This window comes from Notamacropus eugenii, chromosome 2 (assembly GCF_028372415.1).
Source record: "Notamacropus eugenii isolate mMacEug1 chromosome 2, mMacEug1.pri_v2, whole genome shotgun sequence".
Taxonomy (NCBI): Eukaryota; Metazoa; Chordata; class Mammalia; order Diprotodontia; family Macropodidae; genus Notamacropus; species Notamacropus eugenii.
In genome coordinates this window covers 452729570-452796467 of record NC_092873.1, presented here as the reverse complement: position 1 = coordinate 452796467, position 66898 = coordinate 452729570, and the positions used below count along the sequence as shown (strand labels likewise).

The window sequence follows — 66898 nt, the reverse complement described above, 5'->3', positions numbered from 1 at the left end:
GAGGTATTGTGAGGTTCAAATAGCATAATGTATATAACATACTTTGTAAAATTTAAACCATATAAATGTCATTTATTGTTACTGTTACTATTTTGATAATTATTACTTTCTCATTTTCATCTTTTTCAAATGTGTTTAGAAGCAACATTTAGGTATATGGTGATGATCTGGTTTTGGTACAGTTTACTGGTTGAGTTTTCTGGGAAATCGCAAGGTCTGTATTAGTAGTATGGAAATTGGTTGTCAGTTATTCCTTGAAAGATATAGAAATCCTGATACATAATTCTAGGACCAGGTCATGTTTTGCATGGTAACTGGTAGATATCAAATTTTTTAGTCTGCTATAATATGCTGTACCATTTCTAAAGTTTACTGTACAATATACAGTCACCACTGTCAGAGTTACATATTAGTTTGATCCATTAGACTTATGTGATCTCCGGACAAAATCTTGAAACTTTCTATTTCTGTCTTTCCTTGGTGAACATTAAGAGTATTACACCTTTCAAATATGAATGTATTTTCTTATCTTTGAAGAAATATGTACATCAAAGAAGATATTTTAACTTGACTTCTTTAATTTAGAAACAACATTTAGTTTTATTTTAGAAAGATAAAAATGAAGTTAAGGCTACGCAGAGCCATAGTGAGCTTAATCTATCTGCCAAAAAAATGTCAAATTTTATATGACCTGTTCTTGACATAGTATTAAGACATGTTCAAAATAGAAAATATTCCATGTTAACATCAAATATGGTAGCATTCTCACTATGATTTGGTCTATTTTATGCATTTCTAAACATAAACAATCTATAAGTTCATATATCAAAGACTGCAATTGTTAACAGAGGCAGAATGTTATAGTGTTTAGGCTTAGCTTGTTCAACAAATAATCAATCAATAGCTTTCTCTATTCATAACAGGTATTTTGGGAACACCATTTTTGTGCTTCAGCTACTAGATTGTTTTCTTATAATTTTTATAGATTTTTAGTGACATGAACTGTGAATATTTTGTATAACATGTATGAACATGTAATGGTTCTTTAAATGTCATGTTTCAGTACTTAGTAAGTTATGTCTTCTGATTTAAAAGATCAGATTAATATTATGTCTGAGAAGAAGCTTGTAAAATGTCCTGCTAGTAATCTTTTTGCCTCCATGAAACATTTGAGTCACTAATTTATGCCCCTAGTATCTTCCAGTTTCACAGAAGAGTTGTTTCACTCACTTTGGTCTATGTAACTATACAGACATTCTTTTTGTTAGTAGTGTACAGACTTTTCTGTTTCTTGTTAGAGATTCAATTTTGTTTTCTTTGCGTTGGACATCTTACTACCACGCAGATGATCAGATATTTTTACATTGTCCTTCCTCAAGGGATCTTCCTTGCTTTGTTTTCATGATGGCTATAGCAGTAAACTGATTTTAAACAGGAATCTCTTTTGGAATAATTATTCTCCCAGTTGATGCATGCTGTCAAACTCAAAAACTTAATCTCAAAGAGGGGTATTTTTAGTTTTATCTCTAGGGTAGCACCTCTTTATTTTAATTATGGCAGTGGGGTCTGGGCTGGTAGTAGCACTGCTAAAGCACACGCAAATTTCCCAGGCTCTTACACTCTGGGTCTTAGGCTGTTTCCATCAGGGTAAAAGGTGAGGTTTGAGTTCACACGTTTAGTTTGATCTGATGATCACATATGTTTTTAATATGATTTATTATTCTAATTGTTTCCCCAGTTTTGGGATGTTCTTTCATCTTTGGTGTAAGTTTAATTTTATTAAAAGAATACTTTTGGATATATTTTAGTTTTTCTGTTAGTCTTTTATTTACAATTTTAGAATCAGGATTAATTTATGATATTTTTTCAGAGTTATTTGTTTCGTATCTCTATTTTCAGTATGAAGACTATATATCTCATAGAATGATTTTGAGAGTTCTTTTTCTATCAATTATTGAGAACAATATTCATAACATAGTTAATCATTGTTCTTTAAGCTTTTTATAGAATTCATTTCAAAATCTATAGAAAGCAGGACAATTTTTCTTTGGTAGCTTATGCATTCACTTTCATTTCTAAGTAAAATTGCTAAGGCTTCATGAATTTCATTAATTGTTTTCAAAAACAAGCTATTTCTACTGTATTTTGTTTCCATTTTATTGCTCTTGTTTGTATAGTTTCTTCATTTTTACACATCTGGTTTTTACCAATTAACTAATTTTCTGAGCTTTTTTTCTGCATATTCTTTTAAAAGTTTGTTTTATTGCTATCTATCTATTTATCTATGCATACATACAGACATATTTCCTCATAAGACTGCTTTAAGTGTATCACAGATATTTTGGTATTTTGTCCATTTTTTCTAAATGTCTTATGAGATAATGATAAATTAATAGAAAAAAATTTCAAGTGAGGTGACACTAGTTAAACTGAACACTCTTTCCCCATGGCCCTATTGGTTTTAATAAACCATCTGCCAACAAAACTATTTCCCTGAGATAAAAAAATGTTTTTATCTAATCATGGACCATGTTTTGTTTCATGTTTCAGAACTATTAAAATGGAGATGTTCAAGAATAATAATGTCAAAAAAATTAGCACTTAGAATTTGTATTACAAATATTTTCTACTATTAGCATTTATATTTTCAGTCTAGCTCATTAAATGTAGTTTCATATTCACAGCAGGCTTCATTATGAACTTTACTGAAATAGCACATTAATCAAATTGCACACTGTCATGCAATGCTGTATATTATGGAAATTGATTGGTACATAAAACCATTGTGTGAAATTATAAAACAATATAACATCAGAACTCTAGAACTACATTTGAGTTGTGGCTGCTACCACTAAAAGCCATATAGAACAAGAAAAATATGTTTTACTATTTGTTATAGACTATGGAAATCTCCCACAATAAGAATGCTGAAAGATTCTAGAATACTTTTCCAGTTCCACAGTGCAAAGAAGAAGAAAAAAGGAGAACCAATTTTGTTTAGAGTGGATCAGCTAGACAGATGACTTAATCACAAAGCTGAATGATCAGAATGAGTAAATATAGATCAGCCATAATTCCCAAAAGTTATTTGATCCATATGGTGAGTATTTGAAAATGAGAAACATTTCTCTGTTTTCAGCTTTACAGCCTACTTTATAACAGAGTATGTTTGAGCTGCTAATTCATAACCAGAGACCAACATTCCAAATATTGTCCTGTGTCATAACAGGTATATTGATTTACCACAAATTGTTTTGAGTGAGAACCAATATTTATTCATCAAATTTAGGTGAATGTATGTGATTAGCAAAAATGTTTTAGGAACAGAGAAAATATCTTCATAATTTGGAAATTGTATTTTACAAAATATAATGATTAAGTTTCTTTAAGCAGTGATAGTTAGCTCTTCTCAGCGATACAACAATTCAGTCCAGTTCCAGAAGACTCACCCATGTGCAGAAAAAGCACTTTGGAGACTGATCCCAGATTGAAGTATACTCTTTTTCACTATTTTTTTCCTTCTCGTGCCTTTTCTCTTTGTTCTGATTCTTCCTTTACAATACAGCTAATGTGGAAATATCTTTAATATAACTGTAAATATATAACGTATATATTGTTATATATAGCAAGCAAGATTGCTTGCTGTCTTGGAGAGGGAGATGGCAAGGGAAAAAATTTGGAAATCAAAATCTTATAAAAGTGAATGTTGAAAATTATATGCACATATGATTGGGGAAAAATGAAATACTATTATTAAGTGGGAAAATTTTTTTGAAAGGAAAAGTAGCTGATTGGTCAGGAGTCCTGATATTCTCCAACATAAGGAAAAATGTAAAAAAATGTTTTGGTCTTGGGAACATTTTTAAGTTTTTTTAAAAGAATGTTAAAAATTGTTTTTATATGTAATTGGGAAAAAATAAAATACTAAATAACTAATCTAAAAAAATAAAGAATGTGCTGCTTAAAAAACTGTTTTATGCCAGTATTAGCAGGGCACACCAGTAATACCACCTACTTGGGAAGCTGAGGCTGGTGAATTGCTTGAGTTTGGGCTCATTAGTGGGCTATGACAATTGAGTGTCTATGCTTAGTCCAGATCCAATATTGTAAGGGTCTGGGAGGTCACTCAGATGAGAAGTGTTGTAGGTCATACCTTCAAAGTTATTCAGTACCAGAATCAGCTCCCAGCTCCAGCTTGGATAAGATAAGGAGATACAATGTTTAGAAAACATCAACAATGACACATACACACATAACAACAACAACAACATTTTTATTTGTATTTTTCTTGGGAAGAGAGGAGAATGAGTTCGGAAAATCACAACAATGTTCCCACAAAGGCTAGAGTTGAAGAAACAGCTTTAAAATTTCAAACCAAATAGATTTCAGTCATTAAGATTTTGTCTATCTCTGATGAACATTTTATAGTTTTGTAAAATGACAGAAAATGCTGCATTTAATGATTATTCACAAAATCAGTTGTACTATAAAAAGAACCTATTGCTAAAAGAAATTTCAAAGGGTATTGAATATTGTTGAAATTTAAAAACAAAATATTAAATAAATTTTCTTTTTTTTTTCTCAGACCATTCATTCTAATGTCCTTTAGCTTCTTCCTTTTTTTTTTTTTTTTTTTTATTTATTTTTTTTTTATTTATTTTTTTTTTATTTTTTTTTTATTTTTATTTTTTTTTTATTTTTTTTTATTTTTTTATTTTTTTTTTTTATTTTATTTTTTTTTTTTATTAATTTTTTTTATTTTTTTTAATGTTTAACAATCACTGCCATACAATTGCGATTTTATCCCTCCCCACCCACCCCCCACTACCTCCCTCCCTCCCCACAACTGCATACAATTCTGTATAGATTCTACATATACTTTCCTATTGAGTATATTTTCACTATCGTCATGCTATGTAGTCAGACTAGGATAAATGAAAGAATCCGTATAACAAATCAGAACATGATACACAAACAGATACACATACACAAACATGATCTGCTACATTATGTGAGTGACTTCCATATTTCTCTCTCTGAGTGTGGAAGGCTTTTTGCCTTGAGGTCCACCATTGGGATTTTTTTTTTTTTTCAGAAGTTCTTGTGTTATTACAAAAATCTAAGTCTACCAGAAAAAACTCTCACACACTGTGGTTGTTGCTGTGCATAAAGTTCTCCTGGTTCTGCTCCTTTCACTCAGCATCAGGTCATATAAGTCCTTCCAGGCCTCTCTGAAGTCTTCTTGTTCATCATTTCTTATGGCACAATAGTACTCCATTACATTCATATACCATAATTTATTCAGCCATTCCCCAATTGATGGACATCCCCTTGACTTCCAGTTTTTGGCAACTACATAGAGTGCTACTATAAATATTTTTGTACATGTGGGACCCTTTCCCATTTTTATGATCTCTTGGGGATATAGTCCTAGTAGCGATATTGCTGGGTCAAAGGGTATGCACATTTTTGTAGCCCTTTGGGCATAGTTCCAAATTGCTCTCCAGAATGGTTGGATGCGCTCACAGCTCCACCAACAATGAATTAGTGTTCCAACTCTCCCACATCCTCTCCAGCATTTATCATTTTCTTGTTCTGTCATGTTTGCCAATCTTATAGGTGTGATGTGGTACCTCAGAGTTGTTTTGATTTGCATCTCTCTAACCAATAGTGATTTAGAGCATTTTTTCATATGATTATAGATAGCTTTAATTTCTTCCTCTGAAAATTGCCTGTTCATATCCTTTGACCATTTATCAATTGGGGAATGACTTGTATGATTATACATTTGGGTCAGTTCTCTATATATTCTAGAAATGAGGCCTTTATCCCCGAGCTTAGCTGTAAAAATTTTTTCCCAATTTACTACATCCCTCCGGATTTTGGTTGCATTGGGTTTGGTTGTGCAAAAACTTCTCAGTTTAATGTACTCAAAGTTATCCATTTTGCATTTCATAATGCATTCTATCTCTTCTTTAGTAAAGAATTCTTCCCTTCTCCATAGATCTGATAAATACACTATTCCTTGCTTCTCCAGTTTATTCATGGTATCAGTCTTTATACCTAAATCATGTACCCATTTGGACTTTATTCTTGTGTACGGTGTCAGGTATGGGTCTATGCCTAATTTCCGCCACACTGTTATCCAGTTTTCCCAGCAATTTTTGTCAAACAATGAGTTCTTATCCCAGAAGCTGGGGTCCTTGGGTTTATCAAACAGAAGGTTGCTATATTCCTTGCCTACTGCATCTTGAGTGCCAAGTCTATTCCACTTGTCTACCTCTCTGTTTCTTAACCAATACCAAGTGGTTTTGATAATTGCTGCTTTATAGTACAGTTTAAGGTCTGGTAGCGCTAGGCCACCTTCCCAAGCATTTCTTTTCATTAGTCCCTTTGATATTCTGGACCTTTTGTTTTTCCAAATGAATTTTGATATTATTTTATCCAGCTCTAGAAAGTAATTGTCTGATAGTTTAATTGGTATGGCACTAAATAAGTATATTAATTTGGGTAGAATTGTCATTTTTATTATATTAGCACGGCCTACCCATGAGCAACTAATGTTTTTCCACTTACTTAAATCTGACTTTATTTGTGCAAAAAGTGTCTTGTAATTGTGTTCATATAGTCCCTGGGTTTGTTTTGGCAGGTAGACTCCTAAGTATTTTATACTGTCTACCCTAACTTTAAATGGGATTTCTCTTTCTATCTCTTGCTGTTGAACTTTGTTGCTAATATATAGGAATGCAGAGGATTTGTGTGGGTTTATTTTGTACCCTGCAACTTTGCCAAAGTTGTTTATTAATTCAAGTAATTTTTTACTTGAATCTCTGGGATTCTCTAGGTAAATCATCATATCATCTGCAAAGAGTGATAACTTAGTTTCTTCTTTGGCTATTCTAATTCCTTGAATATCTTTATCTTGTCTAATTGCTACAGCTAACATTTCTAGTACCATATTGAATAATAGTGGTGATAATGGACAACCTTGTTTCACCCCTGATCTTATTGGGAATGCATCTAGCTTATCCCCATTGCATATAATGCTTGCTGAAGGTTTTAGATAGATACTGCTTATTATTTTATGGAAAGTTCCCTTTATTCCTACGTTCTCCAATGTTTTTAGTAGGAATGGATGTTGTATTTTGTCAAAAGCTTTTTCTGCATCTATTGAGATAATCATGTGGTTTTTGTTAGCTTTGTTGTTGATGTGGTCGGTAATGCTAATAGTTTTCCTAATATTGAACCAGCCCTGTAGTCCTGGTATGAATCCTACCTGATCATAATGTATTAATCTCATGATAAGATGCTGTATTCGTTTTGCTAAAATCTTATTTAAAATTTTTGCATCTATATTCATTAGGGAAATTGGTCTATAATTTTCTTTCTCTGTTTTGTCTCTTCCTGGTTTGGGTATCAAAACCATATTTGTATCATAGAAAGAATTTGGAAGGACTCCTTCTTCCCCAATTTTCAAGAATAGTGTATGTAGTATTGGAATTAACTGTTCTTTAAATGTTTGATAGAATTCACTTGTGAATCCATCTGGCCCTGGAGATTTTTTCCTAGGGAGTTCATTGATGGCTTGTTCAATTTCTTTTTCTGAGATGGGGTTGTTTAAGTATTCAACTTCCTCTTCTGTTAATCTGGGCAATTTGTATTTTTTAAAATATTCATCCATCTCGTTTAGATTATCGAATTTGTGGGCATAAAGTTGGGCAAAGTAGTTTCTAATTATTGTTTTAATTTCCTCCTCATTGGAGGTGAGTTCACCCCTTTCATTTTTAATGTTAGTAATTTGGTTTTCTTCTTTCTTTTTTTTGATCAGATTAACCAAAGGTTTATCAATTTTATTAGTTTTTTCATAAAACCAACTATTGGTTTTATTTATTAATTCAATAGTTTTCTTTATTTCAATTTTATTAATCTCTCCTTTGGTTTTCATTATTTCTAATTTGGTATTTACTTGGGGATTTTCAATTTGTTCTTTTTCTAGCTTTTTCAACTGCAAGCCTAAGTCATTGATCTCCTCTTTCTCTATTTTATTTATGTAAGCATTCAGAGATATAAAACTTCCCCTAATAACTGCTTTTGCAGTATCCCATAAGTTTTGGTACGTTGTCTCACTATTGTCATTCTCTTGAATGAAGTTGTTGATTGTTTCTATGATTTCCTCTTTAACCCAATCCTTCTTTAGAATTAGATTATTTAGTTTCCAATTGATTTTTGGTTTCTCTTTCCATGGCCTTTTATTACATGTAATTTTTAATGCATTATGATCTGAAAAGGATGCATTGATTATCTCTACCTTTCTGCACTGGATTGTGAGATTTTTATGTCCTAGTACATGGTCAATTTTTGTAAATGTTCCATGTACCGCTGAGAAAAAGGTATATTCCTTTCTATTCCCATTTAATTTTCTCCAAAGATCTATCATATCTACCTTATCCAGAGTTTTATTTACCTCCTTAACCTCTTTCTTGTTTATTTTAAGGTTGGATTTATCTAGTTCAGAGAGGGGGAGGTTGAGGTCCCCCACTAGTATAGTTTTGCTATCAATTTCTTCCTTCAACTCCCCCAACCTCTCCTCTAAGAATATGGATGCTATACCACTTGGAGCATACATGTTTAGTAATGATATTGCTTCATTGTCTATGGTGCCTTTTAGTAGGATATAGTTTCCATCCTTATCCCTTTTGATTAGATCTATTTCTGCTTTTGCTTTGTCTGAGATTAGGATTGCTACTCCTGCCTTTCTTACATGAGCTGAAGCACAATATATTCTGCTCCATCCTTTGACCTTTATCCTATGTGTATCCCCCCGTTTCAAATGTGTTTCTTGTAAGCAGCATATTGTTGGATTATGGCTTTTAATCCATTCTGCTATCCGTCTCCGTTTTATGGGAGAGTTCATCCCATTCACATTCACAGTTATGATTACAATCTGTGTATTTCCCTCCACCCTCTTTCCCACCATTTGTGCTTTTAACTCTCCCGTCTCCCTTCCCCTCCTCAATAGTATTCACTTTTCTCCCCCTCCTCCTGCAGCCTTCCCCTCCTTCTTTTAGCCCCCCTCCCTTTTACTCCCCTTTACTCTTATTGCTTCTTTCCTCCCTTTTAGCCACCCTCCCCTTTCTTCCCCCTTCCCCTCCTACTACCTATAGAGCTAGTTAGGATTATCTGCTTAAGGTTATTGTTCCCTCCTTTGAACAAATCAGATGAGAGTACCTCTCAAACAATGCTCATCTCCCTCCCCTCCTTCCCTCTACTATGGTTTTGTACTTCTTCCTGTGATATAATTTGCCATTTTCTGCTTCCCCCTTTCCACACCTCCTATTACATTCCCTTCTCATACTTAAATCATATTTTTGCCATGACATCATTTACTTTATGCCCGTTCCCTCTACATATATCCCTTTTATCATAATAGCTGCACAGTTCTCCAGATTAACAGGTAGCATCTTCCCTTACAGGGAGGTAAACAGATTGCCCTAATTGAGTTGCAAGTTTTTGTTTTTGTTTTTTCCCCTCTGTTTACCTTTTTATGATTCTCTGGAGACCTGCATTTGAAGATCAAATTGTCTATTGAGTTCTGGTGTTTTGGTCAGGAAGCTCTGGAAATCCCTTATTTCGTTGAATGACTTTCTCCTTGCCTGAAATGTTATGCTGAACTTTGCTGGGTAGTTGATCCTCGGTTGGAGTCCCAACTCCTTTGCCTTACGGAATATTGGGTTCCAATTCTTTCGATCTTTTAATGTAGAAGCTGCAAGGTCCTGTGTGATCCTGACTGTGTGACCTTGATATTTAAATTGTTTCTTTCTGGCTGCTTGTAGTATTTTCTCCTTCACTTGATAGCTCTGGAATTTGGCAACTATATTTCTTGGGGTTTTGAGTTTGGGATCCCTTTCCGGTGGGGAACGGTGGATTCTTTCGATGACTATTTTGCCCTCTGAGTCTAGTACTTCTGGGCAGTTTTCCTTGATGATTTCCTGGAAGATATTGTCCAGACTCTTTTCTTCATCATGGGTTTCTGGCAGGCCAATAATTCTTAGATTTTCTCTCCTGGATCTATTTTCCAGGTCAGTTGTTTTTCCAATTAAATATTTTAGATTTTCTTCCATCTTTTCATTCTTTAGATTTTGTTTGACTGACTCTTGTTGCCTCATTGAGTCATTAGTTTCTACTTGCCCAATTCTAATCTTGATCGTATTGTTTTCTTCAGTTAGCTTTCGCATCTCCTTTTCCATCTGGCCAATTTTTCCCTTTAAGGAGCTATTTTCTCCATTTAATTTTTGTACTTCTTTTTCCATTCGACCAATTTTCCCAGTTAGGTTTTGGGTTTCCTTTTCCATCTGATCAATTTTCCCTATTAGGTTTTGAGTTTCCTTTTCCGTTTGATTAACTCTTCCTTTTAGGGAATTATTCTCTCCAGTTAATTTTTGAACTTCCTTTTCCATTTCTTCAATTTTCTTTTTCAGATTGATGTTCTCATCAGTGAATTCTTTTTTTATGGTTTTAAAATCATTGGCCAGTTTTTCTTTTATATCCTTCTTCAGACGTTCCAGGTAATCTAGTTGTGCTTGCGAGAAATTCATATTCCCATCTGAGGTTTCAGATGGAAGTACAGTCTCAGCTCTGACCTCTTTGGTGTTTGTGTTTTGGTCCTTATCCCCATAAAAAGATTCTATGGTTTTTTCACTTTTCGTCTGCTTTTTCCGATTCATGATGTTGGCTGAGTGTTGTAGCTTTTGGTTCTTTCAGTCAGAAGATACAGATCTTTTAAGTTGAGTTGATGTTTGTCTAGGCTAAAAGCAGGCTTTTTTTTTTGTTGTTGTTGTTGTTTCCCAGATCAACCCTGGGTTTAGCTTGATAGGTGTGTGGGAGGTGTGGTCTGTTCTCAGGATATCTCCTCAGCTGGCCTGAGGCAAAGGCAAGGTCCAGGGGAATGGTGATCCCAGCTTCCCTATTGTCTTCCCTTTTCCCCTGGAGGGCTGGGGCACGCCTAGAGGCTAATGCGTGTTCCCGCCCCTCCTGGGGCTCGTCTCCCGGGCTGAGGCTTGCTTGGGTCTCAGTGCGAATTTTTCTCTGCCCTGGGTCGTCTGTCCCTCCAGATAGCCTCCACCACGGCAGGAAGAATCCCCCCCTGCCACCTCTCCAGCCTCTGGTGCCATGAGACCACCCGCCCCCCTCCGCTGCTCCCACCGATCCAGGATCAATCTGGGGAAGAATTTCATGGTTCCCCCACGGTCACCGGGGGGGGGAGGGGAGAGCACCCACCGATCACTCCGGCATCCCAGCCTCTGGATGTTCAAGTAGTGACCCACCGAAGTCCCGTCTTTAGGCTGAAGACTTCAAAGGCTGTTGCCAGCTTCTTCCTTTATTATTCTATTGGAGCAGCTAGGTGGTACAGTGGACAGAGGACCAGTACAGGAGTCAGGAGGACCTGAGTTCAAATCTCACCTCAGACACTTGACACTCACTAGTTTATGTGACTTGGGCAAGTCACTTATCTCCAATCATCCTGATGAATATCTGGTCACTAGATTCAGATGGCTCTGGAGGAAAAGTGAGGCTGGTGACCTGCACAGCCCTTCCTCATTCAGAAAAAACAAAGTCGAGTGCAAGTCATGTCATTATTTCTCTGATGGAATGGTCTTCTTCGGCAGTGAAGAATGAACACACACACACACAATTATTCTATTGCTTAGGACAAAAGATTCTGCTTTTACCCTCTTCCTTTCCAGTGTGATATGTCCATAAAGGAACCAAGTTTGTAATAAGACAGTTTCATTCAGCTCTTCACAGAAGCCTAATTAAAAAAAATAAAATTAATGTTGTAGACTCATTAGAAAAGAAGTACTGGCGCTTTTGGCCAAGCTATGGGGATGTTTTAATAAGCTCAGCAAATGGGATTCCGGGGGTTGGGGGTGGGGTCGGGGCAGTGAGATAAGGCTCTGTTATTACCGTGGTTTCTGTGACCAGCCTACACAGGATCCAAAAAAAAAAAAAAAAGATGAAGAAGGAAAGAATAAAAGAAACCTATGTAACAATTCTTGGACGAATTTGCTGTTCAAGGAGCAAATAAAGACATGATTTCTCTTTATTATTATTGACAGCTTGGCACAGAAGACGATTGATTGAAGTGAGATTTTATTGATACATAATTAGTTTTATAGTTGTATATATATGTATACACATATATATACACACACATACATATATATGTATATATATATATATGGATGCTACAGAACCATTTCTAGTATGTTAATTTAATAAAGAATTAGAAACTTGTAAATAATATTGCATATAATAATTTATTTTAAAGAAACTTTTTTCAACTAACACATTTTTTCCCCCAGGACAACTGTGTTTAGTAGAAAGTAAAAAGAGATTAAATTAACTAATCAGTCAATAAGCAGTTATTAATCCCTTGCCATGTGCTGAGTAGAAAAGAAAAAAATCAAGAGTTCTTTCTCTGATGGATCTTATTCTATCAAGGGATACAGATAAATATATATGTAAAATATAAAGCAAATAAATGCAAGATAATTTCCAAAGAAGAAAGAAGAGAGACACCAGTAGCTGTAAGAGTCAGGAAAGTAAAGGAGATCGTTTGCTCTACTAGTCACTCTAACTCTTGTTAATGCAATGAAGTGCAAAAAGCAGAGAGAAGGGCATGAATTCTGGCCCTATACATGATGGAAGTATACATGCTTTATGACTAGCAAAAATGAATAAAAGTGAAAATTTGTGAAAGAAAAAATGTATAATCCTAACAAAAATATTAAAACATTTATTTTCATTAGTATAAAATGTATGTGATTATTGTTGGCTTACCTTGCATGCTAACATTTTAGTTTGGGGATAACTCAAAATAATTTTACCTTTTTCAAACATCTTAGATTTTCTAAATAAATCATCAAATCCCTTTTCTGTCAGTGGTCATTCATTTAATTTCTTTTTCTTGCTTATTGCTAGCATTTCTCAAATGATGATAGATAACATCATGAGAATGGATAATCTTACTGTAGTCCTATGTTCCATTAGACAATTTCTCATATTTATTCATTTATATTAATGCTTGCCTTATAATTAGATAAATAATTTTAGTTATTTTTATTAAAATATTTAATTTAAACTTGCAAAAGCCAATTATTAAATTTTCAGTGTGAGTATTTATAACTCAGATGCAGACACTAGGTATAATCTTGAAATGAATTACTGTTTTATTGATTGTCCAGACTTCAAGAAGTGTTAATAATGTATGTTAAAAGTGTGTTACATGTACATTTTTGTTTCTGGAGAATCCAGTTATAAAGTGTTTACTAGGACATTTCTGCATTGCTCTATAAACTTTTCTTGATCTCTTTCCAGGAAGGAAGGCATCACCAGACTGAAGACATGATGAGTATAAAATAATGAAAATGATAATGGTGATGATGAAGACAATGATGATAATGATAATACTAATAATAACCACTAATATAGGGCTTTAAAGCTTACAAAGTGTTGTACAAACATTGCCTCATTTGAACCTTACAGTACCTCCGAGTATTACTTCCATTAAAATAGATTATTCTCAAACTCAAGGACTGGTCTTCAAAAGCAATTGTGGAAGATGGCAGAATACAAGTAACAACTCAAGTGAACTCACCCAACATTCCCTTCCAAACAACTTTAAAATAACTTCTCAAATAAAATTTTGAAATGGTAGAGTCATATCTCTACCTAGGTCACACCACTGAAGAACTGGAAACTTATAGACTCTGAGAATTTGTGCAAAAAAGAACAGCATGAACAAGTCTGAAGAGTGGGACAGTGCCTCCCCATCCCCAGATGACCAAAAACCAATTTTAATATAAAGTTCAAAACCAAGAAATAGACTTAGAAAATGAGGAAACAAACAAACAAACAAACAAACATAAAGCCCTTAACTATAGAAAGCTACTGTGGTGGCAGAGAAGACCAAGTCATAAACTAGGAAGACAACAATGTGAAAAGCACTACAACTAAAGCCTCAAAGAGAAATTCTAATTGGACGCAAACCTAACAATAATTCCCAGACCAATTTTTTAAAAAGAGATAAAGTTAACAGAAGAAAAAATGGAAAAAATGAGAGGGTTGCAAGAAAATTATGTAAAGAGAAATAATGTCTTGGAAAAAGAGGCACAAAAAAATTATGAAAGAAGATAACACCTTAAAAACAGAATCAGCCAAATTGAAAAAGAGGTACAAAAGTTCATGGAAGAAAATAATTCCTTGGAAATTAGAATTGGCCACATGGAATCTAACGACTCCATGAGAAATCAAGAAACAATAAAACAAAATCAAGAGAATGAAAAAGTAGAAGAAAATGTGAAATGTCTTATTAGAAACACAACAGACCTGGAAAATTTAGTGAGGAGAAATAATTTAAAAATTATTGAACTACCCAAAACCCACAATTTTTAAAAAAAGAATCTAGACATATTTCAAGGAATCACAAACGAAAATTTATCTGATTTCTTAGATATAGAGAGTAAAATACAAATTGAAAGAACCCACTAATCACCTTCTGAAAGAGATCCTATAATTAACTCCCAGGAATATTATAGTGAAATTCCATAGCTCCCAGGTCAAGGAGAAAATTCTTTAAGTAGACAGAAAGAAACAATTCAAATATTGTAGACCCACAGTCAAGACTTTGCAAAATTTAGGTGCTTTCATGTTAATTGAGTGAAGGACCTAGAGTATATAATATTTTGGAAGGAAAAGGAGTTAGGATTACAATCAAGAATGACCTAACCACTCAAACTGAGTATGATCCTTCAGTGTTAAAAATGGATATTTAATGAAATAGAGGACTTTCAAGCTTTCTGGAAGATGAGAGCTAAGTAGAAAACTTTACATTCAAATAGAGGACTCAAGAGAAGCATAAAAAGGCAAACAGGAAATAGTTATCTTAAGGGACTCAATCAAGTGAAATTCTTTACATTCCTGTATGGGAAGATGATATTATAGAACACTGAAGAACTTTGTCATCTGTAGGTCAGTTAGAAATCTACATAGATAGAGGGCATACGTGTGAGTTCATCATGCTGGGATGATCTCAAAAAAACTAAGGGTTGTGAAAGAGGGATTAACTAAAAGGATAGGGAAGGAAAAATTTTCTTGCATAAAGAGGTGTACACATTCTTTTATAGTGGAGGAGAAAATGGAGGGAGCAATGCTTGAACCTCAGAATAGGTTAAAACAGGGGAGAATGTGTATATGCAATCAGTTGGGTATAGAAAACTTTCCTACCCAATAAGGAAATATGAACACCCATAAGAGATATCAGTGGGAAGAAATAAGAGCCTTTGACCATTTATCAATTGAAGAATGGCTATGGGTGTTCATGTTTTCTTATTGAGTAAGAAAGTTTTCTATACTCAACTGATTGTGTGTCATATGACTATAAATAATCTAAATCACTTTAATTAGAGAAAAGTAAATTTACTTACTTTTACAGGAAATGCTAAATGCTAGAGGGGATAAGGGAAAATGAGTACACTTATTTCTGTGGGTGTAGTTGTGAATTGATCCAATCATTCTATAGAACAATTTGGAACTATGCCCAAAGGGCTAACAAATTACGAATATACTTTCACCTACACTACTAGGTCTGTACTCCAAAGAAAAGTGAAAGGATCAAAGAAAAAGGAAAAGAATCTATATGTACAAAAATATTTATAGCAACTATTTTTGTGATGCCAAAGAATTGGAAATTAAAGGGATGCTCATCAAATGGGGAATGATTGAACAAGTTACAGTGTATGATTATGATGGAGTACTATTGTGCTTTCAGAAATGAAAAGGAGGATGGTTTCAGAAAAAAAGACAAGACCTATATGAATTATTTGCATTAGCAAAGTGAAGTGAGAAGAACTGGGGGATAATTTTGCACTATAACAGCACTGTTATAATCATGATCAAACTGTGAAAGACTTAACTACTCTGATAAACACAAAGTTCCAAGACAATTTCAAAGGACTCATGATTAAAAAATGATATCTACCTTCAGAGAAAGAATTGATGAACTCTGAGTGTAAATTGAAGCTTAATATTCTAGTTTTCTTTATTATTGTTCCTTTTTTTGTAATATGGCTAATATGGAAATATGTTTTACATAATATCACGTATGTCACTAATACAATTGTGCTTGCCTTCTCAGTTGGAAATTGGTAGTAGGGAGGGAAAGAATTTAGAACTCAAATTTTAAAAAGAAAAGAATATTTAAAAAACAATAAATTTTACCACAAAAGTCTTTATTATTATTATTATTTTTATTCTGGCTAATAATTCCATCAATCTGCTGCTTACTTGGTGATGAATCTCTCTGAACTTGGCCAACACGCATGCTGTCAATCACTGGGCTTTTTCCTCATAGTTAACTTTTCTACTGTTAACACTTGTGTTCTGCTGGAGAAGACGTTCAGAAGCTAAGGTCAAGTCAGTGCTATAATTATTCATGAGTACAAATTTAATCCTATTCTTTCATTGTCAGTGTTATCTAAAAATACATATGTGTATCAATGTTAATATCTGTCAATTCTTATTTTAGTTTGATTATTTGCATTTTTTTAAAAGGAAGAAAAAAGATTTACCATTTTGAACTTTTGTTCAAAAATTCTGCGATTGGAAGGGAGAGATAGCCACAAAGATGTAAAAGCCAAGAACCACAGAGAAACAGAGTGGCTAGCATTATCCATAATAAGTCTTTAAGTGGCACTACAAGAATTTCCTTTCCTTTTATAAAAATAAGACCTTGTTCCAGAAGGCAGTGTGCGATGATGGCAAAAAAAAAGTCCACAGCTGTCTCCTTTTAAGAAATTTTGGTTGACTTATTGGTTCACAGGTTTTTCATGACATTCAAAACTGAACCTCTAGAGGACAGAGTAGTCTTTTATAGCACATGCAGTTTTGAAAGCAACACTACCAAGGAAAGCGGAGAAGGTTTAGTGCCTTCATCTAATCATAAGCTCTCTCTTGAGGTCACATAATATATATTTGTTTTGAATTTCAGTCTTTCCAATATTCCTTCCATTTATGTTCAAGGATATAATTGTTAAATTTGTTTCTTTTTCTCCATCATACTCTTCTGTTACTTCTTATGAAGGATTATGATCTAAAATTTTACTAGCATCAAACCAATACAACTTTATTGTATGTTTTACACATACATACTCACAGATGGACCAGAGAACAAAACTTCTACAATTTTGGCGTAAATTTTACTTATGTATTCTCTTATTCCCAGAGATTAGTGCTTTACTTTAGTACCTAGCCCTCTTTCTCCTCTTTCTTTATTTTCAACTTGTAATAAATAAAAATAATAGAAACATTCCTTGCCTTTTTTATTTTAAAATTAATCATATATCAATCCTCCATTTCTCAATATTATTGGTGAGCTTTAGCTGTTAACCAAAATAATGGAACTGCTTCTTTGTTTTCCTTATATAAAGTTGACATTATTAAACAAGTTAAGTTTATTGTTACTTTGATGTCCTTCTATGGCAATGGTATTGAAGTAGTATTAAATCATACAATAATCACTTGAATATGCCTGTTTCTTATTGAGTTTCTTTCATCACATCCTCTAACCTTTTGTGGTTAGTTTGAAAAAAAGTTAAATGTCAAAATAACTTTGTTGTTATTTTCCTTGTATGGAATTTACATTGAATCAACATGTAGCTATTCTTAGCTTTGAAATTCATCTAACTTGTTAATGATTTTCATAGTAGATTTCCATATCAAAGTCTTTTTCTCCCCTCTTCAGCTTTTCTAGGAATACATGAGATGCCTGTTATATTAAATTATCATATTTTATCTTGCAAAAGTAAGCTAAGTGTATTTGGGTACATAACTTTTATATGAAGCCAAAATATCTTTAACATCTCTCCATTTTCCATCAGCAGAACTTCTTGGTTTCAGCTCCTGGAACATCATGCTTCCCTCAGGATAAGCTGATAACCTGAAGTGTCATCACCATGCAGATTGACTCAGCTTTTTAATACTCAATACCTTCTCTATCAGCTGCCTCTGCGTTCTCATTTGAGGACTGGAGGGCAGAGCAAGAAATTCCTGCCAAAGCTTTCATTTATAAAAGGTTCGGAATTTTTCAGATAATTCTCTTTTCCATTAACAACTGTGCTTGTTTCAACTCTATGAACTCCATACCTTATGAAGTTATTCTCCTTGTGTTCACCACCTCAACTTCTCAACTTCTTTTTGTGTATTGTCTTTGCTTGTTAGATTGCAAACTCCTTGAGGACAATGCCCATATTTATTCTTCTTACTTTTATCCCCAGTGCTTGATATGATGCCTGCCATATAGTAGCTACTTAATAAATGTTTATTAAATTGAATGAACTTATTATATACCATATTACAACTTTTGCTGTTAATCTGTTTGAGTGAAAATCCCTATATAATGCATATTGGCAATTAATAATTCTGGAAATTTTCCTTTTGAGATTTGGTGGTGAGATACATTTTACATTTTTTCAAGGAATGAAAAAATCATTATTATTTCTCCATGCTTAATCTCTTGTCTTATTTTTATTGCTTATAAGGTAATCGAGTTTTCTTCCAATTTATTTGTTTTTGATCTTGTTTTGCTGAATATTTTTCTTTATTTCAAATAAGACAATTCAATTTTTCAGTGAATCTATATTTGTTTACATTATACATGGATAATTCCAGACTTGTACATTCCATTATCATCTTGTCATTTTTCCCCTTGAATACTTATACTCCTTGTATACTTTCCTTACTGATATCAGTAAGGATACTCATTTTATTTAGAATTATTATTATTCATGATAATGAATCTTAATATAGTTTCATCTTTCCTTCTAGAAGTGGCTATGTTAATTTGCTGTTTATTTCTTCTGTCTTCTGTTTCTTTACTACAATGATTATATACATTATATCGAACCTTCTTTCTTTCTTTCCTCCCTTCCTTCTTCCCTCCCTCCTTCCCTCACCTTTTTCTGTCCTTTCTTCATCTCTTTTTCTGAGATAATTTTCCCTTGTGTGCTTTAGTTATTTTGGGATTTTTTAGGATCATGTTGGGGAGTTAAACTTAATTATATCTTTATACTACACTGTGTTGCTCAAATTCAACCCAATCCTTTAGCATCTGACGTCTAGCAGAAAGTAACCTGAACTCAGAATTAGATAGCACTTTCTAGTTGGACCTCTACTACTATCTGTATGTGCTTGATCAAATCACTTCATTTCCCTAGTATTTGTAATATAAGAACTTTGATGATCTCTGAGGTTTTTTATACCTCTAAAATTTCTTAATATACAAATCAGATATCTTGTTTAATTGGGTAGCTACCAGATTTGGTCAATAATTACACAGGTGACATTTCTGAATGTATTTCATAAAACATATTTTGAGACTTCAAGGATTTGTGATTTATCCAAGGGTAGTTTTTCATTGATACACATCCCAAAGAAACCCTTGAAAAATTACTGAAGCTAAAAAATAATTTACCTCTTGGCCATCAAGGTGATAAACCACTGTTATTTAGCTAATCTGCTTCATATAAAAAAATATGGTCTATCACTAAGCAAATATTTGAGCCCGCTCTTTCCAATTCAGTAGGACCTCTCAAACTTACGTTTCACCACCACAGTCTTTGAAAACCCAGGATCACTTTCACTACATAGTGAAGCATTGGAACTGGATGTTAGTGGCTGATCATATAACTAGAGACTTTCTGTTCTGACAATAAATTATTGTATTTTTGGTGAAGAAAATTGCCTTATTTTAATTAGTTTGTAAACTTTTGTGCTGGTATACTGAGTTCCAAAATAACGAAAAAACATTTGAGAGTTTTGACTCCTTTAGGTAACAAGTAAGGGAAGCAAAAATTAGAGACATAAGGGAAATATAAGGTGACAGTTTTACTCTAGTGTCATGATAGATCATTACTTCAGGTTAGAATGTGGCTTTAAAAAGGAGGGCACCTTATATTTACTTTTACTAAATTTATCCTAATTAGGCAAATATAATTTCTGAGAACTGGAGATAGATACTGGTCATCTCCATTTCAGTCAACTTTAATTTGAGAAGAACTGGGGGAACAAGGACTAATTTTTCATGAACAATATTGATGTTGTGAAGGTCATTAGAATAAATGACAGTAATAACCAAGGCAATTAGTACCTGCATAACCTCTGAGTTATTCTTAACTATTTATTTCCCTTCATTCTTCATATTCATTGCATTCCTAATTCTTATCAATTCTACTTCCAAAATATGTTCACCTTCTCCAACTCATAACCATTTCTATTCCTTATTTTCTTTCCTACCTAGACTTTTACAGTATTCTACTGATTGGACTTCCTGCCTTTCTGCTTATTTGTTCTCTCCTGATTAATGTAATGACTAATGCTTTTCTTAGAACACAGTTCTTATCTTCTTACTTCCCTGTTCAAGAAGTTCCAGTGGTTTCTTGTTGTCTGTAGGTTTCAGTACAAATTCTTCTAATTGGTACCTAATGCTTTTCACATTCTAATTCTAATATCTTTCCATTATCACCATATTTTTCTCCCTCATCTACCTTATCTACCAGGCAGTTTGGCCTACTTCATCTTAACTATACATGAAATCCCATTTCTTGACACCAGGCCTGGGATGACTTCCTTCCTCACTTCATCACTGAAATTCCTGGTTCTCTTCAAGATTTTTCCCAAGTGCTACCTCATTCATGAGACTTTTACTAATACTTTGAACAGTTCCAGAAATATTTTGTATTTACTCATTTGTGTACATTTTTATAAACTGATAAAATGTTTATTTTCCCAGAACCAACCTATGCCTTCTACATAGTTGATAATATATGTATGCATATGTGCATATATACATATACACACATATCCATATATATATATATGTATATATATATATATATATATATATATATATATATATATATATATATATATACATACAGTTAGACAGATAGACAGACAGATGGATGGATAGATAGATAGAATTGAACTGAAAGTGCTCAGAATCTTACCAATCTCAGATTCCTATGACCTTTGTAGTAAATTGTCAGACCAAGAAAACACTATAAACTTCAAAGTGAATTATGATTATGAGTTGTGATTAGTTTTAAGCAAATATCAGAATTTACATAACAAACATCCTTCATAGAAGTTACTTTTGGAAACTATACAATTCCTATTAAAATACTATCATTGTTCACATACCATCCATTTATCAATTCACCCTGGTCATTTTTTTGCCATCTATTGTACCACTGCATGCTCTGGTGCACTGAATACCAACAGAGCATGCCTTGGGAATGGGAGGAAAAAGAGATTATTTACTTAGCTTTGAAACTTCTATCCTGTGATGCAACTATTCTGATTGGTGAGTGAGTGTGTGTGTGTGATATTGAAAATTTCTGTAGCTCATTGTATCTAGCCTGTCGCAGACCACCAGAAAATGCTTCATGTCCATCCATCTATCCATCCTTGCCATCTTTTTACTGTATACCCTGTTGCAATGTGGGTGGATCATGCCCATCTCTCTGTCCCACTGTTCACCTCTTGCTCTGAGAATTCTTATCAAATCAATAACATTAATCTTGGAAAGGACATGCAAGTTAACCTCCTTAGGGTTTCATTCATTATCTCAGTGGCTTTCACTGACCACCACTCTCTTACATGTTTTACCTTTGCTTATTAGAATGTAACATCTAAGATTCTCAGAATAAAGCCCAGCAGATTAAGGACTAGAATGGGGAATCTGCAGCCCCAAGGTCATATGTGGCCCTCTAGGTCCTCAAGAGTGGCCCTTTGACTAGATCCAAACTTCACAGAACAAATCCACTTAATAAAAGGATTTGTTCTGTAAAACTTAGACTCAGTCAAAAGGCTACCGCAAAGACCTAGAAGGTCACTTGTGACCTCAAGGCTGCAGGTTCCCTACTCCTGGACTACATGTTTTTCCAGTCCTCATGAACCCTCAGATCTACTCAAAATAGAAATTATGAGCTAGAAGTAAAGGAATAACAGTGCTCTCCTGAGTCTAAGAAGCCTAAAAAGATAATGAAGAACGAATAGAGAGAACTAAAATTCAGCCCTTAAGGGATCTACAATCAAAGAACTCAAAAAGTAGAAGATTGGAGAATATAAGAGAAAAAAAGACTGAAGTTATCAAGGCTTTCAGGAAGAAGAATATTCAGTTAAAAATCTAGAGTACAAGCAGATGAAACAGCAGAGAGGTATTAAAAAAGAAGGGAAGATGGCCACAAATATATTTAAATCAGTTCAAACATATCTAAAACATATTAGAATACAAAAAAATTGGATCAACACATAATGAAGCAGTATACTCTAGGAATTCTGGAAAGAGCATCTAACAATAGCAAAATGTTCTTGAAAGGTTCAAGAGATAAAAAAGGATATTGAAAACACAAAGTAAAAGGAAACAAATGGGAGAATATGTGTCCTCCACAGAAGAAGTAATTGGAAGAATAAAAAACTTGAATCAATGATGGCAGTCTTCAAAGAAATAAAAGAGAGAACAACTGACTGAGAATGCAAATATACTGAAATGAAGGACAATCTGGAAGAGAAGTGAAAGAGTAATAATATTAAAAGAATGATCTTTATATAAGCAAAACTCTTTGATCTTAAGGACATGATACATAGCGATAATCGTATGTCTCCTAAAACAACATAACAAATAAAAAAATACCCATAATGCAAAAAAATTACAAAAAAATTACTCAGAATTAATGAAAACAAAGTGTCAATTTAAGAATTCAGTTAGTATCCAGAAATAAAAAAAAGTTTTAATGTATATGTTTAATACATTTATTTGTAAAATTACCCTTTGCAATAAAATTTCACAGACTAGAGCTTAAGCAGGATTACAGTACAAATCATATTAATGCAAATAGATATTATAAAATAATATTAAGAAAAAAATATTAGGAAGATCTCTCAGGATCATAGATTTTGAATTGGAAAGACCTTAGAAGTCATGAATTCAATTCTTTTATTATACAGATAAGGAAACTAAGGCCAAGAGAGGTTAAATGATTTGCCTAGGACCACAAATTTAATAAATGTCCTAGGCTATATATTCAAACCCAGGTTTTCCTTACTTTAGGTCAAACACATTCTTCACTATAACATGCTTAATATGTCTGCACAGCTCATTTTATTTAAATATTTGCTTTAATGTTTTATCTTTTACTATATATTTTTATAAAATATGCTTATAAAATCTAGTGCTAATGTTTTATTGAAGATTAAATCTTTTGAAATATAAAATTGGCATAAATAAAAAAAAATCTCTGAACTTTTAGTCACAAGAACCTTAAAAATGAAAGAATAATTAATTTGTTACATGAGCTATCAGCAACACAATCTAGAACTATGAAGCCCAAAATTGCAGAGGTCAGAATCTTCATATATTGACAATTCTGCAAGATTTTTTAGAAGAATCAATCCATACACTAATATTTCAAAAATCTACAAATTTACATCAATCATAACTTGTTATAAAATATAACATACTTGGGCATTAATATTTTATATTATGAGACATTTAATTTGCTAATAGGAATATAATTAATAGTATAACAATTAATAGCTTAATTTTCTAATAGTCTGTGGAAAATCAATCTCCATGACACAAATTCTATTTTTAATAAACTTTCTGCTCTCTGGCCTCATTATTTTGCTTCCGTGACCTTCCTGGGAATAGTGGTCACTATTCCTGTACTGTTAACACTATTAGTTGTGATGATTACAGATGGATATGGCATGTCTGGATGATGTCACAAAAAGTAAAAGGGTCAGAAGAATAAATAGCAACCACAGCTTCAGGACATGAATCTGGGATTTAAGAAATTTTTTTTAAATCGGAAGTTCTTCTGATTCCCTCATTCAGTTATGTCTTATTAAATCCAAACTGTGTGCTATCATATATTAAAACCATTTGAATTTCCTTCGTACAAGACGGTAAATTTCATTTTACCTTTGATTATCAAGTTTATGTTAACATTATGGAATTTTGTGGGAGACAATAATGTCTTTGAAACAAGATCATTTACGTTATGGGACTCTTAGATATTTCAAAATTTTGATTACTGTGTGTAATTAGAAGCTCATGAAAGCAACCTGACAAATCAAGTAGAAAATTGTCTACAAATTTTGAACATCCTGTCTTGGCTAGGGTGGGGACACAAAGAAAAGCAGTAAACATGGAACTCTTCATATCTTCTCAGAAGTTTGAGGTAGAGAGTGCAGACAGCACTGTTTTTCATTTACTTGTTATTGAAATGAAACCTTATCTTTTCAGCAGAGTCATAAGAGGTTGCTGGGCTTCTGAACAAACTTTTCCCCCCTATATTTAACAACAGTAATGAAGAAAAGAAAGATTTTCCAAATACAATCTAATAAGCCATAAATTTTGTTCTCCAAAATCTGGCCACCACTTTGGCCAGACCCAGTATGAAAAGTAGATGTTTACAAATATACTCACCACTCATTCTGTAAGATTAGATTATTTAGCATTCAATTAATTTTTAATCTATCTTTCCATGGCCCTCTGTTGAATGGAAGTTTTATTGCATTCTGATCAGAAAATGGTGGATTTAATATTTTTACTTTTCTGCATTTAGTTGTTAGGTTTTTATGCTCTAATACATGGTCAGTTTTTGTGAAGTTTCCATCTACAGCTTAAAAAGGTATATTTCTTTCTGTTCGTACTCAACATTTTCCAGAATTCCATAATATCTAACTTTTCTGAAATTTTATTCATCTCCTTAACTGTTTTGTTGTTTATTTTTTGGTTAAATTAATCTAGTTCTGAGAGGGGAATGTCAAGGTCTCTCACTAGTATCATTTTATTGTCTGTTTCCTCCTCTAACTCATTTAGGTTTTCCTTTAAGAATATGGATGCTTTAAAATTTGGTGCATATATGTTTATTATTGATGTTACTTCATTATCTGTGATATTTTTTGGCAAGATGTAGTTTTCCCACTTATCTCTTTTAATTTGATTTATTTTTGACTTTTGCTTTGTCTGAGATCATACTTGCTACCCTTGATTTTTAAATTCAGCCGAAACATAATAGACTCTGGTCTTGCACCTTATTTTTATTCTCTCTCTCTCTCTCTCTCTTTCTCTCTCTCTCTCCTCTCTCTCTCTCTCTCTCTCTCTCTCTCTCTCTCTGCTTCAGGTGTCTTTCTTGTGAACAACATATTAACATATTGTTAGATTCTTATTACTAATTTGATCTGCTACCCAGCTCACATTTTATGGGTGAGTCCTTCCCATTTACATTCAGTTATGATTACCACCTGTGTATTTCACTCCATCGTAGTTTCCTCTTATTTAAACTTTTCCCTCTCTCTCCTTTCATTCTGTCCCTTCTCACCAGTGTTTCTTTTTCTGACCACTGCCTCTCTCAATCTACCCTCCCTTCTATCAGTCCACATTTTCTTTTCACCTTCCTCTCCTACTTCTGCATAGGATAAGAAACATTTCTATACTCAATTCTGTATGTGTTAGTCCCTTTTTAAGCCAAATCAGATGAGAGCAAGGTTCAGGTAATTCTTACCCTCTTCTTTTTCTCATTCTTTTGGCTTTGTTTTGTTTTTTCTTGATATCTGGTGGAGGCATTAACTTCCTCTTGCTGAATTCTAATTTTTAAGAAATCATTTTTTTCATTAAATTTTGTACCTTTTTTATCATCTGGTCAATTCTGTTTTTTTTTTAATAAACTCCTATTTTCTGTTATTTTACTGCTATTTTCTTCAGCATTTTTTGTACCCCCTTTTCCAAAAAGTTTACTCTCTTTTCATAATTTTTGTGCAACACTTCATTTCTTTTCTTTTTTCTGAGATTAATTTAGTACTTTAAAATGTGCACATTTTATTTTTACATTTTTGTTTTTAAATCTCAACTATATGTAATAAATTTTTTTAAAAATTTGTATTCAGATTTTCTTTCCCCCTCTCACTCCTTTTTCCTTCAGAAGACAACCAATTTGTTATAGATTATACATGTACAGTCATGCAAATAATTCTTCTTTATTTTCCTAAATTTTACTCTACCTCTCATTTGTTTCTTAAAATCTTTTTTGAGCTCTTCTAGGAATTCTTTTTGAGTCTGACATCAATTCCCATTTTCTTTGAGGCTTTGAATATGTTTTGACCTTATTGTCTTCTTCTGGGTTTGTGTCTTGATCTTCACTGTCACCATAGTAGCTTTCTATGGTCAGAGGTTTGTTTGCTGTTGTTCATTTTCCCAGTCTATTCCTTGACTTATAACTTTATGTTAAAGTTGGGCTCCTCCCAAGGTGGAAAGGGTACTGTTTTATGTTTCATATTTCCTTGCTTTTGTTTTCAGAATTAGTTCTGGGGTTCTATAAGTATTGTTTTCTTCCAAGATGGTATGATCTAAGGAGAGGCATGGTCTTTGCTCTCCTGGTTTGTGCTCTGGTCTGTGAGCAACTACAAGCACCCTTTTCCATCTTGGAACTATAACCAAGGACCCTGTTCCCCTGCTTCCCCTCCTCTTTTCTCTGGGACTGCAACCTCAAACTGTATATTGGCAATGCAACAGAGCCCTGCACCTAGCGTCAATAAAGGGTCCCCTGTAATCTCCTTCTGTCCAACCCCTTGCCATTCATGAGGGAGAGGTTTTGAAGCTGCTATTGACACTGCTATAGCCATTTCAGGGTGCTTACTTGCTGGGACACAGCCTAAATCACACTGTATTAGATGCCTACCACCCTGACGAGACATGCCTTTCCTGTTGACCCCCCCCATAAATTGTCTTGGGCTGATTGTTTCACTTGACCTTATTTTGGCTTTGTTGCTCCAGAATTCAGTCTGAGGTTAGTTTTTTAAAGTTGCTTGGAGGGGAATTTAAGAGAGTTCAGGAGAGTCCTTGCCTTTACTCTGTCATCTCCAGTCTGCCCCCAACAGGTCTTTCTTGATTCTTCCTTTTATTAGTATCTCTACATTTTGAAATTATTTTGTATTTTGTTTACACTTTATGTGTACTTATAGTCATATATGTTATATTTCTTTGATAGAATAAGCACATTTTAGGTAGACTTTTTATTTTTTAATTTATATCTAATTTTATGTCTCTAAAAATCTAGTTTGGTTGCTATGTTCCCTGGGTATTTATATCAATCTTTTTAACACTACCCATCCCTTTTTTCCTCATTGAAATAGTTTCCGTTTCTACTTTCAGAACTTTATTATTGAAGGTTTCATATCTCTCTTTAGCCAGCTTCTGGAGAATTCTATTCCAGGGTAGCCTATCTCACTTTTGTCTGAATTTTTTGAATGTTCTCATCAAATCCAGAGGTATATCAAATTATCCATGGGTTTTATATTTTATAATGAATTATAAAATGAACTGATTAATTCCCCTCACTATTCCAATCATTTATAATTCAATTCCTTCTTACTGGTTGAAAATGAGTTAAGAATATTAGAATATTAGCTACTCATGTCATTCCTTCTACCTTTTTTAAAGGATATAATCATAAACCAATATACCTGTTCTGCTTTTTTGCAGAGAGATATCTACTGTAGCAGATGTTTAAATACAGAAAGTTCCACATGGCTACCCTAACAGTACTCTTTACTCATTCTCCAGCTGTTCTGTTCCTCTTGAATAGTGTGCCCTTCCAGAGCCATATTAGAATACCTATGTCAAGTCTCAGTTATACTTTATACTTGTGAAATTGATTTTTTGAGCCCAAGAATGAGAATTTACATTTATCTGTGTTAAATTTTATTTTATTAGTTCAATTCACTGGATGGTATCATATCATATAGACTATTTCCAAGAGAACTAATTTCTTAGTTTCATGTGATTACGTGAATCAAAGAATCAAAATATATTTGAAAAATATTGTTAATTAGCTCCAGAAGCCTTAAAAAATTCAATTTTCAAGATGTAGGGAGAAACTTTTCCTTTGATCATTTAAGTGATTACAATTAGTTTAGGAGACATGGTTTTTTGAAAGGAAGGAAGAAAAGTAAGACAAGTATCTTTCTCCATTTCTGTTATAAATGAAGTCATCAAACATTTTTAAATACTTACTATGTGTTAGGCACTATTACAAGCACTGGAAATACAAATACAAATAAAATGATAGCCCCTACCCTTAGGGAGCTTTCATTCTAATTGGTGAAGACAGCTTATTTTTTTTAAAAAAGTAAAATACAGGAAGGGTAGGAAAAGACAGAGGCATGATGAAGAAAGTCTAGAGTGTCAGGAGTAGAACCTAGGGAGATTGAAGACATGGCCTGGACATTTACCTTAAAATGGACAAAATGGCCAATAACAGAAAGACACAGAAGAGGCAAAGTGAAATTTCAGAATGAGAATGCTGCTTTACCATGGAGGACAAATTACAGAGTGTCAGAAGTGATACTAGGAGAGGCATGTAGAAGGAAGAAAGAGGTCCTGAACCTGATACTAATAGATCTGATTTCTAGTCCCAGCTTTGCGTGCCATAGGGATAAATACATTTTCCCTAAAAATCTTTGCCAATTTTAAAATTTTATGATTCTAATTCATGAGATGTGGATGTTTTTGTGGGCCAGGAATTTAATACTTTCTTGTGCTCATATAAATGGACCATCAGAATATGAGATGATTAGATATTTGTGTAATAAAAATACAATGGATCATACACACATTACACACACACACACACACACATATATAAATATATTACATAAATGTGTCACATGTATACAATTACATAAACAAACAAATAACTAAAATTAGTCCTGGACTTCCAGTAATTTTTCCAGGCTTGGGAATGTAAAATTTTTCTTTCAATTGTAAATTGACATTTGGTCAATAAATTCATTGGAAATGATGTGCACTACTACTTCTAGTATGAACTAAAAGTCTCTCAAAGTACTTTCAATGCATGAGCTATACTATACAATGCTTGTTTGTCTTAAATATATTTTCCTTTAATAGCTGTCTAAAGAGAGGCATAAAGAGATCAAGTTTCTTGTAAAAAGGTAGAGAAAATTTGTTTTGACTAGTAAATGGAATTGACTTAGAATTTTGACTATATCATTTCACAGGTTTGCATAATTGCAAATATTCTTTCTTGCTTTCCTTAAAAATGTTTTCTCATATCTGCATTACATGCAAAATATTATTATGTAAAATGATTTCCATATTTTTAGAATTAATAAATAATGTTTATTGTACTTACATACTTTACTATAAATAAATATTTTTAAAATAGCAAAGAACATTGCTTTCATAGAATATTCCCTAAATATCAAAAATTAATTTAACATGATGGGAAAATAAAATATAAATGCATTGATCTATTTGTACATTTTATTCCGTAATAAGGCTATGTAAAGTTTTATATAGGGTGTTGCAGGTTTTAGTGAAGTTTTAAACTACTTAAATTTAAAACGAAAATAAGATTTTTGAGATACTCTGTGTATATGTATATATATACATGCAAGCATGTGTGTGTGTGTGTGTGTGTGTGTGTGTGTGTGTATTTAAATTAAATCAGCAAAGTGAAGAGGTTCAAATTAGAAAGTAAAATGAGCCTCTGCAGGTCAACTGGAATTTGAAAGTAAAATTCATTTCATATTGCATTATTTAATTTGATTGTTCTTAGGCTACTTAATTTGTTCAGTGTTTAATACAATTAACTATCCCCTTTTTCAGGTTACTCTCTCTTCCTTGGATTTTAATAACTCTGTTCTGTCATGGCTGTTTTTCTATTTGTTGAGCCAATGCTTCTCAATCTCCTTCCAATTATTATTACATTCATGTCCTCCCCCATAGAAGAAGATACAACTTAAAGTCCTAACTTAGAATCTCTTCTTTTTCTGCATACTCAATGATGTCATCAGCTCCCTCAGATGGAATTATTATTTCTATACACATGTCTCCCCAAATCTACATATTCAGAATATATTTCTCTCCTAAACTCCAGTTATGCCTCTCCAACTGCCTACTGGAATTGACCAAGTAGATAATTCCATAGGTATCTCAGCTTCCACATATCCAAAACAGTATTCATTGTCATTTTCCTTTAACACACATCTCTTATCCTCCCTATTCTTGTCAATGGTACCATCATTCTTCCTGCCCACAGTTCCACAATTCTTTACTTTTACCAATTGCCGAGTCCTTAGATTTTTACCTTATCATCTGTCATACACATCACCTTTCTTTTGCTTATAACGCAAAGACCTGAGTCAAGGCACTAGTCACCTCTTATGTGAACTATTATGATTTCACCTGATTGGTTCCCTGTATCTAATCTCTCCCCTCTTGACTATTCTTCACAAAGTTGCCAAAATGATATTTTTAAAGTCCAGGCCTGATTATGTTATAGTGAGAGTTCCTTTTCAGTATGGTTTAGACTAAGTTGGCTCCTGGACTTCCTTCTAACTGGATAAATTCTATGATTCTGTTTCTGACTCCAACTCTCTCTTCTGTTCAGAAATCTTCAGTGGCTATTCATTGCCTAAAATGCATACCCTATTTGACATTTAGGGTAGTTCTAGCATATTTATCAAGTCTGATTACCTAACACTCTCCTTTATTCATTCAATACTCTAGTCAAACTGATATAGATCGGACTAGATTTATTCAATAAGGTTTTATTAATCACTTAATATATAAGAGCACTGTGATAGGTGCTAAGGGGTATGCAACATTTCTATGCCATAGCACAATCAGTAGGTGAGGGAAAATTCACTCAATCCTTGTTTCTAAATAGTGTGCTATGGATATATAGAGGTCAAGCTTTTTACAACCTCAAGCACATGAGATGGCGCTAAATATGGAAGTTAAATGAGAGACAGAGACATGGAGAGAGACAGAAAGAAAAAAGAGAGACTAAGAGATGAGAGAGAGCAGACACAGACATACAGAAACAGAGACAGAAGGAGAAGCCAGTGAGAAAGGAAGAGAGAAAGAAAGAGAGGGAGAGTGTCTTTGATTGCAAAGAAATAACCCTTTAGCAAGCTGCCAAGTGCATTTATAATCCTATTGAGAATGTCAGTGCCATCCATAGCTACTGACTCATAATTAGAAATTACTCCATGTCTTTGCAAATTACCTGAAGATGTCTACAAAAATACCTTTAATTTAAGACAAATAATTTAAATTAACTAATTTTAATAAAGTATTTTAACTATCTTATTATAATCCTTATATTTTCTAAAATCTATTTTAGCCAGAATACTACTGTGTAATCACTGATGTCCACAAGTTTCTCACTGGTTGCATTTTATTCATAGGATCATAGATTTCAATCTGGCAGATACCTGGAGGGTCAGTGTGCATGACCCCATTATTTGATAAATGAGGAAGTTAATGCCCAGAGAGGTTGTTACATGCACAAATAGAAAATGGCAGAGCCATGATTCAAACCAAAGTCCTCTGACTCCAGATATAGTGTGCTTTCATCAGGGCCTGCCAGAAGTCTTCAGAGATGTCTCATGATAATATCATGTTCTCAATTTATAGTTTATGACAATGTCACCAGTTCTTATAATATTCATTAATAAAAATACTTCTTATTTTGTAAAGTGAATCAACCTTACTACTTGTGTCTTTGCAGCTGGCAGATAAATCTAATGAGAAAGGACTAACTTCTTCAGTTGACTTATTACAAAATCTCTCCATTATACAACTGACTTCAAGAAACTTCTTAAACTTTTTATTAAGAAAAATAATACCTTCTATGCCTCCCTTAATGGAAACATTTGTTGAAAAAGTTATCTTAGAAAATTGTTATGAATTTAGTATGGAGAGATTATAGATAACCTGTATCTCAACCCATTAGCAAGTATCCCTCTCCTCTCTTGATTAGTGATTCATATTTTCCAATATATTTTCTACCATCCTCCCCTATTCCAGCTATTTTCTGAAGGAGTATCAAAATAACAAGAGCTTTCTGGAATTTTGTTTTGTTTTATCTTATTTTTACTTTCTTCTGGTATCATGAAGTTATCAGTGAAATACTCTAGCTGTCTACTTGTTATCCATGAACTTTGCCATGTGACCAGGCAATCTTACTATCATACAGTTCACTTGTGATATCTTATATTCCTGCAGTTCTTCAAAGTTCCTCATTTGTTTCTTGCTGTAACCTTCTCAAATCCACCATGCGTCTCTCCATGGTGCTCAGTATGATTTTCATTCTGCATTCTTCAGACTGCTGCATTCCATGTTTCACTATTACAGAACAAAACTGACAAAATGTCAACGTTAAAAAAAGGCTTTTTTGGAAAGTAGGTCATTTAAAGATTTGTAGTGGTCAAAGAGATGTCCAATTGGTTCTCCTTTTGATCAACTCTGGGTCCAACTTGTCCATCTGCCCTGTCTGTCCCAGATGTACATGTGATAGGAAAACTTAATTAGTCATAATCTGGACAATAAATATTCTTGTTCAACATGGTGTCTATTCTGTGAATAGTTGGGTCAGACTCCTTTGAACTCATAATTTCTTCTAGGAAGATCTACAACATCCTAGAGTTTGATGCAATCAGTACAATATCCTCCACAATGGCAAAATTGGGAGGACTTCACAAAAGAAATGACAAGAGAAATGACATCAGCATTAACTACAAGAATTTTTTTGGAAGTTTCTACAATGTAAGTAAATTGCCAAAAAATTCATCCAAAAGAACTCAGAAAATACTTAGCAAATATCAAATTTAATTGTCTAACAGAGAGCTGCCCCAGACAACAATGGGTTATGATATAAACTTATTTGTAAAACCCATATGAAGAAGTATTGATGATTATGAGAAATATTGTCACATAAAGAAGACAAAAATAGTCGAGGTTTAAACAAATGTATTTAATTAAGCAAAGTCATTTCAAGGGAACTTAAGGATAAAAATAGAAAGAAGACAATTAAGAAAAAAATGACAAGATTTGAAAACGTCATAATAAATTGTTTTCTTTGTCAATGACCACAAAACAATGCACTTGAGCAAAAATATCTCTGTTGTGGATGCACTTATGGAGGAAGCAGAAATGACCCTAAAGAGGAAAAATATGAGGACCAGGTGTACAGCTTGTGGGCCTGACCTAAGGAGATATGTACTGCTGGAAATATTTGTCGGGGCTTTGAGGAACTCATAGGCAAGGTTTTGAAGTAGGGAAAGATACCAGAGACATAGAACATATTTTGAATCCTACTAATACTTTTTAAAAATGTTTCCAAAGCTACATTGGTAATCATGAAACCTTGTACCAATTTTACAATTTATACAAAATCTTTATTAGAATCATTTATACATGAATTGAAAGCATCCTCATGAGAGTTCTTTATAGGGAACAAACCATCTTTCACTAGCAATATTCAACAATGAAACCACATCTTCACCATTTCACAATTGAGTGGAAGACATAAAGAGTGTAAGACCCTACTTATTGTTTGATTATAAAAAAGTATTTGATTCAGTAGAGGAAAACTTCACTTTATAAGCTCCTTTTCAGCATGGTGTCTTCCATTTACATATCAAGATAATTCAAGATTTCTTGGGAGATGTAACAACAGAAATCACTCTGTCAAACAATCTTCTCAACATAAAGGTCAAGTGAGGCAGAAAACAAGAAGATACATCGTAGCTTTCAAAGGTATTCATTGCTGTGAGAGAGAAAATCCAGTAAAGAATCCCAATTGAAGAGATATTGCCTGTGGATGGTGAGGTCTTCTAAATGTTCATGTTTACAGATGACATTCTACTAATCAAGGTATTACTGATATGGTTTTCAGGTAAAATAATCAAGTATAGAGAATGGTTCATGGTCACACATTAGGTAGGATTTGAATCCATACTTTCCTGGATTCAAGTCCATCACTCTTTCTGCTGTACAATAATGCTACACACATTTTGCTATGATTGTGCTTTAGACTTTTCCATTTTCCTCTCCCCAGATTTTAGTAGAAAGACTTTTATACCTTGTAATAATTTAAAATTTATTGTTATCTTCTTGGTATTTTAGAATGGATATTTCTTTAAATTTTAGAATGCAGTACTTATTATAAATCTGACAGACAATATGTGGGTAATCGTCACGTACTATAAAAGAGATTAGCTATTTGATATATTCCATTATTAAATGCTTAATCAGACTTTAATCATTAGAATACACTGAAAAAATATAATTATACTTCATTAATTTTCTTCAAGTCTAATTTAGCAATTGGTGTTATAAAAGGATTATCTGGGGAATATAAGAAAAAATGTAAATAAATATAATTCAAGTTGTCTTTATTTTTTTCCTGAGGAATATCATCTTCAGATGTCAAAAAAACTATTCCCTTCACTTACATTGAAAAGTGAAAAAAACCCAACTAGTTCTATAGTGTTCAATAAGAATATAAGATATCGGATCCTATATACTTAACTATACTGTTATAGTAAATACAATATATTATATATACACTACATACATATACAACTAAATTGATGTAATATCAGACAATATGGTCACACAGCATGTATCAGAAATGATATTTGACCAAAGTTATTTGAAATGGGATTTGTTTCTGCCCCCTTTTATTTTGGCACGATTGTTTGATTAAAGAATTAAAATGAAACTTCTTATAATGTTATGGCCCCAAAGAAATAATATAGTTCGTCTCACAACCTTCAGGGACACAACCTCCACAAACATAGGGAAATAAATATGTAAATCATTAAACACAGAGACACACACATGCACAAGTAAACATTGATTTACACACAATAACAATTCCACATGCAAAAGATTTATTCACCCTTATTTCCAAATAATAGCGTATCACACAGAAACATTATTGAATTTTAAAATGTCAGAGGTATTTTGCTTTGGTTCTTCCCTTTTTTAGATGAAGAGAATAAAAAAAATTAATTGATCCACCCAAAGTCACACAACCAATTAATATCCCCTTCATTTCAATGTATTTTACTAAACATTAACTGAAATTTAATTCCTAGTTGAGAACTTTCAGATGGCATACAGATGGTTAGGAAATGTATCCCTAGCTGACCTGAGAAAGAGAAAGCTCAGATTTCAGGACCATCATATGGAACTCTTAAAATTCTGATCATTGATTAGGTATATTTGCCGAATATAATCTTTACAAGCATTATGGCTAAGTGGCATTAGTGGTAGTTTCCTGGTTGTCTTCTTTTCTTTTCAGGTCTCTTCCTCCAACTCAATCGCTAATGATTGAAATCTATTTAACAAGGGACAAAGGCTTTCGTTATGTGATTAGCTATAAAACTTAAAATTAATTTACATGCAGAGATAAGAACTAATATCAGATGCTTTCTGGGAGGAGGTTAAGTTAGGGAAAGGGTGAATAAGAAAATGTATGGGCAGAGGATGCATAAAGGATACAGGGGAATGGAAAATGTTTAAGAAGGAGATCTGAGTTCCTAAAGACAAATCACATACTATACAGTTTTTCCTAGGGTTCATCCAAAGGGAAAACCAAAACCAAATACAGGAAGAATCACTGAATTCACAGTGGGAAATGATTATTTTCTTTTGGATAATGTCCCCAAACAGTTATAACTGATTAATCCTTTTCTTCTTCCTTCCTTTGAATGTCATACACACAAAATAAAATTATTTACAGAGCTTAATCTTTTTAAAACAAATTTTTATTGATTTTTTTGTACCGCAATTACTTCTCAATTCTCCCCATTCTCCCTGTTCTATAATAAACACTTTCTTGTACCTAATAAGCACAGGAAATGAAAACAGATCAATACTTTATAGTGTCTAAAAACATAAGCCTCATTCCACATCTGTAGCCTACCACCCCTATACCAAAAGGCTAAAGGTATGCATCATCATTATCAGTCTTCTGCAGTCATTATAAAACTCTGCACTGATGAGAGTTCTAATTGTTTTCTTTTTTTCATTTAAAAGATGTTATATAACTTATTTTCAGTTTTTAACATTCTCTTCCAAAAGATTTTGAATTCCAAATTTTCTCCCCATTTCTCCCCTACACTCACCCCAGGACACTGTGTCTCCAACCACTCCTTCCCCAAATCTGTCCTCCCTTCTATCAACCCACCTCCTGTCTCCCTTCTCTCTATTTTCCTGTAGGGCAAGATATATTTCTATACCTCACTGTCTGTACATCTTATTTCCCAGTTAAATATAAAATCAATTTTTAATATTCATTTTTAAAGCTTTGAGTTCCACATTCTCTCCTTTCTTGCCTCCCACCAACCCTCATTGAGAAAGCAAACAATTCAATATAGGTCATACATGTGCAGTCATGCAAAACACTTTCATAACAGTCATGTTGTGAAAACTAACCACGTTTCCGTCTATCCTGTCCTGCCCTCTATTTATTCCATTTTCTCCCTTGACCTGGCCCCCAACAATAGTGTTTGCTTCTGATTACCCCTTCCCCCAATCTGTCTGATGTTCTATTACCCTCCGTCTCCTATCCCCTTACCCCCTGCAATCCTGGAGGGTAAGATCGATTTCCATACACAATTGAGTGTGTGTTATTCCCTCCATAAGCTCTCTGATGACAGTAAGGGTCACTTATTCCCTCTCGCCAACCCTTCTTCCCCTCCATTGTGAAAGTTTTTTCTTGCCTCTTTTGTGTCGGATAATTTATTACATTCTACCTTTCCCTTTCTCTTTCTCCCAGTACATTCCTCTTTAGTTTTTAGGCATCCTCCCTTCACATTCAGTTGACCTTGTGCCCTGTGTCTATACATACATACACACATACATATATACATGCACACATATATGTATACACATATATGCACATATACATACACATATATACATACATATATTTGCAAACATACATATATACACATACTTACATATATACACATACACACATATTCTCTCTAACTACCCTAATACCTAGAAAGGTCTCATGAGTTACAAATATCTGAAGTGTTTTTCAAAGTACTTTCATTTTATTGTGGTGACTGTTCATTGTTCCTTAGGCTGTGCATACTTTGCTTGGCATCAGATTATATAAACTGTCTGAAGTAGCACAGAATTCTTCAAAGAAGTTTGGTTGCACAGTGGATAAAGTGTCATACCAGGAGTCGGGAAGAACTGACTTCAAATTTGACTTTGCATGCTTCCTAACTGTATGACCCTGGATAAGTCATTTAACTTCCATTTGCTTCAGTTTTTTTTATTTGTAAAAATGGGATAATATAGCACCTATATTCCAGGGTTGTTGTGAGAATCAAACGATACACTTGTAAAGATATCCGCATAGTGCCTGGCACATTATAAGTGCATTGTGTTAGTCACTTTTATTCGTTATGGTGTAATATTTCATTTTATTCAAATACTTTTGCATATATGGGACATTTTAAAGGTTGTGTTTGACATCCCTGGGATATATATCTATTAGTAATATCACTACTAGGTTTTACTATAGTAAATGGGGATACTTAATAGAATTTTAAACTTTCTTGTCGAACAGTTGAATCATATCATGCCTTCCCCAGAAGTTCATTTAAGTGTCTATGTCCACAAAGACCTACCAATATTTACAGCGATTGCTTTTGTCAGCTTTGGCAAAGTGATGACTGGAAAGTGGAACCTCAAAGTTGAATAAAGCTTAGTCTTCAGCAAGATAAAATATCAGATCCTAAAAAAGTCTTGTTTGTGTGTGAATGTATTGGAAAAGTTGAAAACTGGGCATTAACATTAAAAACATCTAGTTGCATTTTCCAATACTTACTTCTAGGATTTATGACTTCATCACTGTAGATACTCCCTTTACCAGAGCAGATTGTTATTTCTCTATATCTTGGTGAAGAGTCTCTCTAAAATGCTTTGAGGGAAAAAAAAAAAAAAGGTTATAGCTGTGTTGTTGAAACCAAGCATACTTTTACCTTTCACTTTCAATGGATACTCAATTCTTCACCAAAACAGACATGAAATCTTTCTGACTTAGTAGAGATTTCCAGAGGATGCATTTGTGTGGGCACCTTACTACCATAAGAAAACCAAGGGTGCTTGAGTGGAAGTTTTGCTGTGTATATTCATTTCACAAGAGTATATTAAGCATCTAGAAACTACAAGTTCCATCAGTAGGCTTTGCGAATCACAAGACCAAGATTAAATAGCTCTCTACATTCAAGATTGAGATTAAGAAGTCTGACACTAGTTGTTTTACATTAAAAAAAACCCAAAAAACTTTGAGGTACAATGTATTTAGTATGAATCTCATATATTTTCTAAATTTTTGAAAATGCTGAATGTGGTGACTGTTTGAGTTAATGGATCTAGTTTATTCTACCAAACGTGTTTAAAGCATGGCCAATATTTGTAACTCTTTTAAAAAAGCATTTTTTTTTTTTTGCATCACAGAAAAAAAAACAAATTAACAAGTTTAAACTTTTTCAGACAAATTAAAACAGGTTAAGTTTATGGAAACAGAATATTCTAACCAAGAACTTGGAAGTCTTAAAGCAATTTGTATTAATAACTGAAATTTGTACATGTTCAAGCTTCCCCTCCATCCTATCCAAACTAAACTATAAGTTTCCTGAAGGCATTGGCCATTTTAATATTTCTATCTTTGTATTTCCATCTTTATTGTTATTATTGTTGAGCCATTTGTAGTTGTGTCTGACTCTTTGTTAACCCATTTGAAGTTTTCTTGGCAAAGTTATTGGGGTGGTTTGCATTTGCTTTCCCAGCTCACTTTTTAGATGAGGAAACTGAGACAAATAAAACTAAGTGAATTGTTCAGGTTTGTACAGCTATTATTGTACCTGAAGACAGATTGGATTAAAAGATGAGTCTTCTTGACTTCAGATCTGGCGCTCTATCCCCTGGGCCACCTAGCTGCCCCTGTTTCCATCTAGTAAAATGCTTTGATCATAATAACAAACGACTTTTTTTCAGATCTAGATCTATGATATTTTTCTTTTTTTAATTTATTTATTTTCAACAATCACTTCCATAAGCTTTTAATTTTTCCCCCCCTTCCCCAAGATGGAATGCAATCTTATATGGGTTCTACACATACATTCTTAATAAGCACATTTTAACATTAGTCATGTTGCATAGAAGAATTAAAATGAAAATCTGGATGGTATGTTGCATTTGGAAATGTTTTTTGGTATGTTTTGGAAGTGTTTTATGTCCTTGCATTGCTGTGAAGGGCTAAGTCTATCAGAAGCAGTCCTCGAACACTGTAGCTCTTACTGTGTATAATGATCTCCTGGTTCTGCTCACTTCACTCAGCATCAGTTCATATAAATCTTTCTAGGTTTCCTGAAGTCCACCTGTTTGTCATTTCTTCCAGCACAATAGTATTCTGTTACATTCATATGCCACAACTTGTTCAGTCATTCCCCAATTGATGGACATCCCTTCAAATTCCAGTTCTTGGCTACCACAAAGAGTTGCTATAAATATTTTTGTACATGTGAGTCCTTTTCCTATTTTTATGATCACTTTAGAATACAGATTTAAAAGTAGTCAAAGGGTACATGTACAACAAATGACTTTTACTGTTTACAAATCAAATATTTATATTATCTCTTTGAACCTTACAAAAATTCTGAGAAGTAGATATTATGGATTTTATTATACCCATTTTAGAGATGAGGAAACTGACATTCAAAGAGGTTAGAGGACTTGCTCATGGTCTGTTCTATTTAGCGTCAGAGACGGGATTGAAATCTAGATCTTCCTCACTTGAAGCCCAACAATCTAGTTCAGGGAAGGGGCTGGGGGTGGGGTGGGGGAACCTGCAGCCTCAAGACCACATGTGGTCCTCTAGGTCCTCAAGTAACTGAATTGAAACTTCATAGAACAAATCCCCTTAATAAAAGAATTTGTTTTGTAAAACTTGGACTCTGTCAAAAGGCTACACCCAAGTACCTAAAAGGCCACGTGTGGCCTCAAGGGTGCAAGTTCCCCACCCCTGATCTATTCATTGTTTTGAACTTTTGTTGTCCCTGAGAGAGCTTAATAAATATGTTTATGACTGTCATTGTATCACACTATTATTCACTCACTGTATTGTTTACAGCAATTTCTGCATTTGTCAATGTCCATAGAATAAAGAAAATAATTTGATGCTTTTGACTTGGGCAAGGGAATGCTCTCTCTCTTCATCCCTTTGTTTTTGTGTAAAATAATTATACAGCTGTCTTGCATCACTAATGCCTGCTCTATATTTCAAACTACATTTTGCAATAGAACGGCATGAGTTTCAACCCTGACTGATGTCAGCACATGTCAACATTTTTGCAACATTTTCTAGGAAGTAAGAATCAAAATAATTGTTTCTGGGAATCCAAACCTTAATTAATTCTAAATTATTGTTACTATGGAATATATATAAAAAAAGCTGAAATTAATAGTGAGACCAAGAGACCTTCTAGCTGTATTTCAAGAATGTGTACCAGCACCCTCCATACCAAATGACATTGTTCTTTTGGATCCTGCTAATCATTTTTTTATTCCTGATTTTAATTGAGATTAAGAATGAATGTGTACAATGTAAGAAATTTCTGTGTTTGTTGGGTTGAGATGAAAAAAGTGAGGTGATAATTTTCAGACTCCCCATCTCCAGAACCTGCAACAGGATGCCCACATGGTCTTGTTATGAAGGAAAAATTGACAATGAACAAATTAAAAGACCGAAGCTAAGGTTACCATCTAACATAAACTAGAGGGCAGAGTCAAGAGGATAGAATAAATGCAATAAGTTATGTGAACTCTCCCAAATTCCCTTACAGACAACTTTAAAATAATTCTTCAAGGTGAATTCTGGAACAGTAGAACCAATAAAACAACAAGGTAAAAATAATTTTCCATCTAAGAAAACTTAAAAGATGGCACTCCAGCAAGCCAGCAGCAGGCTGTGCCAGGTGAACCTGCACAGGCCTTGCAGGGTGATTGAATATACATGTGTGACTTCTGGATTTCTCAGCCCACAGACAGTAAAGGGGTCAGAAACTGATTGACTCATAAGTAAATTCTAACAAACATTTAAAATATATGAAAAAAAAAGATTCCTATCAAATTCATTTTATGACCCAAATATGATGTTTATACCCAGACGAGGAAGAGTCAAAACAGAAAAAGAAAATTATGTCAATTCCCCTAATGAATGTTGATGCAAAGTTGTAAAATAAAATACTAGCAAAGAAATTACAATAAAAGATCACAAAGATCATACTAATGAGGAGGTGGAATTTTTGTCAAGAATGCAGGACTAGCTCAGTATTATGAAACTATCAGCAAAACTGACCATTATCTGTACAAGAACAACAGAAATCATACAATAATCTCAATAGGGACAGAAAAAACTAGACAAAATGAGATACCCATTCCAATTAAAACACTAGAAAGCACAGAAATAAATGGAGTTTCCCTTCAAATAGCAATATTTGCTAAACCCATAAGCAAGCATTATCTGGAATGGATTTAAATTAGAATCCTTCCCTATAGAATGAGGGGTAAAGCAAGGATGCCTATTATCAGCATATTATTAAATGTTGCATTAGAGATGCTATGTATAGCAGTGAGAGAAGTAAAAGAAATTGAAGGAATCAGAATAAGCAAGAAAAAACAAACTATCACTCTTTGCAGATAAAATAATGGTACACTTGGAGAACCCTAGGGAATCAACTAAAAACAAGTTGAAATAATCAATAGTTTTTCCACAGTTTCAGGGTATAAAATAAGCCCTCATGAATCACCACCATCTCTATATATTAACAACAAAGTCCAAAAGAAAGAGATAGAAAAATTCCTTTTAAAATAACTGCACACAATATAAAATACTTGGGTTGCCAAGACCAACCTAGGTTATAGGAACAGAGTTACAAAACAATTTTCACACAAAGTCAGAGCTACACAACTGGAAAAATATTAATTGCTCATGGGTAGACTGAGTCAATATAATTAAAATAGCAATTCTACCTATATTAATTTACATTTTCAGTGTCTTACAAATCACACCACCAAAACAACTTCATAGAGTTTTTAAAAAATGATAAAAATTCATCCAGAAAACAAAAGATCAAGGATATCAAAAGAATTAATGAAAATAAAGTGCAAAAGAAGGTAACCTAGCTGTATCACGTCTCAATCACAAAGCAGTACTCATAAAAACAGTTTGTGCTGTCTAAGAGATAGAGTGGTGGAGTAGTGGAATAAATTGGTTCACAATGCACAATAAGTAATGTGTATATTAATCCAGTGTTTGATAAATACAAAAATCCTAGTCTTTAGGACAAAGATTCATTATTTTACCAAAAACTGATGGGCACACTGGGAAACAGTTTGGCAAAAACTAGGTCTAAATCAATATCTCAAACCATTTACCAAGAAAAGTACAAAATGGGCACATGATTTAGACATAAAGGGTGGAAATAAGAAAATTAGGAGAGCAAGGAATATTTTACCTGTAAGATCTATGGATAAGGGAATAATTTATAACCAAAATAGAGAAAGAGCATTATTAGATGAAAAATGGATAATTTTGATTACATTAAATTAAAAAGATTTTGTATAAAGAGTCAATGTAACTAATATCAGAAAGAAAGCAGAAAACTGGGAAATGTTTTTATGGAAAGTTTCTCTGATAAGGCCTCATTTCTCAAATATATAGAAAATTTCTTCAAATATATAAGAATAAAAGTCACTTTCCATTGATAAATGGTCAAAGTATCTAAATAGGTAGTTTTCAGATGAAGAAATCAAAGTTATTTATAATCATATAAAAATACTCTAAATCACTATTGATGAGGGAAATGCAAAGTAAAACAACTTTGAGGTACTAACTCACATCTATAATATTAGCTAATATGATACAGAAAGAAAATGATAAATGTTGGAGGGATAGTAGGAAAATTGGGACACTAATGCACTATTGGTAGAGTTGTCCTGTGATACAACTATTATGCTAATTTCCAAAAGACTATAATACTATGTCTATCATTCCTGTGTTTGGATTACTTACCTGTTCTATTCATCATGAACCTAAACTTGTGGAGCTTCAGATGGCACAGAGAAGTTATTTAATAAATCTTTGTTGATTAATTGATTGATTGATTGATTTAGATTATACCTAAGAAATTAGTGTAAGGTAGTTTCCTTCTCATTCCAAATATATCTTGCTCTACTTCAGGAGTGGACCTAGTATGTATTATGAAGTATTCATTGATAAACATTTTACATAATAAAAAATGAATTTCTGTTTTCTTAGGATTAATTCTCTGGATCAGAAATTATTCTATCCACAGTCATCACAGGAGAATAACTCACCTATTACTGCCTTGCTTACTTTGCTTTCAGGAAGCCAACATTATCCGTGGTTAACAAGAGAAAATACTTCCCCATCCTTGGTAACAGAGCATGATAAATGTAAATACATCTTAAAACACTTCATTTGTCACAAAGTAAGTTGAAAACCAATATTCATGAATTTTTTATTAGATATTTTTATGTTATAAGGCAGTCCATTATCCATTTGTGCAAATCTCCATTATGGGACATAATTTATATCATAAGGAGAACAAAAAAAGTCACCTTGTTGTTCTGAGCAGTGTCAATAGTTAATTTTTAAATTCAGTGCAGAAATATAGAACCACATTCAATAGTTTTGATTAATGTTAAGATTCTTTCCATTTTTTGCATCATAAACCATACATTTACAGACAATCAGCATTTCAAATTCAATTTAATAACTATATACCAAATTCACCACAGGAAACACTCATTTTTAATATTCTGCTCTTACTATCTTGTCAGGTGGTAAATCTCCTCCCATAATAATTATTTGGAAGTGAAGTAGACTGTGAAATTCTGAAACATCATTAATACCCTTAATTATCTCATGGCACTAGGTTGTAATCTTATGACATTAGGATATAATAATTAAATTCATTCCTATGCCCTACTCATTAGGATGATAAAATTGCAAATGTTTATATTAAGTGCATAGAATGATTGCAAAATACAAGAAATGTTTTTCAGGTTGGACAGACCATAAAGTAAATCTTATCTTAGCAATGAATAATCCTTGTTTCCTTTTTGCTCCTACTTAAAAAGAGGAGATTTGATCTTCTAGACATAGAGTCTTCAAGAACCAGTTTACACCACAGATCTCGTGCCTGCAATTCAGCTAGCTGCCAGTAGGCAGCAATTAGACCTTGTCTCAGGACAAGTTCAGGACAAGCATGTTAGGTCTCTTTAGTAGTGACCCTTTGACTTATCACATTTCTACTTATATAGTTTCTCTTTTTTAAATATATGTTACACTTTAGAGCTATATAATTTACTACTTCAAAAATATGAACTTTTCAATGATTCAGAAATCCCTTCCACTAATAGAAATTATAATTCTTTCACATTTTAATAGGTACGATTCCATATCTGATGGCCAAATGTTTGGTGATTAGCATCTCTTCATTTAACTAGGTAAATCCTCACAGAACAGTTTATTGGAAGGAATAAACCTAGCTTCATAGTATAGCTAAAATATATCCATGAACTCATGGTCATTACCAAGACAAAATGAAACATTTGAAAGGGACCTTAGTGGAATCTTTGCTGTTCATTCTACAGACAATATTAAAACTTCAAATAAAGAGATCTTCATTTTGACTCCTCCATAGTTGTTCTCTAATAGTTCTTCCTCACATATATGAGCCTCTAGGTTTGAAAGCAGTAAAAGGAGAGCAAAAAATCTGGTAGGTCCAAGAATAGTGGAAAGGTTTCAAATAAATGTCTAGTGATAGACTATATTTCTGTCATCCAATGATCAGCTCAGATAAACTGGGAAGGACTCCTTACAACCAGGTAGTAGATGAAATCTTCATTCAGGCCTGTTGTTGGAAAGACTTATCTTGTGCTTGGGGGAGAAAAGATTTCATTGAGATTACTTCACTTTCTTGGTTATTTTTCCCTGTGTTGACCACACAATCATACAACAAGATGTCTTATTTTGACCCATTCATTTTTAAGGTAATAACATGGATAGAAATTTGGTTGTGATGTCAGGATAAATAGGTTTGAACAAATATCCCTGATGATTTTGAATGAAATGAAATTAGTGAAGACTTCTCAGTGCGTAACAAAAGGCTTTTAGTAGATGGTTAGGCCTAAATTTCAGTTTCCCAGAAATCATGTGACTTTTGGGAATACAAAACTTAAACCCCGCCTTGGGTTGTCACAGTGCAACCCTCTTTGGGTTGCCATATCAGCATAATACAACCCCGCCTTGGGTTGCAACATCAACCTCTACAACAGCATAATGCCTGTTGGTTATTCCACTGCTACCTTGTCCCCTATTCACAGGGTAGACTGACAAGTTTAGAATGTGAGCCTGCCTCCCAGCCAATGGGAGTAAAAGGCCAGCAGGGGGGTGGGATCTGAATTATGGCTATATAATCTCTAATTTTGCCTTCTGTAATTGTCTCACTCTCCTGACTACCTATCAGAGAGGAGATGCCCTTTCTCGCAAGATCGTAATAAAATCTTGTTGTTTTGCTTCTACCTTGAGAAGTCTTGATTTTTATTTGAGTGGATAGTCTCAGACCCACACAATTTCTAGTGTTTGATCATTGGTAAATCTAACCATCTTTGAACATGAGTAGCCATTTATTTAAAAGGGTGATTATAACTATAGTCTTTTCCACTGAAGCAGTGTCATATAGTAGATAGTGATTCAGCTTTAGAGTCAGGAAAACTCAACTTCTAGGTATTTCTCCCATACATATTGACTGTGTGACTGAGCAAGTCGCAACTTCTCTGCCTCAAGGAACTCTCTAAGAGCATAAAAATTGCCCAGTAGGTGTCAAACTGCATTGGTAATGGGAATTTCATCATCAGGAATTCCATGTTAAAATCACTGGGTTTACTTCTTTATTATCCACCCACCCACCAATAATAACAAAGTGCCTGCCTCTGTATAAGACATAATGTATAGGAAAATGTAAATAAAAGGCATTATAAAATTTAAGGTATTATGTAAATATCAAGTATTATATTTAAAACTACCCATTCCCATGAGTTCTGAATTTTTCTTTTTCCAGTGAACTTGTGGGTCTTTTCTTTGTAAGGAGAGCTGATTTCTCTTTAGTACTGGCTGAATGACTGTCTTCTACAGAAACACAACAGAACAAAACAATACCCCCCCAAAATTCCTTTACCTTTCAGCAGGCAAAAGCTTTGTCCAATTTGGTGCCAATTTTCTCCCAGTATGGCACAATACGATTAAAAAATAAACCTGTTTCCATATTCCTGTCCTATATTCCTCCTTTTCAGTATTTCTAACTCTCTAATTCCATGCATATCCAATGACAATTTTCTTTATAATTTAGTTAAATTTGTATACAACCTTTGTGGATTTAACTTTTTAAAAATGGTATATAGGTCATAACTAGAATTATTCCTTACCTCTAAACATTAAGAGGCTGTCAGAATTAGCATTAGAATGATGGACCACACATAAGTTTAAAACTAATATAATAAATTATAGATGAATACTTTGATTTGAAAGGAAATAAAGTATAAATCCTAAACTAGACTTCAAACTCAAATTCACATGTGCAAGAAAGGGATGGGTAGAAAAGAAAAGAATACATGTGAAAAAAAGATTAAAGTTTTATTGGACTACGGCCTCAATGTGAGTCAACAATATGACAAGGCATCTTCTAAAACAAATGCTGTGCTTGAATTCAATAGTTAGTCTAAGGGTCTAGATACAGGCACTTATGGTCTTACTGTAATTCCCTTACCCAAGAGTTACTCCAAATTGATTTCAAGGAGAAAGAACTTCACTCTTTCTCTTTGATACATATTTAACAATATGCATACATAGGTTTTTATACTTTAATATAGTCTGCATCTTTGTATATATATATATATATATATATATATAGTCTGCATCTTTGTGTGTGCATATATATATATATATATATAAGTATTTAGGTATGTGTAATGTGTATTATACATATATTTATGTCTATATATGCATATATATGTACATATACAAATATATACATAAGCACCTTTTAATGAAGCCCACAATCGAAGTATGTCCTACTCTGACATCTGAAGTATTATGTTGATTTCTGTGTATCAAATTTTATCAAAGATATTGATGAACTGGAATGTGTCCAGAATAAACTGAATAGAATTTGGGGTAGGATCAGTGATCTACCCAAATCCTGTTACATGAGAAATGATCAAAGGAACTAGGAATGTATCCCCTGGAGAAAAGAAAATTTAGAAGGAACATGAGAATTGTCATAACATCCAAAGGACTTGGGAAGAAGGATTTAACTTACCCTGCTTGGTTCTAAGGGACAGAACTAAGAACAATGGTTGGAAGTTGAATAGGGAATGGTTTAGTTTTAACGTAAAGACATCTTAACTATTAAAATCATCCAAAAGTGAAATTTTCAAATAGCAGTTCATTTTTCTTTAAAAAGTGAATTTTTTTTTTTTAAAGGAGTTGGATAACACTTATGGGCAAAATTGAGGAGGAATATTTATTTAGATATGAGTTTAACTAACTAGCTCCTGAAGTCACTTCCAACTTTGGAATTCTGTAATCTTTTCAATTTCTAAGCCTATAAAACTGGACTTTTTGCTCACAAAGTATTCTGCCTATAAAACTCAAACCTATTTTTATTCTGAACACTGTGAAGGCTTTTGAATATAGAATAATGTGGTTTCTCCATACCACATACATTGAATTCATGTTTTATGTATAATTATGGTGAAGTCTAGACCATAGTTAATATTTCTAAATTTCATACCCTTGGATAACTCTGCTAAATGGTAAGATAAATAACCTTTCAAAGCAGACAAAAAGGCTCATCTACCACAACAGCAAAAACTATTGCAAGAACAAAATAGTTCCTGCAATTGCTATCTTGAACTCTTCTTTCTCCTTCCACTTCCTCTCCTACATCCAATCATTTCTCAAGTCCTATTGATTTTAACTCTACAATAGCTCTCAATCCAACCTTTTTTCTCCACTCATGTGACCATATCTCCAGTTTGGACCTTTATTTATCTTCACCCGGACTTTGTAAAAGTCTGGTTTTGGCTCCAATCTATCCTTCACACAAATGTCAAAATAATTTTTTTCAAGTCATAGATCTACTTACTCAATTTCCTTGCTCAGAAATGATCACAGTTTGGGTTGGGTGGTGGGGAGAATGAGGTGAAGCAATCATGAAGAGTATAAATATAGAGCCTGGACTAGCTAGTTCTGAAATTCTGTAATGATCTCTCATGATCTCTCTCTCTCTCTCTCTCTCTCTCTCTCTCTCTCTCTCTCTCTCTCTCTCTCTCCTAGATGGTTCAGTGGATAGAGTGCTGAACCTGTAGGTTGTATTTGAACTCAGGTCATTCAAATTCAGCCACAAACACTTACCAACTGTGTGATCCTGGACAAATCATTTTGCCTCTGTCTTAATCCATTGGGGAAGAAAGTGGCAAACTATTCCAGTATCTTTTCCAGTAAAACTCCATGAACAGTATGATCCACAGGGTCACAAAGAATAGGACACGACCGAATGATAACAAACAAACACATGGGATACCAACTTTAATGATGGTAAAAATATACATTCAATTTATGTCTGAAGAGAAGATGTCATTTTAACTAGTGCAAGGTCTAGATGGGTATATATATTTATTTCAAGCACTAAAATCAGATTTCAAGATTAAGATATAATCTTGTAGTGGAAACTTTGAAATCAACCATATTTTTCTGGCTCATTGCATATAAGAAACAGTTGAACCAGCTGATAAATCTTAGCCTGTAGAAGAAAAATGGGGTTGTGGGCTGGAGGAGAAATATGATAGTTGGCATTTTGGAAAGAAATAGTGTCTGACATCTACTTGGCCATAGACAGTGGGTCTAACAGTGACTAGGACAATTGTTTTCAAAGAATGGTTCATGGACTCCTAGGGTTCTCAAAATCCTTTCAGGAGTCTACAAGATCAAAATTATTTTCATAGATATATTAAATCATCATTTGCCTAATAAAATACTTTGTAAAGTCAATTTTCTTTGTAATTGAGGATTGAAGAGAGTATGCTCAAAACTCTCCATCTTGATTACAGTAGGTGTGCTACCCCAGCACTTTGGTGCTTTGAGGATCAGGCTCTTTCTAATCATGTATGATTCATCACTGAAAGATTTATACTAAGAAATGATGATGCAATCTCTTCCTTAGTTATTGTATAGGAAGACCTGATTACTCATTGGATCCTTAAAAAGAGTGACATGCCTTCAGTTACCTTTCTCTTCTTTCAACTTTCCAGTTTAGCAAGTAATCCTCTTTTGCTGGAGTTCCTGTAAAAGGCTGAGGGAAGGGCAATGGCACCTACCTCACAGTTAAAGCTGAGGGACTCAACTAGGCATAATTGGGACTGAGACCTGGATAACTTTTCCACATTTGTTTAATTTTTTTTCTGAATAGATAAAGCATGGACATATCCAGGATTAGAGGTGACCTCAAGAAGTACAGAGATTCTGGACTCAGTAGGTGGCAGTGACTGGAATCAGAAGAAGATTTTACTTTGGGAAAAAAATGGCTATCCAATGGACATGAAATTTAAGGGAGTGTAGAGCCCAAGTGAGGTACAACTATTCCACAAACTTTTTTTTTAATGTTCTTATGAGGTTTATGTTTAAATCCCCTAGAAGACTACAACTGTAGTGGTAAAAATTATTTTATGTTCCTTCAGCACATATAGAAATCAATGATGGAGGAGATTTGGGAATGTTTGAAGACAATAGAAAAACAATCAGCTGATAGGGAGATGTTGAAGATTTTTGCACATTCAAATCCAGATGTAGGCACAGAAAAGATTCTTCATGATACCCTACAAAATAGGACATCCTAACAATTGTGGAATGACTGAAAAAGTTGTGGTGCATGATTGTAATGGAATACTATTGTTCAATAAAAAAATGACAAGGAGGATGATTTCAAGAAAAACTGGAATGACTTACATGAACTGATGCAATGTGAAGTGAGTAGAGCCAGAAAAGTGTACACACTGTATCTCTAGATCCTATCATTCCCTGAAGGTATCTTTCTAAAACTCTATTTTTTTCTGTCAAAACTCCTTGAAATTGTCCTTATTTGCTGACTCCATTTTCTTTTCTGTCACTCACTTGAACCTTCTGTAAATGTATACGTTATTTTGTAAATGAGTTTCTGACTAAATCACTCAAATAAAACTGTTCTTTCCAAAGTTATCACTGATCTCTTACTGAATAATATTGACGGCTATTTCTCAATATTAATACCTCAGAAATTATTTGTTGCATTTGTTGGCCACCTTTTCTTCTCTGGGTTTTCATGACATGATCACCTGGTTTAATTCCTACTCATCTGACTGTGTCTTCTTAGAATACTTTGTTTTCTCATCACATCACTAAATCTAGATGTTCCTTAAGGTTTGGGCTTGGACCCTCTTCTCTTTTCCATTTATACTGTCATCAGTTCACACTGGTTTGAGTATCATCTCTATGCAGCTCTCTCTCTCTCTCTCTCATATAAACTTCAGTCTTGCATCACCAATTGCCTACTAGACATTTCAAAATGGATGTCCTAGAGACATCTTAAACTCAACCTGTGTAAAAGTGAACTCATTATCTTTTCCTCTAAACTTGCCCCTCTTGAATATTTCTGATGAAGCTACTACCATCCTTTCAGGACTCCAGTTTATAATTTTCTTCCCTCTCATCTTACAATTCTATTCAGCTGACAAACTCAAACAGCTACCATCTTCTTTCACACACATACATACACACATACACACACACACACACACAAACACTGCCTGATGACTACATTATTGTAACAGATTCCTAATTTGTCTCATGCCTCAGATCTGTCCCTACTCCTGTACAATCTACATGCAAAACAATTTTCCTTAATGCCATATATGACCCCTTTATTCAACCAACTCCAGCGGCTCCCTATTGTCTCTAGTATGGAATGCAAACTTCATTGCTTAGTTTTTATGTTAAGAGAAGATAGGAATAATGGAGGAAGGAAATGAGCATTTATTAAGTATTTTCTATATGCCAGGCACTGTACTAAGTGCTTGAAAAATATATAGGTGATTAATAAATACTTTTGATGGAAAAAGCTAAATAGACTTGGGAATTCATCAAATTTTGTCATTAATTTTACAGGTAAAAATCATCATCATCATCATCATCATAATCATCATCATCATCATCATCATCATAACTTTGTATTTATATATTAATTCACTTGATGTAACAACCACATAGGTGGTGAAAATATTATTACTTCCATTTTCATTATAAAGAAAATAAGTTTTAGGAAGTCAACACAGTTTAAGTAATTGAAACCTAATACTTCAAATCCAATGCTATTCCCACTAGACCTGGAAAAAATTTTTTAATGTATACACTTGTCTTCTGTTTTGTGTACACACAATAAGTGTAAAAGGAAATGAAAAATGATAGACAACTAAGAATTTTTATGATCAAGCTAATTAAAAACAACTATCTCTACATCTGCATTTAAAAAAAATGAAACAGTTTTTTTTGTGCATAACAGATTTAGATGGCTTACTGTCATATACATATACATATATATATATATATATATACATATAATTCCTAACAAGCACTACATATATAAAAATCAAACCCATTTCCTATATTTTAATTCCTATTCCAATACGGAAAATACATTCTCAGTTAATTAGGGCAAGAAAATGGAGTTTATAAATTATCCTTTCAGCTAATTCTTTTCTGTACAGAAACCAGTATCTCAGCTTCTTAAAAAAATATTACTACCAAGGCTGTTTCTAAATATAGCTTCCACTTTTTTTTTTGTTTTATGCCCTCTCCAAGGTTCTGAAAGCTAAACATCTAGTTCTAAAATAGGATTCCTAATAACTGAACTGAATATTTAGTAGCAATTATAACTGTCTTTATTTATCTCATTTGAGCAATATTTCAATACTGTAGTGGTGCATAAGAGTTTGATCTGAATTAGCAGTTATAATTTTAGTCTTACTTGTTAATATAAAGCATAGAAAAAATTTCTGAGAAATTAATAATGCTTTGATTGAACCGAATCCTTGTAGACTGACAAATGAATAATTTCAGTGAATCACTCAACCTGCTTAAAAGCACTATTTTATTACTTTAAAGTCACAAATTCCTCAAATGTGTTCTAACAAAAATACTACTTTGATTTTAAGATTTTTTTTTTTGAAAAATCAATGAAATATAATTGGAAACACTTTGGTCAATTTTAACTTATACAAGCCTATATTGAAATCACATAGACTACCAGTATTGGTATTTATGAAATATATTTTGTGACCTTTTACAAGCATATCTTGTTTTATTGCTCTTCATTTTATTGTACTTCCCATATCTTATATTTTTGCAAATTGAAGGTTTATGGCAACACTGCATCAAACAAGTCTATCAGCATCATTTTCCAACAGCATGTGTTCACACCATGTTTCTGTGTCACATTTTGATAGTTCTAACAATATTTCAATTCTTTTCATTATTATTACATCTGATATGGTGATCTATGATCTATGATCTTTGATAATAGTATTGGCATTATTTTGGGGTGCCGTGAACCACACCCATGTAAGAGGATGAACTTAATCAATAAATTTTGCAGGTGTTCTGACTGCTTCACTGACTGGCCATTCCCACATATCTCTCTATCTTCTTAGGTCTCCCTATTTCCTGTGACAATAATATTGAAGTGAGGCCAATTGATAACCCTACAGTGACCTCCAATTGAAAGGAAGAGTTAATGTGGCAAACTTAATTGTTGTCTTATTTTAATAAATTACCACAGCCTTCCACCATTACTCAGCAGCCATCAGATTCAAGGCAAGACCCTCCACCAGTAAAAAGTTTATGACTCACTGAAGGTTCATATGATGATTAGCAATTTTTAGCAATAAAGTATTTTTTTATTAAAATATGCACACTGGTCTTTTTAGACATAATAAGATTACACATTTTAACAGACTACAATATAGTGTAAACATAACTTTTATATGCAGTGGGAAACCAAAAAGTTCATATGGTTTAGTTTATTTTGCTATTTGCTTTATTGTGCTGGTCTGGAACCAAGCCTGCAATATCTCCAGAGTATTCCTGTACTTCAAAGACATTGGGCAAAAGTATTTATTAACACTACTTTATTTTTTAGCATAATGACATAGTGGAATATAATTACCAGACCTGTGTTCTAATCCAGCCACTACTATATAATACATGTTGCTCTATGGGCACGCCATTGACCACCTCTGGTTCACAATTTCTCCATAAGTAATATAAGGTTATTGGAATACATAATTTCTAATGACCCTTCAAGTGATAAATTTATAATTTTATGAGCTCATGAGATTGAATTAGGGAGCATCTATAATCAAAAAACAATATTTTTCCTCATCAAAATCTGACTAAATCTTGACATCTAGATATTATTAACAATTAGTAGCTGGATAATCAAAGTATGATATAAATGAATTATTAAAATAAAATTTTCTTGGCTACTTTAGGATTACCCAAAGAAAAATTAAATGGTATTACTGGTTTCTGCATGATCTTACATTAAGATATTAGTGATCAGAAGAAAGAGGAAAAATTGTGGGGCATAGATCTGTGTGGTATTGACTGTCTGGTATTAAGATTTCTTGTTTCATTTTCCTGGTTATCCTCCTAGGAGGCAGGCAGAGGAGCTGGGCTGCCAGGGCAGCAAAAGTTTCAGGATGAATGGATAAGGGGAAGTCAGGGAGCCAGGGTGGAGTACAGCTCTGCTAGGAACCTCCCTCACACTTCAGTTGATAGCCACCCTCCTTCCTGGTCCCTCTCCACCTGGACTTCAGCAGAGCTCCTTCTGGAAGGATCCTTGTATGATAATGGACAGAGGGTTAAGCCTCAGGGCAGTCATAGCACTTTCACCAGCTGGAGTGTGCTATATCTGGAATGGATCCAGCCTCTGGCAGGAGAAGGGTCAGTGGAAGAGACCATAAGCCAGAAGCCAGAAACAGGGCCCCATCACCTTCTCAATGTAGAGCTCAGAATTCGATAGTGTTGGGCACAGAACCCTATAGGACAATGGTTGTTGTTCAGCTATAACCTGAACTGTCCCTTGATGTCTCCATGATATCAGCTTCAAAGTACATAATGTTGGAGTGTACCTCACTCCTCATTTTCACTAGGGAAATTGAAATAACTGGTGGCATCTGGGAGATTTCTACAAAGCCCAGTCTAGAGTGAGTGATCTCCTTGACTGGGGAATCCTGAGACTAAAGACTTTGACTAGGGCCTTCCTTCCTGATTAACCCTTTCCAGATGCCTGCTGTCCCCAGAATGGCTAATCATAAGCCCTGAACTCTCTCATCTGTGCTTTGAAGGTGAAAACAAAGAGAATTCAGCCTCCTGGATCCTGCCCAATGGTCCACATAGGACAGAGACCAAAAAAAAAAAAAATACAGAACAGGGACTTGGACTCACCTACAGCCTTGGTTGCCACTCTCAAATTCTTACCAAACTCAAGCAAGAAAAGTGGCAAAGACAAAGACTTTCTGAATCCCTCCCCTTCATGAAGACAACACAAAGAGGACTTGGACCCTCCTTTGGCAAGCCCTCATTCTATATTCCTGCCTTGCCCTTGATGCCTGCTTCACCTTCAGTTTCATGTGCATTGTGCCCCTAGCTCCCCTCCAGCATTGTCAGTGCCAGGTCACAATGGAAGTCCCTGACCTATTAAATTTCTCCTCTCCTTAAGAGGGACAAGATCATTGGGTTTACTTAAGAAGATTGGGGTGGGGGCTGCCACCATAATAACTAACCTAAAGGTGAGAGGTAAAGCTGACCCATATCTCTCAATACATAGCTGCAACCTGGGTCCCTTTACTCAATGGACCCCTAATGTAAGCTATCTGGAATGTGGTGTCCAGACTCTTCTCCCTATTCTGACCATTCCAAGACTAACTGTAGCCTGGGCCCCAGAATCCATGAAGAAAATGTGGCCTTTGACCTTTAATGACAAGTTCAAGAAGCTTGCCTCCTTTCCTTTGGCTGCTTTCACAGCACCAATACCATGGTGCAGAGTCTTATGATACATTTTGGATGAGGCTGATACTGACCTTTTGGGCTCTGGGGATAGAGATATACTGGCCCTCTGAGGGGCAAGAGGCTGGAGGTGAGTGAGGAGCCATGGAGTTAAGGTGGGGGGCTTTCTGAATGTGATGATTCCAATCTGGACGCATCTTCTTCATAAAGTCACCTTAACAGTTATGAAAGGACCCTCTGTACCACCATTTGGTTAAGGGGAGTTAAAGAGTAGGAAGGAGGAGGGATGGAGAACCACTGGAAATGGTTCTGGGAGCCCTGAGGTTGAGAGTGAACCATTGGATGGCTCAAAGGAAAAGCTAGAATCAAATGAGTATGAGCTTGCTCTGACTCCCACCCGTGTGACTTGACTGTGCTGATGATAGGCTGAAGCATGGGCTTACATCCCTGTCTGGACATGACTCTCATTCCCTAGGGTTGGTGCATTCCTTCTCTATCTTTTGGGTCCTAACTCTGCTAACCTAGAGATATTTCCATCAGCACAGCCATGGTTGATATTTCTGTGACCTCTTACTTGGTTCAGTCCGGCTTATGGAAGCCTAAAGTGCCTATCCTTGATGGCGCCCCATTTTTGAGAATAATGCCATTTAAGGTGGGGAGGATGGTGCTGGGGTTGGGAGGAACCTTGCAAGGCCAAGGGAAAGCTATCTAATGCACAGTATTAGAACACCTCTGTAGAAGTAGCTTACTGATTCCCTCAGAGTATGAAAAATGGGTCCCCTCTTGTGGAGGAGCCTGACCCATCAATGCATAGCTCTGGGTTGGGAAAATGATGCCAGAGGTTCAAGGAAATGTGCGCTTGCAGATGTATAATTTTCCCCCTGTAATAAATATCCATTCAAGGGTTAAAAAATGACTTCTTCTATCACCCAGGCATAAGTTTTCAAGTATTCTCTGTCTAGCATTTATTCATTGATTTATTCATTCAATAGTCATTTATTAGGTGACTACTCTGAGAAAATCTTTGTGCTGGGTGGTGTGTCAGAGACTGGGTGGTGTGTCAGAGAAACAAAGATAATTAACACATGAGCCCTGCATTTGTAAAGCTCAGAATGTAGCTAAGGAGCTATGATATAAATAAAAATATACAATATTACATACAATAAACTTGTAAGATTATACAATTAAATAAGAAAAGGCATGTCCTGAAGATCCTCCACTATAGGAGAGAGCTCAGGGAAATTTATGGAGCAAGTGGATGTTGAGCTAAACCATAAAGAATGAGTAGAACGACCGAAAGCAAAGATGGAAGGAAGAGAATTTCAGGTATCAAGAATGGCCTGGGAGAAAAAGTAGCAGGTGTAAAGGCACTAAATGTGCACAAACATGGCAAATACTTCTGTTTTATAGATAATTGTGAAAGGTCATTGAAGTAGTGTAAGATGAGGCTTAAAAAGTAGAGAGATATTAGGTTATAGAGAGCTTTGTATATCAGGCTAAGGAGGCACTAAAAAGTTTTAAAAAGAGGAATGACATGATCACATATATTAATAAGGAAGATTGATCTGACAGGAGTTTGAAGAAGGGTGTAGACATAAGATAAAGGAAAAGCAGATTATCTTTTTCTCTTCTCATTTTTCGTAGTCTGAATTCTGACTGCATCATTCAATGAAAACTACTTTCTCCCAAGTTACCAGTGATGTCCTAATTGCCAGATTGAATGACCTTTTATCCGTCCTTATCCTTCTTTACCTTTACTGCCCTTGACCCCATCAATCACCTTCTTGATACTTTCTTCTCTCTAGGTTTTATAACACTGTTCACTCCTGGTATATCTTGTACCTGTCTGACCCCTCCTCAGTCTCCTTTGCTGGGTCTTTGTGCAGATTATGCCTATGAATGTTATGCCTTCAGGGTTCTCTCCTGAGCCCTAATCTCTTCTTTCTATATACTATTTTGCTTGTTGATTTCATCAGTTACTATAGATTCAATGGTCCTATCTATGCAGATGATTCTCAGATCTACTAATCAACCCCAACTTCTCTCCTGACCTCCAAGCTCATTTCTTCAACTGTTTTTGGACATCTGGAACTGTACATATATATAAAATTCTCCTTTTGACTTTTAAAGCCCTTCATAAATTGGCCCATTCCCTCATTTCCAGTCATTTTATACTTTACTTCCCTCCAGATACTCTCCATCTAGGGACCATGCTACTTTACTAATCCTTGTATAGTCCTCTCCATCTCCATACACTACATTTTCTCTGGCAGTTCCCCATGCTTAGGAGTGTCTTCATCCTCATCTCCATCTCCTGTCTTCCTTGAAGTATTTTCTAAAATCTTAGTTTCTGCAAGAAACCCTTCCCAGTTCCCTTTGATGGTGGGACCTTTTCTTTGAGATTATCTCTAATGTATTCTGTATAGATATTGTTTGTTCACAATTATTTGCATATTTTCTTTGCCATTAGATTGACAGCTTCTTAAGAGCAAGGACCATTTTTGCCTTTCTGTCCCTAGTGCTTAACACAGCACCTAGAACATTAAGTTATCTAAGTAGGTGGTAATAAGGGCCTGTGCCAGAATAGTGACTGTTGAGATCAAAAGAACACAGCTTCCTTAAAAATAGATAAGAAACAGGAAGAGGCATATCTTTTGAGTTTTTACTGCTAAAGTTCTTTCTTATTTCATGATCCCTTAGTTGACACATTTCAATCAATCAACATTCATTATTTTCCTATATACCAGGAAGTACATTGGATTTTTGGAAAGACAAAAAGAAAAATGATTCTTGTTTTTATGGAGATTAGGATCAGAGCATAGAAGACAAAACATATTCACACACAAACATACACAAATGTTCTGGTAAATGTGCTGGTACATTGAGCCCATATCTGATAATGTGACTCCCCATTCAACCAACCTCATTGTTCCCTATTGCCTTTAGTGTAGAAGGTTGATTGTTTAGCTTTTAGAGTATGGAAGGAAAAAGGGAGGGAGGGAAGTAAGGGAGGAAAGAAAAGAGGCCAGAAGGAAGGAATCAAGGAAAGAAGGAAGGAAAGAAGGGAGAGAGGAAAGAAGAGAAAGAAGGAAGGGGGAACAAAAACAGGAAGGGAGCAAAGAAAGGAAAAAGGAAGAAAAGGAGGGAAGAAGGAAAGAAGGTAGATGGAAGAAAGGAAGAAAATAAAAATATATGTATAATACTTTTAAGTTTAGTTTTCATTATCAGCATTTTTGTTGATCACTTTCTTTAGTCTAGAGAATTAACAGAAACAAATAAATAAAGATTTGATTTGTAGCATTTACCAGTTTACAAGGTGCAAGTCCTGGTACTGAAAATTAACAATAGGCTCTCACTAGCTGGTTTGAGCTGCCTCCAGCACATCTCTGCTATGAATATTCAAATGATATACAGAATGGATATAAGGATTGATGTGTAAGTGTATGAAGAATTAGGAATACTGAAAATAGAGAACAAAGAGTTAAAGATAACATTATAATTTTGAGCATGGATGTTTAGTTTATGGTAATGTCATTAATATAAGAAAATCAAAAGAGGTGGATTTGGAGGAAAAAGTGTTCTATTACCAGGAATGCTCTTCAATTAAGTTGTTGGAAAAGGATTCAGTAGATGTTGCCACTAGCCCTAATCAGCCACCTATCCTTTCTCTCAATTTGAAGATCTTCTAAGACTGAAAGCAGAAATAGCCACAACTTCTGAGTTTATGCTCCTAAATTTGCCTCTCATTCTGAGGTTACTGAATTGATTTTTTGAATAGGAAACATAGCCAATTGACATCTCTCTGTGGCAAAAAAGTATTATGCCAGGAGCTCCTGGGTTTCATTACCTGAGTATCTTTGCCCACAGTTCCTCTCTGTATTGTAAGTATCCTTGGGGAAGTCTTTTATGGTTAGCTATGCTGGAAGCTGTTCAAGGTTTGAGGCATGATATTGAAGAGTTTGTTACTGATGATTCTATGTCAAAAGGTCAATAACTTGCTTTTTTCTGATCCTTTTCATATTTCCTGAAGAAGATCTGTATCTATTCCTATTGGGATTTGACAAAAATTTCTCTTTTGAATATATTAAATTTTGGATCTGACTGGGTTATCCAAGGGAAAGGTTAAATTTTTAATTGTTGTTCAGTCATTTGAATTGTGCCTGACTCTTAGTCATCCCAGTTGGGGTTTTCTTGGCAAAGATAGTGGAGTGGTTTGCCATTCCTTTCTCCACTTCATTTTACTGAGGAAATTGAAGCAAGCAAGGTTAAGGGATTTGCCAAGGGTCAGATAGCTAGTAAGTATGTGAGGCCAGATGTGAGCTCAGGAGATGAATCTGCCTTAGTTCAGCCTTGGCACTCTTATCTACTGTGGCTCCTAGCTGTCCTGACCAGAGGTCCAATAAGTAGGTCAGATTTGAAGTCTAGGGTGCAGAAGAAAATGTGAAGTTAGAAATAAATATTTGAATTGACCATGTAAAAGTGTAGAAATTGATAAAAATCAGAATAGATAAGATTAGTATGGAAGCAAATGATTAAGGAAAAAATGAAGAGGGCATATAGAGGAACTTTAGGGAAAATAATATCCTTGTAGAAATATGAGGACAGAACTTCAAGGAGTGCTTTGTCCTATTTTTTCTCTCTTGCATGTTCTAGATGACTAAATATTAGATTACTTGAAATGCATACAGTACTGGAACATTGTCTTAAAGTACAGTCTAATATTTGGTTTGTGAAATCTATTTGTGTTTATTTTTAACCAGACCTATAATATAAATGGTGCAATGAGATGTATATCCTCTCACAATATAGAACAGGACCAGCTCTGTGACTTGATCTTTTCTTTTTCCATTTTTGATTCTAATATTTAATGGACAGCTTAGCATTGAGACTTTTTCATTCCTTTAGTTTGAGCTGTGTCTAGATTCTGAAAGCATTTCAGACACTTCAGAGATCTGCACCAGATTAAAGAATTATAGCCCATTCTGCCTGAGTCCTTGACATTAAGCAGACTGACTATTTTATTCTCCATCAGCTACAGCATCCAGGTTATCCACAAAGGTAGGGCCAAGCAGAATACACTGCAGTAATAAAGTCTGGAGGTCATAAAGTCATGTGTAACTGTGATAAAGCTTTCTTCAGGCAGACATAGCTACAATCTCTTTGGTGGATAGGGGTAATTTCTGGATAAAGTCAACCCAATACATACTTCAGTATTTTAAGAATAACTTTATGTAAAAAAATATAATAAGATTCCATTATTATATGCTTCATCGTCATTAAGTGAATTTGGATACAACACAAATCTAATCCCGGACCACAAAACATAATGAAGCAAGCATTTTGACATAATTACATCCTTAGTACTTATGTCCTGGAAACTATTTTATAATTAAAAACTACTTTTTTAGGAAGCCATTTTGGTAGCTCAGCAACCAACTCCCTCGAATGGCCAAATCAGTGTTGTAACAAATTCCATGTCTTAAGTCCAGCCTACACACATAACACCTGATATATCATGAAAATTACTTCCACTATAATGTCAAGTATAGTAGAGTCCAACAATTTATCAGGGTCCTAAACTACAATATTAAAACAGCATTTAGGATTTTCTTGAGGAAAAAGGGAAACTATGGCACATTTTCCCCTTAATTCACCTTCTAGGATTAAATGGAAACAAATTCCTATGAATCTAAATTTTCAGCAAATGATGTAACAATGTTAAGTTGTTTCTTTTTTTAAATCAGTACAGATAGACATTCCTATCTAACATATATGACCTAAAATGATGGAAAAATGAATTTATGTATAGATTTAATAGTCTGATGGGATGGAATAGAAATATTTATTTTTAAAAAATAATTTGGTTTGAGGTTTCTGCTGTGCAGACTCCCGCAGAGACTGATGAAATCCATTTTTGTATCTATTTGTAAGACTATGACACATTGTGATATTTAATGCCTCCAGAAAGATTTTTTTGTTATGACTTTAATGAAAGTAAAATCCTTGAAGATATAATTCATTATGATTAGCTCTTGACTCATTCTTTTATGTGGAAAACAGAGGCTATACCTTTCTCCAAGTGTAAAACAATATAATAATAAAGAGCAAGGTAGCATAAAAACAGCAAAGCCAGGTTATAGAATCTTTCTGGAGGTCATGTTCACATTGCTCTAGCCTGCCTCCCTAGCAGAATGATATTGCTAGGAATGGTAGGGTCATAGAATTTTATAGCTGACACAGATCTTAATGACCATATGGTAACAGAATCATTGAACTACATGCTTTTAGAGAAAGGGAGGGGGAACTAAGAGGTTGTCTTTCTAAACCATACCAGCAAAGAATCCTCTCTATAGCATGCCTGGAAAGTGATTACCTAGCCTCCCACTCAAAAACCTTTAGTGACTGGAAATCCAGCACCCCTCTGAGACAGCTTTAATTGTTAGGATATTTGCTCCCATGCTGAACTAAAATATATCTCTCAGTTTTACACTTATAGCTCCTACTTCTGCCCTCTGGGGCCAAGGAGAGAGCCTCAGATCTCTATTTCACATGACAGTTTTTTAAACCTTTCAAGACAGATATCAAATTTCCCCTCCTTCTTTTCTCCAGGCTAAACATCACCTCAACTTATCCTCATGTGAAAGAGTACTGACCCTGGAATAAAGTGAGAGGTTCAAATGATTTCCCCAACAACTAAAATTTGTGTGGTCATGGTGAGATTAATGAGTCCTTCTGAACCTCAATTTCCTTATTTGTAAAATGGAGATAATAATGCTTTCAGTACTTATATATGAGGATCAAATAAGATAATTGTGTAAAATACTTTCCAAAGCTTAAAATGCTATACAAACATTAGATATGCTTTGTTTTCTGGTCCATCACCATCCTTATTGCTTTATTATGAAATAAATGGCCTCTATTTTGTCAGGTTTGTCAATCTTTTCCCTCAAGTCTGTCACCTAAAATTAAACACAATCCACTAAATATGGTCCAAGTATACCTACTACTTCACTTTTGAGAGACACCAATTATATTTGTAAAACACTTAACACAGTCTCTGGTACACAGTAGGTGATTAATAAATGCTTGTTCCTCCCCCTCCTTCCCCTCGTTTCTTACTTTGACTAATACTAATCTTATATTCCATTCTAACCTGTAGAATTTTTTCACATGAACTGTTGTTCAGTCAAACTTTCCTCATCCTGTATTTGTGCAGTTGATTTTTCAAACTCCAGGAGAGTTTTTTTTTTTTAAATTTCTGTGACTGTAAGCTCCCCAAGAAACACAAGGAGGCCTGCTATCACAAGTTCTTAGATCTGGATTCATAAAAGGAAAGCAATTTTCAATGTGTTAATAAAAGCTGTAATCAAGCACATGTATCATTCCTTTAACTAAGCACATATATCATTCACCTAGTTCAAGGGAGTCAGCATTTTGAACTTCAAAAAAAAGAAAAAAATACAGAGAAATTAAAGTCAACAGACATGGCTTCCTCTGCCTGAATTCAACAGACAATTTCAACTGTCTGACCATAGTTACCAGAGAAGGAAGCACTGACATCTAGGTTTTCAAAGCCAGGGGGCTCCTTTAACAGCTTCCCAGAGTTCTCCTCTGGCCAAATAGCTACTTACAGTCAGTAAGCCTCAAAATCATCAAACATGGCTTCCTCTGCCTGGCCATAATTCAACAGACAGTCTAACTGTCTGACCATAGTTACCAAAGAGGGAATCACTGACATCTATCTGGGTTTTCAAAGCTGGGGGGTTCCTTAAAACAGCTTCCCAGAGACCTGGTCTGACACTCAAATCTTACTACAAAAATTAAATCCCAAAGTAAAACCTCACCCTCAGAGTATTTATACACTTTTTAGAGCCAGAGGATGTAATCCTCTGACTTAGTGCTTCAATAGAAAAACAAAAGGTACTTGGGACCCTCCTACAAAACAGCTCCCCTAATCAAGCTTCCCATAATGGCCAGGACCATCAATGGGTGGGAAAGATATTCTTCAATTGCATTAAAATGATTAAGAATACAAATATATACATATATACTGTTTCTAGTTAAAGAAATTCTTGTTTCTGTACTTTACTCCTTGTAAAGACTCTTGAATGATAAAGACAAGATTCAATCAGAGGTACTTGAATATATTCACACAAAAATAGCAAAAGATCCTACTTTGCTTGCTCTTCCAATTTCCCTTACTAAATTAAATCTCATTTAGATCAAGTTATTGTTCTAGCCAATCCTTATCTTTTAGGATCATTATATTCTCATTGTCTTGTTTTATGTTTAGATTTAGCTAGTTCTGAGAGGGGGAGGTTGAGGTCCACCATTAGTATCATTCAGCTGTCTCACTTAGCTTTTCCTCTAAGAATCTGGATGCTATACCACTTGGTCCATATATATTTAGTATTGATATTTCTTCATTGTCTATGGTATGTTTTAACAAGATATAGTTTCTTTCCTTATCTGTTCTAATAAGATCTATTTTTGCATTTGCTTTTTCTGAGATCAGGATTGCTTCCCCCCCCCCTTTTTAACTTCAGCTGAAGCATAATATATTCTGCTGTAGCCTTTTACCATTACTCTGTTTGTATCTCTTTGCTTCAAATGTGCTTCTTAGAAACGACATATTGTAGTATTATAGTTTTTAATCCACTCTTTTCTACACTTCCATTTTATAGGAGACTTCATCCTATTCACATTCATAGATAACTAATTGTGTATGTCCCTTGCCAGGCCTAGAGGCCTGTGGCCTACCCGAGTCTTCTTACCTCATCTCCCGAGGTCTTCGGTTGGCCAAACCGGATGCTCGTATGAGAGAAAGGACGTTCCAGAGTCGAACAAGGGTTGAGCTTTATTTCAGGGTCTACTTACAAGTGCAGGGGATTCTTCCTTAGGAGGGATAGAAGAATCTCCCAAGGAGGCAAAGATCTTACAATAAGAGATTGGAAGTAGAAGTACAAGTGGGGAGAGAGGGGGAGGGGAGAGAAGGAGAAGAAGAAAAGCGGAGCCTTGTGTCCTCTTTGGCTCCTCACGTGCTAAGAGAGCTTTCAGGCTTCCCTGATCCTACTTAACTCTCCAGTTGCATAGTTTGCATCTGAATACCGTGCTGTTAGATAACAATAGTGTGCCCAGATCCGGGACAATCTCGAGGGCGGGGAGATCTCTCTCCCATCACGTTTCTCACGGGAAGAGGCGGAAATACACGAGATAGCTCGGTTCACCTCGATTCCCAGCCGTTTCCTGGGGAGGTCTCATGAGAGCTCTAAGATTTAGAAGTTCCCACCTTTACCCGCCCGAGACTGTCCACACGGAATTGAGCTTCCAACCCCAACAGTCCCTCTATCCTGTTTTTCCCCTCTTAATACTTTTCCCTCTCCTTTTACCTTGTTCCTCATTACCAGAATTTTGCTCCTGACCACCACCTCCCTCAATCTGCCCTTCCTTTTATCAGCCCCACCTTTTTACGTTCCCCTTTTCTTCCTACTTCTGCCTTTCCTTGTATCACCACCCCCTTTCCCTTTGTGAGGGTTAAAAGACCCTTACTCAAAATTTAAATAAATTAAGAGGCTTCTAGAGGTAAGAACGGAAAGGTAAGAACGGAAAGTGTTTTATTCAAGTCTTGAGAGAAAGAGGTATCCCTCTACCAGGACAGGGCTAAAGTAAGGAGGCAGTTTCCAGAGGATAGAACACCATCATATATCCTAATGCAGAGAATATCCCTTCTCCACTATCCCACATCTCCATTGGCTGGGAGGCAGGCTTACAATCTAGGAGTGAAAAACTAGACAAACCCTGGGAAATATTCACCCATCCAAACATACTTCCTTATAACTAACTGCTGATGTGGCTATTCTACAGCTAAAGTGAAAAAGAAGGGGGGGAGGGTGGAGGAGAGGGAGCTTAGCTGATGCGACCATAGTATCAAACAAAGAGATACTTGATTAACTTCCATGTTCTGACTGCAGTGCATATCATTATCACAGAGAGAAGGGAGGGGGGGGGCCCTAATTTCCCACAGGCCCTGGATTCCTGGAAATCAGGGATCCAGAGAGAAAGACCTTATGGAAAAGAAATTTTATTTAGAAAATACAATATTCCTCATATTTTATTATGAGAAGTCTTCACAATGTCCTCATTTCACTCACCTTTTCTTTTTTCCTTTCCCATCCTTCTTCCTTATAGGGTAAGATAAATTTATATACCCAATGGGGTGTGTATGTTATTCCTTGTCTGAGCCAAATCTAGTGAGAGTAATTGTTCAAATAATGCTCACCACATCTCTTCTTTCCCTCCATTTTAATAGTTTTTTGCACTCTTCATGTGATGTAATTTACCCTATTCTGCCTCTCCCTTTCCTCTTCTTCCAGGACAATCCTTTTCAGAACCTCCTTTTAAAGTATTATTTTATCAAAGCCAACTTATACCCATATCTTCTATCTATGTATACTCCTTTTAATTACACTAATAGAGATACAATTCTTAAGAATTACATGTGTAACTTCTTGTGTAGGGAAAAGAGTTTAAATCTTATTGAATAGCATGGTTGTTGTTGTTGTTGTTTTTTCTTTCCTGCTTACATTTTTATGTTTATCTTGAGTCTTGTTTTTGAAAATCAAATTTTCTGTTCAGCTCTGGTCTCTTCATCGGGAAAATCTAAAAGTCCCCTATTTCATTGAACATTCACTTTCCCCTTTAAAGATTATACTCAATTTTGCAAGGTTGCAATTTAAAACCCTTTGTCTTCTGAACTATCATCTTCTAGGCCCTCTGATTATTCAATGTAGAAGCTGTTAAGTCTTGTGTAATCCTGATTTTCTCTTTGAAATTTGAAATTGTTTCTTTCTGACTGTTTGCTGTATTTTTTCCTTGACTGAAGGTGGTCAGTGGATTCTTTCAATGACTATTTTACCCTCTAGTTCTAGGATATCAGGGCAGTTTTCCTTGATAATGTCTTGTAAGATACTGTCCATGCTCTTGTTTTGAGTATGGCTTTAAGGTAGTTCAATAACTCTTAAATCTGCTTTTCTAAAGGAAAGACAACTTTAAAGATGTCAACAATCATATTTTAATTAAAGACAAGTAGAAACAAGGGAGTACAGAAAATGCAAGCAGAGAAATTAACACAGGAATTCAACAGACAGGGCTCCAACTGTCTGAACAAAGTAATACAACCACCTACATACACCACAAGAGGAGAGCATCAACATCTGAGTAGTTGGTGCATTTTAACAAAGAGTTACTCAGAGTCCTGTCCAGGGAATCAAAAGGTCCTTCTTATGAGCAAGCCCCCAGAGCAAAATTCCAGCTTCCCAGAATATATAAAAAAGACTTTGCCCCTGATTGGATCAGAGTCAGAAGGCATGAAACCTATGTGACTCAGCACAACTATGAATTATCAGCAGGATATTCACATGATATTAATATAATCTTGATATTTTAATATTTAATGTGATATGTTTAGCAATTATTTATCTTTACTATTTATTAAATATTCAATATATTGATATAATTAATATGATATTACTATCAAAAGAAATTAATCCTTCAGGTGTTTACAATGTAACCTGAGAATGGGAAACTGAACTCCAAAAAGAAAAAAAACAAAAATCCCACCTTGCTTACACTTATAAACCTTTTGTAATATGTCATTTTTTACTGCATTACAATCTGGCAAGTATGCATTTAAAATTTCTGCCTTTCTAGATTTAATTGTGAGGCTTTTATGCCATAATAAATGGTCA

At 34.4% G+C, this 66898-nt stretch overlaps 1 long non-coding RNA gene across 1 annotated transcript; it reads right to left on the bottom strand.

Moving 5' to 3' along the window:
* Positions 1 to 32039: 32039 nt before the first annotated feature.
* Positions 32040 to 54741, bottom strand: LOC140524173 (uncharacterized). The gene is made up of 3 exons (XR_011973589.1): positions 54591 to 54741; positions 37788 to 37880; positions 32040 to 32291 (listed from the first exon to the last, which is right to left on the bottom strand). It is a non-coding gene; the product is annotated as an uncharacterized lncRNA (long non-coding RNA).
* Between the last annotated feature and the right edge of the window lie 12157 nt (positions 54742 to 66898).